This window comes from Carica papaya, chromosome 2, assembly GCF_054855325.1.
Source record: "Carica papaya isolate Zhongbai chromosome 2, ASM5485532v1, whole genome shotgun sequence".
NCBI lineage: Eukaryota > Viridiplantae > Streptophyta > Magnoliopsida > Brassicales > Caricaceae > Carica > Carica papaya.
Window position 1 is genome coordinate 31,961,928 of NC_142310.1, and position 60,948 is coordinate 32,022,875.

The 60,948-nt window shown below is 34.6% G+C and overlaps 8 protein-coding genes across 10 annotated transcripts; 3 read left to right on the forward strand and 5 right to left on the reverse strand.

Annotated features, from left to right (window-relative positions):
- The first annotated feature begins 16,625 nt into the window (after positions 1-16,625).
- HSI2 (B3 domain-containing transcription repressor VAL1) lies at positions 16,626-24,742 on the forward strand. Of its 2 annotated transcripts, none has more exons than XM_088214096.1 (13): positions 16,626-17,105; positions 17,191-17,342; positions 18,693-18,774; positions 18,861-18,962; positions 19,591-20,243; positions 20,392-20,488; positions 20,634-20,808; positions 21,097-21,173; positions 21,268-21,690; positions 21,819-21,868; positions 22,649-22,762; positions 22,869-22,936; positions 23,808-24,742. In XM_088214096.1, exons 1-13 carry the CDS (start codon positions 17,097-17,099, stop codon positions 24,542-24,544), a joined length of 2,739 nt encoding a protein of 912 aa, XP_088070222.1. In that variant the 5' UTR covers positions 16,626-17,096; the 3' UTR covers positions 24,545-24,742. The 2 variants fall into 2 exon arrangements, with proteins under 2 accessions (XP_088070222.1, XP_088070223.1); XM_088214097.1 differs by having other exon boundaries at positions 16,626-17,024.
- A 2,251-nt stretch (positions 24,743-26,993) lies between these two features.
- On the forward strand, positions 26,994-28,804 carry LOC148268973 (uncharacterized). The gene is made up of 3 exons (XM_088212329.1): positions 26,994-27,903; positions 27,982-28,085; positions 28,197-28,804. The coding sequence occupies exons 1-3, from the start codon at positions 27,409-27,411 to the stop codon at positions 28,462-28,464; spliced, it is 867 nt and encodes a 288-aa protein (XP_088068455.1). The 5' UTR covers positions 26,994-27,408; the 3' UTR covers positions 28,465-28,804.
- Positions 28,805-30,208: 1,404 nt separating this feature from the next.
- Positions 30,209-33,297, forward strand: BZIP52 (basic leucine-zipper 52). The gene is made up of 4 exons (XM_022054000.2): positions 30,209-30,958; positions 31,665-31,797; positions 32,194-32,278; positions 32,374-33,297. Exons 1-4 carry the CDS (start codon positions 30,333-30,335, stop codon positions 32,739-32,741), a joined length of 1,212 nt encoding a protein of 403 aa, XP_021909692.1. The 5' UTR covers positions 30,209-30,332; the 3' UTR covers positions 32,742-33,297.
- Positions 33,298-34,541: 1,244 nt separating this feature from the next.
- Positions 34,542-39,710, reverse strand: LOC110823596 (uncharacterized). Its single transcript, XM_022054001.2, has 10 exons — positions 38,885-39,710; positions 37,949-38,134; positions 37,726-37,818; positions 37,312-37,494; positions 37,107-37,209; positions 36,840-37,028; positions 36,129-36,701; positions 35,770-35,882; positions 35,157-35,593; positions 34,542-35,062 (listed from the first exon to the last, which is right to left on the reverse strand). Exons 1-10 carry the CDS (start codon positions 39,140-39,142, stop codon positions 35,002-35,004), a joined length of 2,196 nt encoding a protein of 731 aa, XP_021909693.2. The 5' UTR covers positions 39,143-39,710; the 3' UTR covers positions 34,542-35,001.
- Positions 39,711-41,738: 2,028 nt separating this feature from the next.
- LOC110823597 (small ribosomal subunit protein eS26x-like) lies at positions 41,739-44,215 on the reverse strand. Its single transcript, XM_022054002.1, has 5 exons — positions 44,086-44,215; positions 43,891-43,983; positions 43,626-43,710; positions 43,354-43,484; positions 41,739-42,103 (listed from the first exon to the last, which is right to left on the reverse strand). The coding sequence occupies exons 1-5, from the start codon at positions 44,086-44,088 to the stop codon at positions 42,026-42,028; spliced, it is 390 nt and encodes a 129-aa protein (XP_021909694.1). The 5' UTR covers positions 44,089-44,215; the 3' UTR covers positions 41,739-42,025.
- A 1,160-nt stretch (positions 44,216-45,375) lies between these two features.
- On the reverse strand, positions 45,376-48,167 carry LOC110823598 (superoxide dismutase [Mn], mitochondrial-like). Its single transcript, XM_022054003.2, has 6 exons — positions 47,731-48,167; positions 47,576-47,622; positions 47,354-47,479; positions 46,984-47,040; positions 46,296-46,373; positions 45,376-45,635 (listed from the first exon to the last, which is right to left on the reverse strand). The coding sequence occupies exons 1-6, from the start codon at positions 48,020-48,022 to the stop codon at positions 45,543-45,545; spliced, it is 693 nt and encodes a 230-aa protein (XP_021909695.1). The 5' UTR covers positions 48,023-48,167; the 3' UTR covers positions 45,376-45,542.
- A 770-nt stretch (positions 48,168-48,937) lies between these two features.
- LOC110823600 (UDP-xylose transporter 3) lies at positions 48,938-52,907 on the reverse strand. Of its 2 annotated transcripts, none has more exons than XM_022054005.2 (9): positions 52,771-52,907; positions 52,530-52,583; positions 52,222-52,403; positions 51,292-51,476; positions 50,804-50,871; positions 50,213-50,345; positions 49,900-50,061; positions 49,485-49,757; positions 48,938-49,349 (listed from the first exon to the last, which is right to left on the reverse strand). In XM_022054005.2, the coding sequence occupies exons 3-9, from the start codon at positions 52,340-52,342 to the stop codon at positions 49,233-49,235; spliced, it is 1,059 nt and encodes a 352-aa protein (XP_021909697.1). In that variant the 5' UTR covers positions 52,343-52,403; positions 52,530-52,583; positions 52,771-52,907; the 3' UTR covers positions 48,938-49,232. The 2 variants fall into 2 exon arrangements, with proteins under 2 accessions (XP_021909697.1, XP_021909696.1); XM_022054004.2 differs by having other exon boundaries at positions 52,671-52,812.
- A 4,686-nt stretch (positions 52,908-57,593) lies between these two features.
- Positions 57,594-58,868, reverse strand: LOC110823677 (expansin-A8). The gene is made up of 3 exons (XM_022054114.2): positions 58,692-58,868; positions 58,296-58,608; positions 57,594-58,208 (listed from the first exon to the last, which is right to left on the reverse strand). Exons 1-3 carry the CDS (start codon positions 58,828-58,830, stop codon positions 57,905-57,907), a joined length of 756 nt encoding a protein of 251 aa, XP_021909806.2. The 5' UTR covers positions 58,831-58,868; the 3' UTR covers positions 57,594-57,904.
- Positions 58,869-60,948: the final 2,080 nt, after the last annotated feature.

A 60,948-nucleotide genomic window follows, 5' to 3' on the forward strand; every position in this document is an offset into this window, starting at 1 on the left:
TATTTTATTATATTTTATTTTATTTTATTTTAATGAAAAAAAATTGAGTAAATTGATAAAGGATTAAATTGAAAATAATTTTGGAAAAAATATGTGAAAATTTGGGTTCTAAGGGTTTTTTTGAAAAAAAAAATCAGAAACTGAATGTCAAAACGCAATTTAGAAAAATTGTGCCACATCAGACGCCCGGTTAGTAGCCCCGACCAACTAGGATGAGCCAAGTGGCAGAGGCGCTGACGTGGGAGGCGACACGGGGGGAGCCACATGGGCGATTCGCCTGCGCATGATCGAACGGCTGCGGTCCGTTTCTGCGCGCACGGACAGCCCAGAGTGAATGTGCACGGACGACCCAGATTAGATCGCGATGAACGGTCCAAATTCACTTCCTATTTAATTGCGATCGGACGATCCAGATCAAAAACGATAGACGGCCCAGATCAAAAGCAGATGGGTATAAATAACACCATCCACACCAAAACCCTAACCCTAGCCACCAGAACCCCTCGCCGGAGAAGACAACCCAGTCGCCGTCGCCCGCCACCACACTGGAACCCTTTCCGACCGCCAAAAATGTTTCTCTTTTGCACGAAACTCAATTTTAAACCCACCCATGGCCAAATCAGAGTGAAAGAACAGGCCAATTGGCTGGAAAACACTGACGAAGCCTGGCGCCGCCACTGCGGGAAATTTTAAAAACTGCCTCCAATGAGGCCCTTTCCGATTCTCGTTTCGTGTAATTTTTTCACTGTTGTGATCAACATTTTTTTCTCTACAGGTTGACCGAAGCGAAACACCCAACTACAACATGATCCGGAGGAGCCACCGCATCAGAGGGCCCCGCCACCGGTGAGTTTCGATTTTTCGTATTTTTTCGGCCCACTAAGAATCTTTAGCGTGTGTACTCGTAGGAATCGATGTAAAATCGATCGAATTTGGCCAAAAATGGCTAACCCAAGGCAGATCACCATCACCGGAGCACGTCGGAGCCGCCATGCCACATTTTTTAAATTGGCTGAGTTGGCCCTGGGACTAATTTTGGGTTTATTTGGGACATTTGTAGGTACTATAACTGCGTTTCAGTTCCCGAAGGAAAATTAAGGGAACCCAGGGACCACCCATAGGCGCAGTAAACCATTTAGCTTTTTGGCGTCAAATCAAGTAAGGACCCCTCACCCTATTCCCTATTATAGAATTGAAGTTTGAATAAATAATAATTCAGTATTTTGTACAAATTAAATAGATGTGGATAATTAATTACGAATCGCTAATGGAGCCCGAACCGGACATTGTTCTTTGTTGATTTATTTTACAGTCTAAAAGTATGATAGTATCTAGTTTATCTATTTTATGGTTTAAATGCATGTATTACTGCCTTACCTGACCACTATTTGATGTTTGGATTTGAGACATGATTGTATTACCAGATGCTTGTTTGTTTGTTTATGTGATTATGTTCGATTTGGTAGTGGAGACTAAGGAAAACAGGAAAGGAGTGTGATCAAATAAACAGATAGAATGACAGCCTTACTATATATCCTGGGAGATGGTGGACGGACCGGATACATAGGGAACCCTACCGTGAACGTTGTCTCATACCGGACGGGGTATGGAGACTTGATAATTTGGCACTCATACCGGACGGGTTATGGAGACGACCCGCTTCACCCTCATACCGGACGGGATATTGAGATTTAATATTTTGGTACTCATACCGAACAAGGTATGAGGACGACCCTGTAATTGAGATTGTTAAGGAAAAAGGTTCACGTGTAGTAGGGACACCCCTATGAACCCCTAGGGATACCGGTAAGCAAATAAAAGAGAAAAGTATTGTTTTGGCTAATTGAATATAAGATTATAGTGTTGTTTGTGTTATTACCTCTATAAGTCGATTTTGGAAATCTCGCTACGGTAAGTATGCAATAAATGATTTTATTTATGATAAATGAATTTATTTAAATTCAGTGTTCCATTAGTTGTTTTGATTTTATACAAATCTTTACTTATGTGTCGGTGATATAATGTGATATCTTTACTAGGTTAATGTAGCTCATCCTTTATTTAACCATTTCAGATCAAGAGGGCCTGGTTCCAGAGCATGATCCGCAAGAAAATTGCGAGTAGATGCTTGATACTTTCTATTTTCTATTATTTTTTTTATTTCTCGTGTTTTTTTTTCAGAAAATTCATTCCGTAATGTTGTTCAGTATTTTTAAGTTATTGTGTAAGGGATGTAAACCTTAATGTTTTGTTTCGCTTTTGCACCGATTTCCGGGGTCGTTATAGTTGGTATCAGAGTCTCGTTCCTCGGACCCGTTCTTTACACAATGATACTTAGAGAAAGACCAAACCAATGAATTATCATTCAACCCCTCCTTGTGAAATACAGGTACAGAGAGATGAGGAGAGGAAGACCCCCACTAAACTGAGCAGCCCAAGAGGGTTTGCTTAGGGAAGATGTTGACTGGATATTTGATATGCTGGAAAGACTCATTACTGCCCAGCAGGGCTGAGATGAGAGGAGGGAGCTACCTGACCCTCCCCCGCTGCCACAACTTGAGCCACCACTGCAGTGAAAAGATTCTTAGCCACCCCGGTACGACCCTACTCCTCCATATTACCAATCAGCACCACCGTAGTATGATCCGGTGTCCCAGCCACAGTACCACCCAGCACCACTACAGTACAATCTAGTGTCTCCATCGTATCAGCAAGTACCACCACAGGGCCCCCCAGTATATCCTCAACCTGGCCAAGTCCCTCTTCCACGGGACCCAATTCTTCCCACGATTGATTCAAGCTACATAGAGAGGTACAAGAGACTAAACTCATCTACTTTTGTAGGGAGATCCTCTTTTGAAGATACCGAGTACTGGTTGGCAGAGACAGAGAAGACCTTCAAGACCGTAGGGGTGACTCCCGAGCAGAAGGTCACCCTTGCTACCTACATGCTACTGGTGGGAATTCAAACAGACCACCCTGCCTGTTCCAGTTACTTGGGAACAATTCCTGTCAGCCTTTCATGCAGAATACCTCCTAGAGCATCTCCGACATCTAAAGGAGATAGAGTTTGTCCAGTTGGTCCAGGGAAACATGACTGTGTCAGAATATGCTCGTAAGTTCATAGAGTTGGGCCGATACTCCCCTGAGACATTGTTGGATGAAGGCAGGAAGGTTAGGAGTTTCGAGTGGGGCCTCCACCTAGAGATCAGACAACATTTGTTTGTGCTGGAGCTCAGGACTTATTCGGTCGTTCTGGCCAAGGCACAGCTAGTGGAGAGGAGCTTCCGCACCCTCTCTCAGGCAGTAGGGAACCTTAGACCCTCAGCTCCACACCACAGACCAGCACCTACTACGCCTGTTCAACAGAACAAGAAGCCCAGGCTGGTGATCTAGGCTCCCCCTCAAGCTCCGGTGGCAAGACGTGGTAAGATCTTTCAGTATTGTGGCAGGGATCATGGGGACCGACCCTGCTACTGCCTCAACAACACATGTCGCATAAGTGGTAGTGCCCAACATTATGTAAGAGAGTGCCCAAGGAACCAGAATCAGGGCAGACCTCTTATCAAAGACAGAGCTTACAATCTCACCCAACATGATGCTAAAGCCAACCCGGACGTGGTACAGGGTATGTACACTATCTGTAACTATCTTGTTCATGTTTTGATTGACACTGGTACATCGCATTCATTTGTTTCACCTGTTTTTGCATCAAAATTTAATGTATTACCTGATAAACTTGATTCTATGTTGTTTGTGTCTACTGCTAGGAGTATGACACTATTGGAAGAAGTTCTCAACAGGGCTTGTGTCATAGAGATAGCAGATAAAAAATTGAGTGTGGACCTAATAGAATTAGACACTGGGGATTTTGATGTAATTTTAGGAATGAATTGGCTAGCGACGTATCACGCCACTGTAGATTGTTTTAGTAAGAAAGTTATATTCAACCTCCTAATGAGGAACCATTTATAAATTAATAAAATCATTTGATATTATTCCTTGATGGAAAATTTTCTTATTCGTGAGTACCTTAACCCTACTATTTTCTCTAACTAGGCAAACTCAAGAAAGAGAATTGTATTCAAGAGATTCCGGTAATCTGAGACTTTTCAGATGTATTTCCGGATGAACTACCCGAACTACTAGTGGACAGGGAAGTCGAATTCACCATTGACCTACAGCCAGACATCCAGCCTATTTCGGTCGCTCCTTACCGCATGAACTGTGTTGAGATGGAGGAACTGAGGAAACAGATTACTGAATTGCAGGATAGTGGTTTTATCAAACATAGTGTGTCCCCTTGGGATGCCGAAGTCACTTTTGTCAGAAAGGGAGATGGAATGTTGAGGTTATGTATTGATTACAGAGGGTTGAACATAGTCACAATCAAGAATAAATATCCCCTTCCCAGGATTGATGATCTCTTCGATCAGTTGCAGGGTACGCAGGTCTTCTCTAAAATAGACCTGAGTTCAGGTTACCATCAGGTGAAAATTAGGACAGAAGACATCTCCAATACAGCTTTTCGAACTAGGTACGGACACTATGAGTTCCTAGTCATGCCATTTGGGCTAACCAACGCCCCAACCATCTTTATGGATCTGATGAACAGGGTCTTTAGACAATTCTTGGATCAATTTATTATCGTGTTCATCGATGATATCTCGGTTTATTCAAAAAGCAGAGAGGAATATATTCACCATCTAACTCAGGTTTTGCAGGTTCTCAAAGTAAAAGTTTATTCTTATTACTTATTATATAATATATAATATAAAATCTTTATTATGTTGTTATTTATTTATTATGTATTATGTTTTTAATATATTTTATATTCTAATTCTATTATTATTATTATATAATAATAATATATTTTAATAAAGAAAAATAAAAATAAAGAAACTATGGATTCTTGCCAATCTATTTTTAATATTTTTATATTATGAATTAAGCCCTTTTGCCAAACCTTATCTATCAAAATAAATAGACCTAAAGTGAGTCCTCTTTTACTAATTTCATTAGGTTTGTTGACAAAACACGTCAATGCTCAAATTTTCAGGATTTTTTCTAATTCTATTTTGATTACGCCCGATTACCTTGTTCGACAAAAAGTCCATTTTGATACAATAATTGCATTGTAGCGGGTATAGTTTAGTGTTGAGTAAGTGTGAATTTTAGCTTGAGCAGACCATCATCCTATGATACATCATATCAAAGGATGGAGTATCAGTGAACCCTGAAAAGGTTGAAGTAGTGGTCGGTTGAGAGAAATTGACATCAATTAAGGAGATCCGTAGCTTTCTAGGAATGGGGGGCTATTACCGCAGGTTTGCTCCCCTTACCCGACTCACAAAGAAGAATGTCAAGTTTGAGTGAAATGAGGACTGTGAAAGAAGTTTTTTAGAACTAAAGAAGCAGCTAACTACTGCACCTGTGCTGGCCTTACTGAGTGGATCGGGGGGATATACAATTTACAGTGATGTCTCCTATCTAGGCCTGGGTTGTGTTTTAATACAGCATGAGAGGTCATATCCTATGGGTCCAAACAGTTGAAGAATCATGAGAAAAACTATCCAACCCATGACTTAGAGCTTACCGCAATCATACACGCCTTGAAGACTTGGCACCATTATTTATATGGAGAGACTTTTCATATCTATACCGATCACAAGAGTTTGAAATACATATTCACTTAAAAGGATCTCAACATACATCAGAGAATGTGGATAGAACTTCTTAAGGACTATGATTGTGACATCCTGTATCATCTAGGTAAGGGTAACGTGGTAGCCGATGCACTCAGCAAAAAAAGTTCAGGTACATTAGCCCATTTGATGGTTTCAGAATGCAAGCAGATTAGGGCCACACAACAGGTTCGGCTTCAGGACTTGAGAAGAGTCACATGGTTGATTCATCTGACTGTTCAACCTGAGTTAATACAGAGAATAATGGAAGCTCAGACCGCCGATTCAGCCCTAGTAGCCCTAAAAAAAGATGCAGAACAGAAAGTTAGTTCAGAATTTCGAGTCTCCGCCAATGGGTTGCTCAGATTCTAGGACAGGGTGTGTGTTCCAGGTGACAGTGAGTTAAAGAGAGACATCATGACAGAGTCCTATATCTCAAAGTTTGTCATGCATCCTGTAAGCACTAAAATGTACCAAAGTATACGATCCCAATTTTAGTGGAACGGGATGAAAAGAGATATAGTTGACTTTGTTTCTAAGTGTTTGGTATATTAGCAGGTCAAGACAGAGCATCAATGCCCAGGCGGGCTACTTCAGCTATTACCGATCCCAAAATGAAAGTGAGAACATATCACTATGGATTTCGTGACATGATTACCTAAGGCACGCTCAGGACATGATGTCATCTAGGTAATTGTTGACCGGCTTACCAAGTCTTCCCACTTCTTGGCCATCAAGATGACCGATCCCTTAGACAAGTTAGCAATAATGTATATCCGAGAAATAATCAGATTGCATGGAGTGCTAGTGATAGTGGTATCCAATAGGGACCCCAAGTTCACTTCTCGATTTTAGAGTAGCTTTCAGCAAGCTATGGGAACGAAGCTGTCTCTCAATACTGTATTCCACCCTCAGACTGATGGACAGTCAGAAAAGACAATCCGTACACTTGAGGATATACTCTGAGCTTGTATCCTTAACTCTGAGGACCATTGGGATGACCATCTACCCCTGATAGAGTTCGCCTACAACAACAGCTACCAAGTGAGTATTGGCATGGCTCCGTATGAGGCATTATATGGGCACCCATGCAGATCGCCGATTTGTTGGGAAGAAGTGGGCGATAGAAAACTGTCCAGCCCAGATCTGGTTGAGGAGATTACATCCAAAATAGTTAAGATAAGGAAGAACATTCAGACGACTCAGAGCATGCAGAAGAGTTATGCGGACACCCGGAGGAGAGATTTAGAATTTGAGGAAGGCGACCGGGTATTTTATAAGGTCACTCCTTTCAAAGAAATTAGTAGGTTCGGCAGGAGGGGGAAATTGAAACTCCGATTTATTGGACCATTTAAAGTCTTAGACAGGATTGGTACCACCGCCTACAGACTAGCACTGCCTCCAGAACTTTCTAAGGTTCACAATGTGTTTCATACGTCCATGCTACGGAAGTACAACTCGGACCCCTCTTATGTTTTGGCCATGAGCCTCTTCCACTCTAGGAAGATCTATCCTACGAGGAAGTACCGGTCGGCATTGTGGATCGAAAGAGCAGATTATTCCACAACCGGAAAATTTCCTTTGTAAATGTCATATGGCAGAACCACACTCCAAGGGAGGCTACATGGGAGCTAGAATTAAACTTTAGAGCCAAGTATCCTCAGCTATTTGATTGAGAGTGAGGGATAAATTTGAGGGATCAAATTTCTTTTAAGGGGGGGAGAGTTGTAACACCCACCTAAAGCTTTTATTTATTTTTAATTAATAAATATAAGTTTTTGATTATTTAATTTATTATATTATATTATATTTTATTTTATTTTAATTTAATGGAATAAATTAAGTAAATTGATAAAGGATTAAATTAAAATTTTGGGAAAAAGTGGTGAAAATTTGGGTTATGAGGGTATTTTTTAAAAAAATCGAAAACTGAAGGGTCAAAATATAATTTTAAAAAATTGTGCCACGTCAGACATCCGGTCAGCAGCTCCAACCAACCAGGACACGCCAAGTGGCAGAGGCGCTGACGTGGGAGGCCACGCGGGGGGAGCCACGTGGGTGATCCGCATGCGCACGATCGAACAGTTGAGGTCCATTCCTACGGCCCAGAGTGAATCGCGTACGGACGACCCAGACTGGATCGCGATGAACGGCCTAGATTCATTTCCTATTTAATTGCAATCGGATGGTCCAGATCAAAAGCGGATGGGTATAAATAACCCTATCCACACCCAAACCCTAACCTTAGTCGCTAAAATCCATCACCATAGAAGACAACCCAGCCGCCGGGGAGCCGACCACCGCCACCCGCCACCGCACTGGAACCCTTTCTGACTGCTAAAAAAGGTAAAAAAAAAATTTGCACGAAATTCAATTTTAAACTCACTTATGGCCAAATAAGAGTAAAAGAACTAACCAATTAGCCAGAAAATACCGACGAAGCCCTGCGACACTACCGTAAAAAATTTCACAAACTGCCTCCAATGAGGCCTTTTCCAATTTCCGTTTCGTGTAATTTTTTACTGTTGTGATCACTGTTTTCTTCTCTACAGGTTGACCGAAGCGAAACACCCAACCACAATGTGAGCTGGAGGAGCCGCCACACCAGAGAGTCCCGCCGCCAGTGAGTTTCGATTTTTCGTATTTTTTGGGCCCACCGAGGCCCTTTAGCATGTGTGCTCGCAGGAATCGATGTAAAATCGACCGAATTCAACTAAAAATGACCGAAAACGGCCGACCCGATGCGGACTGCCGTCGCTGGAGCACGGCGGAGCTACCGTACCAGATTTTCAAAATTGGCTGAGTAGGCCCTGGGACTGATTTTGGGTTTATTTGGGACATTTGTAGGTACTATATCCGCGTTTCAGTTTCCAAAGAAAAATTCAGGAAAACCATGAACTACCCGTAGGTGCAGTAAACTATTTAGTTTTTCGACGTCAAATCAAGTAAGAACTTCTCACCCTATTCCCTATCATAGAATTAAAATTTGAATAAATAATAATACGGTATTTTATACAAATTAAATAGATGTGCATAATTAATTACGGATCGCTAATGGAGCCAAATCGGACATATTTCTCTGTTGATTTCTGTTGATTTATTTTACAGTCTAAAAGTATGATAGTATTTAGTTTATCTATTTTATGGTTTAAATGCATGTATTACTATCTTACTTGACCACTGTTTGATTTTTGGATTTGAGACATAATTGCATTACCGAATGCATGTTTGTTTATTTATGTGATTATGTTCGATTTAGTAATGGAGACTAAGGAAAACAGGAAAGGGGTGTGATCAAATAAACAGATAGAATGACAGCCTTATTAGATATCCTGGGAGATGGTGGATGGATCGGGTACATAGGGAACCCTACCGTGAATGCTGTCTTATACCATACGGGGTATGGAGACTTGGTAATTTGACACTCATATCGAACGGGGTATGGGGACGGCCCGCTTCACCCTCATACCAGACAGGATATTGAGGTTTAATCTCTTGGCGCTCATACCGAACAGGGTATGGAGATAGCCCTATAATTGAGATTGTTAAGGGAAAGGGTTCACGTGTAGCGGGGACACCCCTATGAAACCCCATGGATACTAGTAGGATGGTAAAAAGAGTGATAGTTATTGTAGATTTATTGATAATAGATAAATTTATAATGTGTGCTATGATTGCTGATTGTTCATAAAGTTATTATCTGTATGATATTATCGTCTCTATAAGTTGTTTTCATAAATTCTACTATGGTAAGTGAACGGTAAATAGTTTTATTTTTAATAAATGTATTAGTTTAAATTTAGTACTCCATTAGTTATTTTGATTTTATACCAACATTTGCTTCTGTGCTGGTGATATAGTGTGATATCCTACTGGCCTAGTATAGCTCATCCTTTATTTAACCATTTCAGATCAAGATGACCTAGTTCCAGAGCTCGATCTGCAAGAAGATTGCGAGTAGATGCTAGATACTTTCTATTTTCTATTTTTTTCTTATTTCTCGTGTTTCTTTCAAAGAATTCATTCCGTAATGTTGTTCAGTACTTTTAAGTTATTGTGTGAGAGATGTAAATCTTAACGTTTTGTTTTGCTTTCACACTTAAATTATTATATATTTCTTTTTGGATTTTTCGGGATCGTTACAAGGGTAGCCGAAGGAAAGTCGTGACCACAAGGGAAAAACAGCAAAGCCGCCGCACTGGGAAGCCAAAACTGCCGATAAGATTCGGTTTTCTTCATTTTTCCGCCAACAGACATTGTCTAACTCTAAAATGAACAGGTTTTCGCCCAGAACCGGCCGAAACCAGCCTAACCGAGAGGAGAAGCCGCCGTAGAAGGCAGAACTGATGGCGGAGCACGACGGCGATGCCCTGTTGGAACCCTAAACCGGCCACCAGTAAGACTTTTGGCCTTTTGGCCAATTTTTTGTGTATCTCCATGTTATTTGACGAATGTTTTGGTTTTAGCAAAAAAATCTGAGAAATCTAGGAACCAAAAACCGCCGGAAAATGTGGTAGAAAAGGGGTCTTCCGAACACCAACTCAGGGTAATAATTCCTCACTCTTTCTCATATTACAGTTAAATTAAAGTTAAATTAAAAATAAACAAAAAATTATGAATGGTTGGCAATCCTTGATTAATTAAATACAAGTTACCGATGAAGTCAGCAACCGTTCAGTGTATAATTGCTCCTAACTTATATGTGATATCTATTTGTTGTTATATTACCTTAATTGTCTATCGTTACTTCGAGTACTTTAATTTATTATTTTTATTTGCTTTTCTTATTTATTCAGTTTACTCAAACCATTTTTATCTTTATTCTGTTATATCAGTTTGTAACGAATGTCCTAATTATGTTTCTTGAACCATTAGATCTTAATTTATATCACTTATTAAATAATCATTTTGTTTTCTTGGAATTACGAAATGTGAGTTTACACGTATTTGGTGGCTAGATAGGTAAAAAAAACTTGTATGTGTAAGCAACATTATTAAACTAAAGGGCTTATTAGGTGTCATAGGAAATGGTGTATACATATAGTAAACCCTATCGTGGACGTTACCCTCAGTCGAACAGAGCTGATAAGTTCCATACCAAAAGGGATTTAGAATTGTCTTGATTAAGCTCATTATCGGATGGGGTATTGAGATAGTTGTGTGTTTGACACCCATTACCGAACACGGTATGGGGACGACCATTTGATTTATTGAATGAATGTTTAATCAACGTGTAGTGGGGACCCTTATGGACCCCCTAGCGACATCAGTAAGTAAGTAAAAGTGGTAAAAGTTAATTATTGTTGTTCTTTTAGAAATACATAACGCAAATTATTATTCTGATTCTTTTCTTCATAGATAACATATGGAAGCTTACAGGTGAGTGATGAATTAATATTTTCAGTTAAATAAATTTATTTAAGAAAGAAAAATGAATTATTGGTTGTTTTACGATTTTTACAAATCTTTAATTTTTCATATCAGTGGTAAGACGTTAATATTCTTACTAAGTGAAATTCATCTCTTTATTATTAACCATTTTATATCAAGACAACTAATACCCGGATCCTGAATAGTAAGAAAATTAGCTAGAAGGCTGCCTCTTCATTTTTTCAGTGTCGAGTAGAGGTTGATTACATTAGTTTTTCTTAATATGCTTTTTTATTTATGTTATTTTAAGAGCATTCTCGTAACCATATTGGATGTTTTAATCAAGTTGTGCAAGGAATGTAACCCTAAACTTTAAACTGTTTTCGCAAATTAATAAATTTTAATATTATTTTATTCCTCGTATTTTGGGTCTTTACAAGAAAGTCTTCAAAAATTCATCACCTCAAAAAATCATACCAACCCTTAAATTTTTTAAAGTAAATACAAGGAAGAAGACGTGAGTATTGAGCCAAAAACAGTCCAAAAATCGAAACTTGATCATGGAACTGAAGTAAGTCATATAAATCTTATACAATCATCTGATAATGATATACTCATTATACTTTGCGAAAGTACAAGAGAATGCACTAAACACCCTCTATATCCTATTTCACAGGTTGTATCATTTAATAAATGTTTACTGATCCATAAAACTTTTCTCACAAATTTAAATAATGAATATATTACTAAAATAATATTTATAGAACAATTATTTAATTTTTTAAATATAAAAAATTTTAATTTTTAATTGACTACAAATATAATAGTTATTTATTTAAATTTTTAGTCATTAACTGTAACGGCCCCGGAAATTTAAATGAAATGTATGATTTAAAAATCTCAAATGCGGAAACGTAATAAAATTTTTGATTAACATCTCTTACACAATAACCAAGACATGTTTAAAACATGAAGGAACAAACTAACTAAAGGAGATACTCGAAATAAGAACTATAAATATAATTATGAAGTCTTTAGGCGTCCCCTTCGCCATCTTCCTGCGGAACGGGCTTGGGAACAACGTCTTCCTGATCTGAAATGGTTAAATAAGGAATGAGCTACACCAGCCCAGTAAAGACATCACACTATCTCACCGCCACGGAAGTAAAGGTGGGTAGAAAACAAAAATGACCAATGGAGCATAATTTATAACAAACTCGTTTATTAACATAAAAATCTTTACTGTCCACTTACCTCGGTGAGATCCGTGAAAACAATATATGAAAGCAATAACATTATCATCATCATGAAATCATATAGGCATTATAACATAACACTTACCACGCCTTTGCATTTCAATCATTAAAAAACATATTTTCCTATTTTACCAACCTACTAGTATCCATGGGGATCTATAGGGATTCACGCTACACGTGAACCATTAACATTAATAATCTGATTCCAGGGCCGTCCCCATACCCCGTCCGGTATGGGCGCCAAAACCATAAACCTCCATACCCCGTCCGGTATGAGGGTGAAACGAGCCGTCCCCATACCCTGTCCAGTATGGGCGCCAAAACACATAAGGTCTCCATACCCCATCCGATATGAGATACCACGTTCCCGGTAGGGTTCCCTACGGACCCGGTCCGTCCACCATCTCCCAGGATATCTAGTCAGGCGGTCCACATTATCCCTTTATCAATTCACATAACTTTTTTGCCTTTTTTCTTGATCTCAATCATCCAATCATGCACAACATGTAAACCAGTAATTGATACCAAACAAGACAACACAGTATCAGGTTCACCATAATACAAACTTTAATAAAAGAAACCATGATTCATACATACGAGACCATAACATAATTACATCAAACATCATACTACATTTAATACTGAAAATTAGATCAAACAATAACTGACCAACAATGTATCAGACTCGGGCTCCATTGGCAACCTTAATCAATTATACATCTATAAAGTCACAAAGTACAGTTTAATTATTTATTTAGCTTTAATACCGTGATAGGAAATAGGGTGAGGGGTCCTTACTTGTTTCGGGGTCTGAAATCGACTCTACAGTGCACCTACGGGCTGTCCCTAATTTTTCTGAATTTTTTTCGAAAAACTGAAACGCACTACCGGTACCTGCACGTATCTCAGAAAAATCCCAAATCAGACCTAGGGCCCCTTTCAGCCAATATCGGAATTCCGGCACGGCGGCTCTGCCGTGCTCCGGCGACGGCGCCGCCGCAGGCGGCGGCGATCCGCCTTGGGTTGGCCGTTTTCGGCCAAACTTGCATCAGTCCCTGCGATAAAACAACCCTAGGGCCCTCGGTGGGCCAAAAAATCACGAAAAATCGAGACTTACCATCGGCGGTGCTCTCGGGTGCGGCGACTCCTCCGGCGTTAGTCGCGTTTTGATGTTTGGCTCCGATCAACCTGTAGAGAAAAGAACGATGATCACAGTGGTATAAAATTTGCATCGAACGGAGGCCGGGAAGGGCCTCATCGGAGGCAAAAACAGAGGGGAGTCGCGGCGGCCGTGTCGGACTTCAGCTGGGTTTTTCGACCGTTTGGCCAGTGGTTTGGCTCCGGTTTAGCCATAGGCGGACTCAGCATCGAAAAACAAGACAGGGAGAGAAAATTTACCTCGATTGGCAGTCGAAAACCTCTCCAGTGCGGCGGCGGCTGGCTCCTCCGGCATCTGGTTCTTCTTCTCTGGCGAGGCACTGGCGGCTAGGGTTTTGTGGTCAGGTGTGGGTTGGGTTATTTATACCATTTGCCTTTTAATCTCAACCGTCCATCAAGATTAAATCTGGACCGTCCGATCGCGATTTAATTAGGATTAAATCTGGGACGTCCATCGCGATGCAATCTGGGTCATCCGTGCCTGATTGAATCTGGATCGTCCGTACACGTGAATCTGGGCCGTCCATGCGCACGTTTGATCTGGGCCGTCCGATCGCGCGCACACGGATCACCCACGTGGCCCGTCCCGTGTCAGCGTTCCCTTGCCACGCGGCGTGTCCTGGTTGGCCAAGGCTGCTGATGTGGCACAACTTTTCTAAATTGCATTTTGAGCTCTGATTTTCGATTTTCTTTTCAAAAATACTCCCATAATCCAAATTTTCACCTCTTTTTTCCAAAATCAATTTCAATTAAATCCAAATAATATTTTTACCCAATTTTATCATTATTATTATTTTTATTTTCATTAAATTAAATTAAATAAAAATAAAGAAAATAAAAATAATAAGAATAAAATTAAAAATACTTGGGTGTTACAATAACATATTATAAAATTATATACTATATAAACTATGGATCACCTATTTGTTTTTTACACCCCATTTATTGTATAAAGTTTTTACTAAAAATAAGGTATGATATAATTTTCATTAAGATTTTTTTTATTTTATAAAAAATTATTGTAAAATAATATTCTTTATAAAATATTACAAAAAAAAATTAAAACTATATATTATGCATAGCTAAGGCTGAAAAACTTTTTATTTTTTATTTTTTTAACTTGCCTATAAAATTTTCCAAACTTATATTTTCTTTATATTAATATATACTTAAAATACGTGCACGTAGAGGTAGGGTGACGTGACACACCGTTATATATATATAGATATAATTGTAAAAAATTAATATTTACTTAAAAATGCGTGTATTCTCCATTAAAAAATTAATTTTTTTTTTATGTTCTTTTAAATTTATATGGAAAACATAATTCTAAAAAGTTATGAGACAAAAATAAGTTGCCTACATGCAAAGAATTTACATAACAATATGAATTCCATGAGCCCTAACCAGATGTGGCCAAATCTACCATTTTCACATTTCATATTTAATGATTTACTCATATCACTATATACATTTAATTGCTTCTTTAATATTCTCTACTTAATTTTAGTACAAATAATTATTTTAATATAATAAAAAGGGATTAGAATATATATATATATATATATAAATGTTCTATAGCCAGAGACCAGCTTAATATACTATTTTTGTATTTTTAAGTTTTTCCAATATCATCACTGAAATAAAATATTTTCATGTTTAATATATGATTTTTAGGGTTTTGGGTTTTAATTAACATAAACTAGTTTCATCTTTCATATTAGTTATTTAGTTAAGTGACTAAATACGTTTAATTGCTTATTTAATGTTATAGGTTGAAAAGATAATTAATTATTATTATTATTCTAAATCCTTGAATTATTATAACCATTCATACAATTTAGGTGCAATAAATTACCTTAAACACTATTTTTTCTCAAATAACATCCATAACTTAACCCCCAAAAAAAAAAAAAAAAGGCAAAATCAATTTATGCTTTGTTTGAACTTCTTCTTTCTATGACATTTTTTCTAAAACTTTTTGTCATAGAGACATCTTAGAGCTATTGTATTTCATAAATCATTATTATTAATCATAAATTAATCTTATTAGGATTTCAAATAAAAGTAAATTTTTTTAAAAAATTATACATTTAAAATTATTTGTTTATTTATAAAAGAAATACTCAATGACAATTATACTCTTTTAATTGAGATAAGTACAGATGATAATGGGATAAGTTTGAAAATTATAGTAAAAATTTGCTTCTCTTCTTATTTGTTTCCGTTCTCTACGTTTTCACGAGTAATGACATATTTTATTTTCTTTTCTAATTTCACGGTTTAATTTTTAGCAATAAAAGAAGAATGTGTCACATGTATTGCATTAATTTTATATTAACTTATGGACAATTTTTGGAGTGAAGTTGTATTTTGAAATAATTTGAAAATTAATAAAAAATACACATGTAACTTAATTGTAATGTTAATAATAATTTAGAGATTAATATTTGTCATCAATTATTAATGCGAGGAACTTAAAAAAGATTGAAAATATAAAACCAATGTAACAAAAATGTGGACAAATATCCAATTTAATTTTCCAAATATAATAAATATTATAATTTAATTTTAAATATTTTTTATTATAATTTAATCTGTAATTATCTAGTTTCATTTAAAAATTTAACAACTGTTAAAATTAAATAAAAAAAATATAACTTGCATCAATCATCATAAATATCTCTCTTGTCTACATTCATCTTCACCTACTGTATAAAGAAAACGTTTCATTACATTCAATTTGAATTTGCGAAATTTACGGTTTATGAGACACGTATTTATATATGTAATGTATTTATGTATAAAAAATAAAGATGATTTGAATATTTTACATAGAAATAAAATAAAATTTATTCAATTAAAAAAGAGGGAAAAATTTTGAGAGCTAATTTTGAAATTGAAACAAATGGAGAGATGTATTTAGGTTAGTTAATATGGTAATAGAGAGGGAAAAAGAAGAAAAAATATAAATGGGTGGTATGGGACAACTGTATCTTACCAGCATCAAGTTTCATGTTTTTTCACATGCAGACGCGGACCTTACGTGGCATGATATGGGAGGCGTTTCTTCTAAAAAGGGTGCGACTATGGGTGATGAAATCAGTCCCACCCACCATCCTCATATCAACTCCACTTGACAGGTCACGGAATCCCACGAAACCGCCCGGTCACCGTATCACTGTCCGAAAAAGAAAACAGAGAAGACGACTTTGTTAAGCGGTGTGTCTTCAAGTGTCGTGCATGCATTTTATGCATCTGTTTGCTTTGCATGCACTCTCTCTCTCTCTCTTCTCTCTCTCTCTCTCTATCTCTCTCTCTCTCTCCCTCTCATATACCCATAACGCAAAACTAACGCAGGCACGCTGTTTTGGTCTTTATATATCTCACCTTCCTCCTCAAAAATCCAAACCCCCGTTACGTTTTACTCACCTCTGCTTTAACTGCCGCCACCACCACCTTTTAACCCAGTTCACTCTCTACTGGGTGCGCGGCTCTCTTCATCTCTTGATTGAATCAGTGTTCTCAAGATTTGGGTTTCACTGATTTCAACGAGGTTGGTCACATTCCTTTACTATCATCACCATGATGATGCTGTATTGTGCATGTTTTGAACCGTTTGTTTTTCATGATTGAGGTGATTTCTTGACGAATTCTGTGTTGTCGTGAAAAGGGATGTTAGGGTTTCGATTCTGATTGCGATTAATTTTCTCGTGTTGCAGATGGGGAAGTTTGATTTTGAGGGAGGTGGGGGAAGTCAAATGGGGTCAAAGATTTGCATGAACACGTCATGTGCGACGGCAACGACTCATGAATGGAAGAAAGGCTGGCGTCTGGGATCTGGCGGATACGCTGATCTCTGCTTCCGTTGCGGGTAATTCTTGTTCTATTTTTAGCTTCTTCTCGCTTTGGATTTGGATTGATCAAGGTTGATTCGGTGATTTAAAAGAGAAAAAAAGGGGCATTTTGGGGATGCAGGTTTTGCCGCGTAGTATGGTTTAACATGGGTATTGATTTCTGCATGTTTTTAGTTTTCTCGCTAATTGGGTTTCGATTCAATGAATTTTTACTCCCATGGATATTAATTTTGAGCATAGACGTTTGATTAAAAAAAAAAAATCCTTCGTTCGAGGGATTTTGTTTTCATCCAACGTTGGCTGGCTCCTTGTTCGGAATGTATGTTCTAATCATGGAAAAATTTACCAACTTATTATTGCATTAGAATGATGATCCAATAATGTGGAGGTTGCTGATAACTTTTCATTAATACCATAATGCAATTTTTTAGCCAAAAAAATTAAATCACAGCGTAATTACTTCATATTGGGATTTGAGGCTTTATGAATTTTAGAAAATTAAGTGAACTCCAAATGACTTCTTGTGGCCTATAAATATAGAGAACAACTATAAACTCTACCACATTATGGCTACCTCTGTAATTTGCTCAATTCTGACGTTTTTCACTTGGTACTATCCTTGGTCTGAGTTAACTGATTTTTTAGTTAAGATGTTTACTGAATTGGGTAATGATATTATGCTAGAAAAATTGGTTATCTTACTACATTGTTTTGGAAAAGTTGTCAATCTTATCCCAGAAAGAGAAAACCAAACTTGGACAAGATTTGCTACTAATCTGATGACATAGATTTATTCATTATATAAATACAAATGTCTGATGTGAGGGAAGTGCATGGCCTGTAACCTGGTATGGGTTATTAGTGAACAACTGATAATGCTCTCATTTATTGCACAATTGATGCTCCATATCACATTTGAAAAGAGAATTCATTTTTGATAACATTTGATTTTATTGAGATCTCCTTCCAGATAATGATTTCTTACTAATATCTTAATGGTTAACTGATGTTACACTTCTGTGGTGAGGTACATGTGAATTTATTATGCTAATTTTTGTTAGATTTGTATGGCATAATTGTTCTCCATTTATTGTATTTCATTTTTCAATTAAATTGTGTTTGTACTTCCATTATTTTTTTTCACAATCTATAAACTTCTCCACCTCATGCTTCAAAATCTATAAATGTTAATTGATAAGATAAAAACCTTTAGCTTTTTGGTTTAACAAACACTATCTAATACTTTTTGTTTTAAAAAAGAACAAGTAAATATTTTCTTCACAATTTTCCTTGAGTTTGTCTGTTTAGTTTAGAAATGGTAGGTTTTCAAATATTTCCTAATTTTCTTTTGCTGCTATATGTTTTAGATCTGCCTATGAGAGTTTCATTTTCTGTGATACATTTCACTCAGAAGAATCTGGTTGGAGGAAATGTTACTTTTGCAGTAAGGTAATTGGTTTATTTTGTTCTATTCAAGTGCCCTTTTCTGGGGCATGGGTTGAATATCTCAAGTCTTTTTGAAACTGGTATGGCAGCGTCTTCACTGTGGATGCATAGCCTCAGAGTCTTTAGTTCAGCTCCTAGATTATGGTGGTGTTGGGTGTACTGGTTGTGCAAAGAGCTCTCAGTTGAATTTGGTAAGAAACTTATTGATTGTTTACTTATTAATCAACTAGAAATGTAATTTCACCTTGTTCATTATTATCAACTTAATAGTTGCATGGTTAAACAATCTTTGTTGGTCTAAGTGCTGGTACATATGCTTCTGGAAAATAAAGCTATGCATGATTGCACATGATTGAAAATGCATGTGCACGCTGCAAGCAATGTCAGCACAGGTAACTGTTGATACTTCAGTTTCACTTTCATCTGTATCAAACCTGTTCAAACAGACTGGGAACTTAAACAATGGACATGCTGCATATGTGATAGTTATTTGGTCCCGAGTTCCAGTCATGTTTCATAACATGTAAACCATTCCTTAAATTCCGATAACGGGCATGGTTTAAACTGCCATGAAAAATTCCAGTGCTGTCTGAGGGAGCCTTGTTTTTCAAAACTGTATTGGTAGCCACATTTTGTAGGTGCTCCAAATGATTTCTTTGAGGATGCTTCCAGCCGAGTTGTTTTATTATCTACCATGGCAGGGATGAAAATTTTTAAGTTCCAGTAGTCAGAGTAATTAAATGGTCACTAGACATGTAGGCGTTCTTGAGTTTTTCATGATTTTTCTGTTTTTTTTTTTTTTTTATTCTTTCTGTTCAGGTAAGGAGAAATGAAATATCTCATGGATTTGGTGGATTAACGATAAATACTACCAATAATGTACAAGTCATCGGTGCTGAAAATGGTAATAATGTTGATGGAGAAAGACTGTCTCAGTTGTGCAAAATTATGGAGGCTAATGAACCTGACCTCTTTCCTCAATCTCAAAGAGGTGATACAAATGTATCTTTCAATCAAGACAGGCAAGGAGAGTTCATGCATCCAATTGGGGAAATTGGCACAAGTTTATCAAATGCAATTAAATCATCAAGTGGATCATCTAAGTTTGCCAAACCAGACAATAGTAGATCAATCCTAGACACTAGAAATATGTGTGATTCACTAGCTCAACCATCTTTAAGTATGACTTTGGGAGCACCATCAGGAACCTTAAGCCGGGGATTGCCCTTTTCAAGTGGGATTGCTGATGGCCAGGAAGAGAGCAAAGGTCCTTCTTTTCAGCAGGGGCAACAATCTCGCCCTATATTGCCAAAACCCTCTAGATCTAACACTGCACTTTCAGATACGAACAAGAGTGCAGTTCCTCATATGCGAATTGCAAGACCTCCTGTTGAGGGGCGAGGGAAAAATCATTTACTTCCTCGATACTGGCCGAGGATTACCGATCAAGAACTGCAGCAGCTATCTGGAGAGTATCCATGATAGTTTTATTTCATTGTCTCTTAATTTTTAAAGCATTTGTTTTTTCTTTTAGGACTAGAATGTTTCCAATATAATATGTATTGCCCTGTCATCCATTGGTTTGCCCATAGTGTGTACCTTAATTATATTATCTTCAAGTTTGAATTCAAATATTGTGCCACTCTTTGAGAAGGTTCTGAGTGCCAGTGATGCTGGCCGTATTGGTCGTTTGGTTCTTCCAAAAGCATGTGCAGAAGTAAGTTTTAAAACTGCAATTCCCTTTGTACTATTCTGGTAATGTTCTAGTTTGATATATTACTTTTTTATGAGTTTCATCTACCCTCTTCTCTCTCTTCTCACTCTTTGAGCCTTATTTTTCATTATCTGGAATTTTTATGCAGGCATATTTTCCTCCTATTAATCAATCAGAGGGCCTTCCTTTAAAGATTCAAGATGTTAAGGGTAAAGAGTGGTCATTTCAGTTCAGGTTTTGGCCCAATAACAATAGTAGGATGTATGTTTTGGAGGGTGTAACTCCTTGCATACAGTCTATGCAATTGAAGGCAGGTGATACTGGTATGATTCATTTTCATTCTCGTCCAGTAGATAATACTTTCATACACATTGATAACAGTTTTTATGCTTGGTTTAATTATATGTTAGCACTAGCCATGGAGATATTTATGTCCAAAGCACTTACAGGCTAATGCTGTTGTTAATTTTCATATTGGTGTTGTTATGTTGTTGGTATACATTTGTGTCTCTCTCCTCATCAGTGTTTTATAGAAGTTCCTCTTTCTTGTTTTTTAGGACTTCTTAATTACTTCGACCTTTTCCTTAACAAAACTTCATTTCTATTTGCAGTAACATTTAGTCGCATAGATCCCAGCGGAAGACTTGTTATAGGTTTTCGAAAGGCAACCAACAACGAAGACCAGCTGGTCAGGCTTTTTAGTATAATATATTTTGATACTCTTTTATTTTAACCATTCACTTTTTTCTTCACTTGTTACAAAAAAGCATGTATGTAAACAGGACTCCCGAACATCTGCCATTCCTAATTGCACTTCTTTGAAGGAGACTTCATATAATGGTGGTATTGAGAGTTTGCATACAGTAAGTGGTTACTCTGGTATTGTTGGGACAATGAAAGGAGGAATGGACCCTCACATAAATGCCCTATCTGAACATTTGAGTTCAGCTGATATTGATATTGGTTGGCACAAAAATGAGAGCCATGGAGACAGGAATGGGGATTCATCACATCAATCAATTCTGAATGCTGAGAAGAAGAGGACTCGTAATATTGGGTCCAAAAGTAAGAGGTTGCTGATGCACAGTGAAGATGTGCTGGAGCTAAGACTTACATGGGAGGAAGCACAGGACTTGCTTCGTCCTCCCCCTACTAGCAAGCCAAGTGTTGTCACCATTGAGGACCTTGAATTTGAAGAATATGATGTAAGTCGGTCAGGGTCAATCTCTTTCTTTGTTTTTCTCGCTTATGCTACGTTGGATTTTTAGTTTTACATTTGAATTACATCATGTTTCTGGCTAGCTGTATGACAAATGCTGTCCATGTCATATAGGAACCCCCGGTTTTTGGAAAGAGGACAATATTCACTTCTCAGCCTTCTGGGTAAGGATATAGATAATATATATTTGACTATATTCTATTATAGTATGGTAGAAGTGACAAAATCTTGAAAGAAAAATATCTTCCGCTAGAGGATCAGTCCACTGGTGATGCTAAACTTAGAGTCGGTTGTCATATAAAATGTTAGGCTCTGATTAGTACATGAAATTATTTTCTACTTCTTATTTTCTGAGTTTGTCTGTATACAAAAATATTTGTTGAAAATGAAATCAAGGTTTAAAAAAATCATAATGAAAATATTAACATGATATTTCAAATAATTTTATATACTGAAAACATGACACAAGTTTAAAAAGAATCTCTTGTTTCAAAAGAATGCCATAGTTTTAAATAATTGTTTTCAAAACTTTATATTCATTTTCAACAACTAAACATATTTTTGTGCATTAAGCATATATGCATACAAAATAAAAACAAAAAAAACTATTTTCATGTGGCAAATGGCCTAGACTTAGAGTATCCATTTTCTGAACTGTAATTTTGGGTAACAAGCATAGTGTTCAATTACCTTACTATGTTGGTTGTTGATACACAACCGGAACCTGCTAGCTAAAACTACATAAGAAGACAAGGTGAGCTACTATGAGTAAAGTTTTTGTATGTTAGGTTGAAAGAATGAAACCGACATACCTTAATGTTATGTAGAAAGACTGACCTGTAAAATAAATTTCACATTACTACATTCATGACATGGGTCATCTATGTTTGATAGTGGTAATTGATGATAAATTTAGTACTCAACAGATTACATTATATGTCCAGTGGACAGGAACAATGGGCTCAGTGTGATGATTGCTCTAAATGGAGGAAGTTACCCATAGATGTTCTTCTTCCACCAAAGTGGACATGCACAGAGAATATATGGGATTCAAGCAGGTGCAGCATTTTCTGCAATTTTTTTTTGTAAAATGTTATATATTCAATTTAGCTGTCAGATGTGGTTGCTTTGGCTGTTTACAAGTGGATTACAATCTGCTACTAGGTGTTCGTGTTCTGTGCCGGAGGAGATGAGTTCAAAGGAATTGGAGAATCTTCTTAGAGTGGGTAGAGGTATGAGTCATTTCCTTCTGTCTTCCTTATTCCAGCAGAAGTTTTTGAGCCTGTTATGCTTGGAAACCAGTGTAAGAGTGAAAAAGCTATTGGTGAATAAAATAGTTCACTCTTTTATGGTGCATGCAAGGCAAGCTTGATGCCATGATTTGGCTTTAAATTTGGTGCCATATAATGAGGCTGTTTATGTTTGGATCATTGCATTTACACTCTTCATTTGGAGAAAAGTGCCTAGATATCAACAGGCACTACGGAGAGTCTTCAAGTTCACATCTTCCTGTTTGCCATTCGCTGGTGCTAGAAACCTTACGGACGTAGGAAAAAGAGGGCTTGAAGACAATAATTAGAGAAAATATATTAAGAACCAAGATAGGAGATCTAAATCTCAGTTAGTAAATAATACTCAATGTTTGTATAATGATGATAATAATAATCTACCAAATAAATAAACTAGAGAATCCAACCTAGGAATTCTTATTCTATCTAGGAATTCTAAAGATAAGAAAATAAGCTACTTAATTAGAATATCCTATAATAGATAATAACTAAATAAGATCCTGACTGTTCATTGAAAATAAAAAATATAAAAGAAAACATTATAATTACATTAATATATCTTACTATCAAAATAGATCTACTCAAGTATTTTCCTGTTCTACATCACATACTGCTTAGACATAGTACCATACTGCCATTACAAATTACCAATATAATTGTAATCTTGTTGCAGATGTCCCTGAAGACATCAATCTGATTGGAAAAATATAAATAGAATGCTTACTGCTATGTTATTGCGAAACTCAAGAATATCTGCGTTCTTCTTTTACATCGTTTTTGTTACTCCCTTTCCTCTTTTCATATTGTTTCCCAGATTTCAAGAGGAGAAGAAATGCAGAAAGCCAGAAGGCAGACCAAGAACATGAACCTTCTGGCTTGGATGCTCTGGCCAGTGCTGCTGTTCTAGGAGACAACTTGGGTGAATCGGGGGAACAATCTGTTGGAGCTACCACCAAACATCCCCGTCATCGCCCTGGCTGTACATGCATTGTGTGCATTCAGCCCCCAAGCGGAAAAGGAAAGCATAAGCCCACATGCACATGCAATGTGTGCATGACTGTGAAGAGGCGATTCAAGACTCTCATGTTGCGCAAGAAGAAACGACAATCAGAGCTTGAAGCAGAAGCTGCTCAAAAAGAGCAAAATGATAACCTGAATGAATCAGAACTTAATGCAATGACAGGGTACCCATTGCACAAGCATCTTTCAGATAATGAAGGAAGCCATAACAGAATTCAGGGTGATGTGGCTGAGAGCAGCAATTCAATTGACCTGAATTGTCATCCGCAACGAGAAGAGATGCAACTTGAGGAACCTCCAATAAGCCTAATGAGCCTTCTGCAAGCAGCTAACATAGAGAATCTTATGAAGCAGATGACTGAGCAACAGGCTAGTCTTGGCCCTTGTTTACTCTCACCGGCTAATGGCCAGAGCGAGAGACACACACCAGCAGAGAATGGTTTTGTTGCATCTCTAGGACGCGTAGGTGATGGTAGAAGTGATGAAGCATTGCGAGCTGCCCAGAGCTTAGACAGGAGCAGTATTTCTTGAGGGAATGTAATGGTACTCTTAATTTTTTTTCAAAAACAAACAAACATAGGAATTTTGTTTTACAATTTTCATTGGGTTTTATGTTTTGGATGGTAATCTCCAGAGAGTTTTTGGAGAATATAGTTCTGAAACTCTTTTATATGTTTGGGGATGTGCATATTTTGAGAATAATATTTATTCAGCTGGAAATATTGTTGATATGGCCGACGGGAAACCCCAATTTGTGTGGGTTACCACTTGACTGACACCTAAACTCTCACTTCATCAAATACTGTGTTCTTTTTCCCCAAAAATTTTCATTTTCTTTTCTTTTGTCTCTGAAAAAATATTTTCAAATCGGTTTTTATACACACAAACCAAATCCTTACTTGTTTAGATACAAATATTTGTCAAAATCAGCAGGATGAACAATGATGATGGTGTCTGGAGAAAAAGCAACGTATTTAATCAATTCAAAAATCACAAAAGATTGTCGTATTGATGAAATAAAATACTATATTAGTTTCCGAATTTCCAACCATATTAATAATAGGGTGCTTATAAAATATATTTTTACTGAAAATTAAAATAGTAATCATGTTTTATATCAACCAAATTCCATCTCTTTGTTTTATTTGTTTGTCTACTTACATATATTTTAGCTGACTACCAACTTCCTTCCCTCTTGCTTCATCACTTACCTTCTCACACACCCATTTTTCATCTCTTTGTGAAAAAAAGAAATCAGAAATCATGCACTAATCGATCTTAATTAAATGCATAAATCATGGTTTCTTTCCTTTTAAAGGATATATGTGTGTGTGTGTGTGTGTATATATATCTTATGTGTGGGAATCATTAGTAAAATTTGGATTGAGACTTGAAATATGATTGAAACATTTTTTGTGAGGACGCTCTTCGTTATTGAAGAGTTGATGAAGATCTCTTGGGATGTGATGGAATTTTTACATTCTATTTGTATCGTAATAAATGACATAATTTTAATGTATGGTATTTTACAAGTATGAAAAAATCATATTTGTTTCAACTTTCAATAATAACAAATGATATTTGACTGATAAATTTGTGATGAATTTTAAAACCACCGAATCGATGGTATGTGAATGACATGTTTTTTTTCTCTCTTCTTTATACCGTCATATAATATATTTAATTCTATTTTTATCTTTACAATTTATTATTTCTTTTATTAAATATAAAAATTTAATTTGTAATAATTATTTATTTAAATACAAATGTAATTATATTAGTAAAGAATTTAATTTTTTTTATTATATACTTTTTATATACCATTTATTATTACATAAATCGATAGGGATAAATTAATAATTTAATTGAAAATACAACCATACCATCATATCATCCAAACAAAAATATGTCATTAACATAAATTAATATACAATCATCCAAATATAAAAAAAATTTGTCATCCCCATCTTATATAATTGTTATTTAATTACTGTCATTACCATACATCAATTAACCATCACTAAAATTTATCCAAATAGGGTATTAGTGTTGGAAGCTTTGACTATTTAAAATTTAACATCTCGAAGCTTCAATTCTTTAACTTATGACCCCCACATACTTCAATTTACCTTTTTTTTCTTTAAATTTTCAAAGATATACTTTAGAAAAAAAGGTTAGTAGTGCTCATTATTATTTATTTTCTTTTAAACAACTCTTCGATCTTAGATTTAAATATTACATACTCTTTGAATATTATTAATTAAAAATTCGTTAAAAACATAGAGTTTGTTACCTTATTGGTATATTATGGATTAACAGTATTCGATTTATAATATTTAATTCGATAAAATCGAAAATTTATTTTATTAATATTTAATAAGATTGCAATGACTAAATTTGAATAAATTTATTATGTATATAAATAAAAAAATTATAATACTTAATTTTTTAAAATTAAAACAATCACAACATGTTAAAAATTTAAATTAATATTTATATTTTTATAAAAAAAAAGTGGCATGCATTCCTTTGGAATCTGATTGAGGTGCATGTTTGCAACAAACTAACTAAATCATAATTTTATGTACAACATTATTTTGTATTGAAAAAAGGTTATAATAAATATTAAAATTAATTCACTGCCTACATTTTTGATAATTCATTTTCAATCAAAATTTATATATTTTATTAATAAAATAATACATATATATGAATCATAACATAATTTTTTAATAAAAATATATAAAATTTACAACTCAATTTAAACTTACAATACAAAAGAACCAATAATATGATTTTTTTTTTTTTGGTCTTAATATAAAAAGTAAGTAGTATCAATATTAATATTTCTCCATATAATTGCATAGTAATCCGCGTAAAAATAGACAAATGCCAAATATGTCATAACATTGTGTGGGAAAAAAAAAAAAGTCACAATAAAAAAAATAAATCATTAATTGACTTCTGTAGACTTGATATTGTAGACTGAACCATATACATATACATAATAGTGATTAAATGCCAAAACAAGCGTCGATTAAACCAAGAAATAACGTGATTAAATAACATTATATTAATTGCCAATTGAACGAACCGGCCAAGGCAGCGATTTTGTCCTATTACTAATAATCGCCGGGTTTAGATCCGACCCACCATTAACTTGTGATGTGCTGACATGAGCCATGGCTTATTCCGGATTACGCCGCCCGGACCCGATATATTCATGATCGGCAATTAATTAATTGATTAACAACCGGCCATTGTTGTTGGTGCTGAAGAATAATCTAGATTAATTAGTCCGGCCTTGCGTATTAATTAATTGACTGGTTAATAAACCCTTCTAATTAAATTTCCAAACATAAAGCTCCATCTTCTTCTTCCTTTTCTCTGCAACAATGGGAGATTCAAAAACATTGGCAAAGGCAAGAATCGAGCTTGAAGAACTTTATCTGGGAATCCCAGATGAATCAGTCAACCTCACTTTTCAAGACCTTGCACAGATCCAAAACAAGGCCATCAACAAATCGCCTGAAAAACTCACCAAACTTCCCAGTCTCGACTTCAACAGAGCTCTTCATCAGTCCAACAACCACCACATGATGACCCAAGATGATCATTTGAACGCTCCTGATTCATTCCACGTAGCTCATCATCATCATCATCATCATCATGGTCATCGTCATCATACCCACGTTGTTAGCCCAAGAAGCAGCAGTCATAGGGCGCATGCACTTGGAGATAGCAGCATGGTGTATGATGATGATGTGAGTGCGACGAGCATGGCTTCTGGATATCAAGACAGACCTCAACGACGTCGTCCCGGGATTCCTCACTCCAATATATGCACCATTTGCAGTACTTACATCTATATTTTTCGCCATCGATGTCTGGTAATTAACTACGTATAAGATTAATCATGCTATAAACGTAAAATTAAAATATTTGATGACTAGATATTGCACGTGTAGGTTTGTGGAAGGGTGTACTGCAGACGGTGTGTGAGTATCGGCATGGGAGAGATGACAGAAGGAAGAAAGTGCATTCCTTGTTTAGGAAGAAGATTTAGTGCCAGGTACGTAATGATTATTGAACTAATTAGAATGTTAATCACGAATCCATAATTAAATATTAATTAACACGTGTGCGTATACATATATATATATATGTATATATGTATGTATAGGTATATAGGAAGAGCGGGAAGGGTAAGTTGTTGGTGGAGGTACTCGAGCAGCGTGAAGCAGGCGGAGTTGAAGTGGGCAGAGAAAGGGCCAGAGAGGGTGGGGAAGAAGAGAGGATATAAAGAACGGAGTGGGGTAGAGATGTCGAGATCAAGAAGCCCAAGAGCAGTGATGTCGCCGGGTAGTACCAATACGACACCGTCTTTCGTTGCTGCCTCCCCCTACTCTCCGTATTCTCTGAACCACCATCCCCATCATCTTCCTTTATAATTAATTTGCTATTTACTATTTTACCAATATATTTATTTATTTATTTATTTGTGCGAAGCTTCGAGTCATGCGTTGCTGCTCACAACTCGTGTACCGGCTATTTTTATATTTAACTTTAAATTTAATAATAAGTGGGTTTATTGATATTAAATAAGATAATATAAATATTATTTGTAAAAATAATTGGAAATAAAGAGGCCCATTCATCTGAACCTCACTCTGCTCTTTCTATTCAGCCAGCCACGTTGTTCCACGTTCCACTCATCAGTGCACCCCGCAGATACGGACCGTCTTCTATATGCCCCTCTTTTGCTGCTTTTTAACTCTTAAAAGTTGTACTTAAAATCATATTATTAAATTAACCTCCATTATATTTTCGTTAAAGACTAACAAATAACTTTTAGTAAAATATTATATCTCTAGATTTTGGCTTCTCTAAATTTATATGTCTGTGTGTGATGCGGTTAATAGTTATTTTTTTTATATGATAAACTATTAAATTAATTCATAAGATTTAACATTTATTATAATTTAATCATTAAGTTATTTTTTTATTATAATTTAATATTTAACGTTTTCAAACATATATAATTATTTCAATATTTTTATTTATTTTCTATCTCTCAGATTTTTTGATATTGTAATAATATAATGCACGGTTTTTTTTAGAGAAATTTCTTAATAAAAAATTTAATTACTAACAAAACCGCCTAAGTTTTTAGTTCTCTTATTCGAGCATAAAAATTTATATTTATAATAATTTATACGTTTTTAAAATTAGTCTCTAACAGATTAAGATTTATTTTAATAATTAAATTTTATATGTATACTAATAATAATATAATCAATAATATTTTAATATTAACATAAAAAAAAAATACAATTCATTTCGAATAGGTATTCGAGGCAATCAAATCTTCTACGTAACAAGCAATAATTTAATTTGAATCCATGATTCGAGAATAAATCAAATCAAGAACCGAAAAATGTAAAAACTTTGAATTCATGGTCAAATGTAATAAAAAGCACATGGGTTTACGTCAAAGTTTATTTTTTAAAATATATTTTTAATATAACTAACACTTTTTTTAAAAATAAAATAAAATGAATTTAAATATTTAGATTATCTCGTATTCATATTTTGATAACAAGCGTGAGAAGTGTAGAAGGGAAACATAATGATTGATGTGTTAAATATAATCTCCTTTTCACGTTCCAAAACACACACATCTTCTCTTCGTTACTTTTCAAACATAATATTTTATTTATTTATTTATTTATTTATTAACCTTCACGTTAACTTTTTAATTATTAAATTTAAATTTTTAGTTTTTTTTTTAAATAATTTTTTTTTTGTGAAATGGTATAAAGTATTTATAAAAATATTATTTATCTTTTATTTAAATTTATTTTTTAGTATTTAAAATAATTTAACTAATCAATAATTATTATAATTTAATTGTTTTTTTTATTTTAAATGTTTAATTTATGTTTATTTTTTAATAGAAAAATTAAGCGAATCAAGTTGTATTTAAATGATTTTTAAAATATTTTAAAAGAATAATTTTGATTATTTAATTAATTAAAATTATCTTTTAAATCTTTAAGAAAATGATTAAAATAAATTTAAATTTAAAAATATTATAAATTAAATCATTTGAAAATTAATTTAATAATTTATTAAAATAATAATAACAAACAAAAGGGGGGGATTAGGATGAACATTTATTAGAGTTAGGCAACCTTGCATTTATGGTTTGTTTCGTGTTGCATAATCCAATGAGACCAGAAGAAGAAGACGACGACCAAGAAGAAACAAGTAATTGACCAACGCCAAAACAAAACAAACAAGATAAGACGGACCAACAATGTCGATGGAGATCCAAGATCCGGAGTTCAAACCTAAACCCAATCCCAATTCATCCCCAAACATTTCACCATTGCCCAACGCCGCCACCTCCTCCTTCTCATCCGGACCAACGTCGCTCCTTCACGCACCCGCACTCCTAAGGGGTGGGCCTCACCATAGGAGGGCCCACTCCGAGGTTAGCTTCAGAATGCCGGACGACATGTCCATGATGATGACGGATCTGTCGCCGCCGCCTGGTCCCATAAGCGGAGGTGGAGCTGCAGCTGCCGGAGGGGGCGGAGGATCTTCCACCGCTAGCTTTGAGGAGATCGGATCCGAAGATGACGTCTTCTCCACCTACATTGACGTTGACAAGCTGGCTGGAGGAAGCATTGGTTCCGGAGATTGTGCTGCTGGACGGAACTGTACGGATCATACTGCTGCTGCTGGTGGAGGAGGAGACAAGATGCCAACGTCATCCACATCGAATACGACCTCGTTGTCGAGGCCGAGGCACAGGCACAGCAATTCGATGGACGGAGGGAGTAGTATGTACGGTGGTGCGGAAATTATGGAGGCTAAGAAAGCAATGCCTCCTGATAAGCTTGCGGAGCTCTGGAACCTTGACCCCAAGCGCGCGAAAAGGTCCTCTTTCTTCTTTTCTTTTCAGTTGATACGCTCTTTTTTGTTTCAATTCTTTTTCCTGGAAATTTGCATATTCAAATTTGAAGTGGAAGTTTTCACTTTTTACGCAGTATTCAGCGAAAATGGATAAGGTTTTACTCTAATCAGCCTAATTCTGCTATTCTTTTGTTTGGTTCCCCTGAGAATATAGTTTGCCAGATTTTATATTCGTGCAAAACAACGGGAAAATCTTGGACTTACAAGTTTTCTTCTTCTTTCTTGCTGTGCATGCATTTTTACACCTTAAAAACCCATTCTTTTCCCTGATAACTTGAAAAGATAAGTTACATTCATAATAAATTGGAATCCTACTGCAAGTAATTATTCAATCACTGATTTTCATGAACGTTTTGCTTGTCTTCTCTTGCCTTTTACACCTCAATCAACTCTCTCAAGCTCAATAACCAAGTTGCCATTATTTGAATTGAAGCTGCCATTTTTTGCTAGTATATTGGCATGTATAGCTTAACATGTTTAAAACAAGTCTAATCATTTGTCTGAACTCGGGATGCTATATGTTATCATGAGACTTGTTGAACATGGAAGATTTAACCGGGAGATAATTTTTGGTTCCAAGGATATTGAGTTCCGTCAAAGAATTTCTGAATGCCATACAACATACATAGAGATGAATCGAGCCTCACAAGGGAGTTTATTACATGTGCAGGATACTGGCAAATAGGCAGTCTGCAGCTCGCTCAAAGGAAAGGAAGGCTCGGTATATTCTTGAACTTGAACGAAAAGTTCAGACTCTGCAAACAGAAGCGACCACCCTGTCTGCCCAGCTCACACTATTTCAGGTTTGTGTTGTAGATTAGACGTATCCAGCACGTCCTTAGCAGCCTAGCTGCTAGATATTAGAGTTATGTTTATTGTTAGGCCATGGTGTATGGCAGTCAAAAAGGGAAAGGAATTGTTTAGGAAAACTGTTAAGGATGGTTAAATATATATTTCGCATTTAATGTCTTCATCATGATTATGTATGGTGCTCGGTTTGCAGTCTAGATAGGTCCGCTGCAAGATGTATTGAACTAAAATATGCTGCATGCTTTTGCTTCATATTGTTTTATAGTTCTATGTTACGTGGCAAGCTATTTTGCAGGAAAGCTAAAAATTGTTATTTTAATGAATTATCAAAAAAGTTTATGATGTTTACAAGTAACTAAATGGTCTCAGCTTTCTTGTTGCTTATACAGAGGGATACAACTGGTTTGAGTAGTGAAAATACAGAGCTCAAGCTTCGGTTACAAGCTATGGAGCAACAAGCTCAGTTGCGTGATGGTAAGCATCCTCCTTTGGTATCTCTTTCTTATTATCTTGACCAGCAAGAATGTTAGACAATAGTGAAATTGTTTTTAATGATTGATATCCCGCAGCTCTAAACGAAGCACTAAAGAAGGAAGTTGAGAGGCTCAAGATTGCCACTGGGGAGATGATGAGTCCTTCAGAGTCATTTAATTTAGGAATGCACCACATGCAATATGTCCCCTCAGCTTTTCTACCTATTCCCCAACAACTAGGCCCAGCTAGCCACCCGAATATGCAGCTGCCACCATTCAGTCATTCTCAAGCTAGCATGCCAAGTCACCATCTTCATCATGCAAATTCTCATCATATCTCAGAACTTTTACAGAACGACCCTCTTGGCCGATTACAGGGGCTTGACATTGGTAGTAAAGGATCAAGTCTGATGAAGTCGGAAGGCCCCTCACTTTCTGCCAGTGAAAGTAGCTCCACATATTGACACAAACTGGCTGCTGACGTGCTGACTCTTCCATGGCATGCTTGTGTTGTAGGTTGTTAATAGACTGACGTTCTATCATTTAGAGAAGGTACTGTTTCTTTATTCTATTTATTCCATTCCTGTTGTGGGGTTCAAATTCTTGATTGTTTATTCTTCGGGTTTTCCCAGAATACCGGGAATCACCCTTTAGGGTTTTGATGTGTCGGTCATGAGCCTATTGTTGACCATTCTTTTTTTATATCTTGGGAATCCTAGGACATACGGGCTGAAGGGTCATCCCGGTTAGATGTTAAGATATCACCATCCATTCTGTTTCTTTGTCTCAATCTCAGATGATACAGTTGTTGTCCATGTAGTTGTTGTGTTTAGTTATGTTGGTTACATAGCATGTTTATGGGATCTTGGATTATAAAGGAGAAACTTTGTTTGTGTGCTTGTACTTGTATGATTGGTTGGGAGGTGGGAAAATGATATGTTTAGCAAAGAAGAATCCAAAGTGATTAGTCTGTAAAATATATTATTATATTTGATTGTGGGTGTTGAAAGTTGATGGATATTTTCGATTTGTCTTCTCCTTCACTTTTGTGCTTGAAATGCGGCTTGCTCTATCCAGTCATTGTTTTTAAGGAATGGGATATAGCGAGGATAACGCAGGTTGAGTAGGAGAGGATATGAACATGACAAGGACCTTTGATTGAACAAATTAGAAAGATTATCCTTCAATAACGGCTCTAATCATGTGATTAGTCTGCTTTACAAATCTAATTTTAGGCCTAATTACCAGCAGAAAGTCTTCATGTCAATTCAATTATATAGTGTTCTGTTACATGCCAAATCCATAGCTATCGTTTTCAACAGCATATGATGTTTGTCTATTGTTTTAATGTTAAAGTTATACTATACGGTATACATGTCAAGCAGCCAAGCTGTCTTGCATGTTCCTCTATGTAGACCAATGGTCTAGGATTTCAAAATTCACAAGCTTAAATTTAATTTTAAATTTTAAATTATCATCGCATGCTTGAAATTCACTCTTTTAATATTTCGATATAAGTTTATCTTAGATCATTTATAAGCTTTTTAAGAAAATTTTACCTAATTTATAGACTCTTAGATGACAAATTTATCACCAAACATATTTTATAATATATCAAGCATTGATTTAGATACGTTGAATCTATTAATTACTTTCTTTTTGCAATAAAGAAGAAAATCCATATATGAAAATTGACATAATTGTAAATTTATAGGAAGTTAATTATGTCAATAATAAAGTTACTCACCAATTTGTTATAAATTAACAAGGTTTTATGATAACCCCTTAACTTTATTCTAAGTGAAAAATAACATAAAATAATATCAATAATAATTAATAATTTACATTAAAAAAAAATTATTTAGTGGGATGAAATGGGTATAAAATGAAAATAATTATTTATTTCGTAATTATTTATATCGTAATTTAACATAGATATTTATATAATATATTGTATTTAAAAGACCTTTTTATTTGTTATATAAGAAAAAATATCAAAAGATAGTGGACCGGACTTTCTTTGAATCATATGCATTTTAAAGATATTAACAATAAAAAATATTATTGCAACTGAATACATCAGGTAGCTCCTAGATTAATTTGTCAAATAACATAAATTTATTAAGTAATTATTACCCTAATAAATAAGTATTAATAAATAATTAAATCAGATTTAAATACTAAAATTATTTTATTATTTCTGAAACTCTCTCTTACAGCATCATTTAGTAAATCCTTATGAACAGTAAGATGAACAATACATATATTCCCAAAAAAGAAATCTACTTCGTTGTTTTTTTTTTTCTTTCTTTTGTTTTTTGTTTTTTTTACATTTCTCAGCTGCAACGAGCTAAAACTTTTCATCAACAATACAAGCAAATTTGCATGCTTCCACAGAGGAATATCTACACAAACCTTTCCTGTTCTCTACATGAAAATTCACTACATATAAAGAGAGAGGGGGGGGGGGGGGGGGGAAGGAAAAAGAAGCTAAAATCCACTCCATGACAGCCAACATATACGCAGGTATACAAACACCCAGATCAAAATGTACAAAAGTCAAAAAAAGTATTCTGTAACCCCCACAGCCACACTCAGAACAAACCACCTCGGAGGTAAAGATTGAAATGCAGACAAAAAGAAGAGGATGAAGAAGTAAAAAGCATTTCTTCCAGCTGGGAAATTTAGTTTCCAAAGGCTTTCAGTCAGTTCCAAAACCACCTTTCATAGTGACAGAGGAGGGAAATCAGTTTCATTCATCAGATGGTACGATTGATCCACCGTACTACAACCAAAAAGCGCACCCATGAACATTAATCAGTCGGGACTGTAGTATATATAACCGGAGCAGGAACAATGGACATAGGAGAGTCTATTACCTTGCACTACTGCTTTTGGCAGGTGTCTCTGCTGCTGTTGCTGCTGCTACCGTGTGACTTGATGAAGACACCCAAGAGTTGCTGCCTGAAGAATCCATCTGTACACTACCTCCTCCTCCTGCTAATTTTGCTTCCCTTGGCTGAGTGTCAGGAGTCCTCGTCTCATGTCTGCCTGACAAGTGAGAGTGGCCATTAGTACCATTCAAAGGACCCCAAGTGGAAGTCCTATGATTATGCATATCTGATGATCTTGACTTCCCATTTTCCAGAGCTGGATACTCTTCCTTTGACAGCTCGTGGACACCTTCTACTAACAGATTCTTCTCTTCTGGCGCTACAGACGGTCCATTATTTAGAGTCTTTTGCTGACCCTGAGCCCCTTCTCCCTGAAACCTTCCTCTCCCTGATGATTGTCTATTTTTACATGCATGATGATTCTGCAAGATTGTTAATCATTAGTGACAAGATAGTGGATTGCAGGTCATAGCAAATTTTTTTCACAAACGCCCACGGAAATGAATATATCATGTTGGGTATCTATCCGGGATATTCTCATATAATTTTCTTTCCTTCTAAATTGGAAAATAGAACCAGATGATGTGGGAGGACTCACATGGTCAGATTCAGCTCCTGAAATATCATTTCTGTCCTTTTGAGAAGAGACATTCTCTTTCAGTGGCAAATTTTGCTGGGTAGTTTTCCAAGGATTATTATTTTGTAATTGAGCTGAGATGGGAGAATACGTCAGCACGTGTGCAGAAGCAGCAAATAAATGGCAATACTGACCATATAACACACTCCATAAGTAGCTCTCATAATTCACAGTAAGGTCCAACAAGGGTTTTGAAGATGCATATCTTACAAAATTGCCAGGTAACTCTCCCCTAAAACTAGTAGGTAAGTTCCCTGGCAAACTAGCTACAGGAATGAAAGATGCCTTCCCAATGGGTCTAACAGACTCGTGATTATTACCTGAAAACATAAAACCAGAAGCAACAGGTATTTGTGGCATGCTTTGGCATGAGTTCCCATTTTCAGTATTTCCATTTACTCTGAGAAATCCGGAGAAATATAACTGAGGTAGATCCTGAGACAAATAATCAGCTGATTCGTTTTTGCTTCTCAAATCTACAGATCTAGAGGTCATAATCTCCCTGGCAGGCCCAGTGAAACAACACCCAAAATTTCCATCTGCAAAATGGCATAATTCTTGCAACACCTGCGAGGAAACTACTTTCGATGAATATATTTCTGGCCCATTACCAAATCCCGACACAACTTGGGCTACTGATGTTTTCTCAACAGAGCCATCAGTCAATCGCTTTAGAAGCATAGTGTCTCCGGAAGATATATCCGAAAAGGATGGAGATGAACAACCAGAATCTTCATGACCAGACACTGCCCAGTGATTGCTTCCATGCCTTTCCAAAGTGTTTGCAAAGAATTTCTTGAGCTCATCTGCAATTCTTCCTCTTGGTAACAGAAGGATCTGACCAAGCTTGCGGGCACCATATTTAAATGCACTACATATCCGAAAAAAGTTTCCTGCGTGGAAGTAGTATCATTAACATGAGGAAACACAAGAATACTTGTATAAAAGAGAAAAGAAAACAAGAAACTATTTGGCTGTCTTACCCTAAAAGCACTATAAAGGGAAAGAAGACAGGAGAGGAGAAACCATACCTCGGTTAACACTTCGTCCAAGATTGTTGTTTTCTCTCAATGGATCAATTATATTGAGATGCTTCTGGGAGAATGCTCGTGGATTTGTCTCATCCCCCTTTGGTGGAACAGAGAACATTTGAGCACATCCTTTGATAAATTCTGCACTCAGCAATAGATCATTACCCCCATTTTCTGGAACCTCAGCAGCTTCAGAGAAGAGGTTGTGAATTAATTAACAAATGTCAAATGTCAAGCCACCAATATCACATAGGAAACATTTCTTACCCACTATACGAGGAAGAGAAGATTTACAAACTGGTCCATTTATACTGACACAGTAGTTCTCCCAATCAAACTTGCTGAAGTAATCTAAAAACTTATACAGAACCTGTACAAATGCAAAGATTTTAGAGAACTCAAAACCATTGCATAAATTATTGTATAAGATGGGCAGCACTGAAAGAGATTCAAGAACCCTGCAAACACTTACCGCTAGAGGACCATTCAAAGAAGAATGAAAGAGATTGAAGATATACAGGATTAGTGTCTCCAAAGCATATGTTGATATTAAACCATGGTGAGAACCAAGGATTCGACTCTCATAGTAACACCAAGCCTTTATTAGAATAATGCTGCACTTAAAGAGATGGTCTTTCCCAACAAGAAGATCGACCTGCACAACAAGAACGTGATAAATGCCTTCCTACGAGCAAATTCTTGGTCAACTTTGATTTAACACATTTTGAGGCATAGAGTCAATGATTGATTTTTTTAAAAGGAAAACAATAAAGTCAATCACTGAAATAACACAGAAGACATCAAAATACTTCAACATATAAACTTTGTCTGATAGAACACGAGTAGACATCTAAATTATGAATTTCTATGAGTCACAAAGAAGTACCTGTTCAAGAAAACATAACGTACAAAGTCCTCCCAACTGATTTGATGATATATCTATCACGATATTTTGCACAAGGCATTTCACAAGCTTCACCTGTTAGCAGAATTCAAATATCTAAATAGGCGCCGTTTGCCAGACAGAAAATCTATTCTCACATAGAACTAGAAAAGATGTCAACTCAAGTGAAGTGGACCCTAAAATGAAACATTAAGGAAAGAAGTACCTCAGCATCAATGCAATGAACATCCTTCACCTCAAATCTCGCATCTTGCCTTTGTTCTTCTCCCCTCAGAACAGCATGAATTTCAGAGATCAAGGTCTCCTCAATCGTTGGATTGCAAAGAGCAGTCAAGTCAATATCTCCATCAGGAAGGTACGTTTTGAGTGGAACTGATCCATATGGAAAGACCTGTATATGAGATTTGGGAAGCAACTCAGCTTCTTATGAATAAACACAAAGATTTAATACTAAAGTATAAATATCACCGGATCCCTCACTCTGAAAGCAAAGAGGAAAAAGAACTCTACCAACCACTTATCAGATCTTTCTTTCACTTCTCTTGTTACTTTAAAATCAAGCATGCCATTACACTAAATGTTCAATAATGCACCAAACTGTTTGAAATATCCTTACAGCTAAAATACTGAGTCACAAAAAAAGAAGAGTCAGTTAAGCCACATAATATGCAAAGGCAATAGCATTTACATTGTTCCCTTATTCAGACGGCAATACAGCCTCTGAAAAGAGTCATTCCCCCACATGAAAGAACAGCAAATAGCAATGCAGAACAAATAAACAGAAAAATATAATTACCAGAACCTGGAATAAGTCATCTCAAATTATAAGAAATAAAATAACATCTTGGAGATTACAAGAATATATTTTCTTTCAGAAACCCATATTGGAGCCTGGGAAGTCATTAAGAAGAAAGCATTGTAAAGCCCCAAGCAACCCATGATTAAGTTAGTTAAAAAACCAGAGGTTTAAGTAACCTACTGACAAAACAAAACAAAACCATCAATAGAACCAATAGAGCATATTCCACATGCCCATAACAAGTGACAGAGTAAAGATACAAAAAGCAACGTAATTAAACAATAATATATGACAGCAGGAAGAGAATGAAAAACAAGCTCACAGTAACGCAGAAAAAATCACCTCGCATCCAAGAGAATTTCTGATTAGTCCTTGAACATAATCTAGAACCTGTCTTCTCTTCTCATCTGCAACCAAAGTGGGTTGAATCTTACAAACAATCTCACAGGTCGCTTGCTCTGCTCTTTTCCAACTCTCCTCCGGAATCGACGAAGAATTATATCCTTCTTTTGAAGCCGTAAACGGTAGGTGGCACGGGCGACCTTCTCTTGGCACGTCATTGTTTCGCTGCGCCGACGAGCAAACCTGAAGATCGCCCATAGCAACTAAAGAAAGAAGAATCTAAGGCAAAAAAAAAAAAAACGTACGATTTTCAATCAAGAAAAAGAAACGAGGAAGTCAATGAACGGCAGGCTACGGACGGGAATTCAAGAAAACGGCGCGTGGGTTCATCGTTGTTATTAGGTTTTATGGGTGGAAAATACTGCTCGAGCGTTCATGTCAACAAAAATTTGTTTGTATCTTAAACGATGATTGCATCAAAAACAGAGGAAAAGAGGTGTTGGGCATGTGAAAGATCCAAAAGAAATGGTGTCTGTTGTTTTGTTTCTTTCTCTCGGGGGAGCAGAGAGAAACAACATCATCTAAAAGAAACAAACAAGAATGACTTAAAGCTTAAAAAACTTTAAGCTTCTTCTTCCTCTCCCCTCCACCTTCTTCTCCTCCTCCTGCTTCTCCTTTCCCCTTCTTCCTTTACAGATGATAATATCACCTTTTTGTTTGTGTTTTCCTTGGGACGTAAAGAGGGCGAAGTGGTAAATAGAAGCGGAAATGAAGAATAACCAAAGTGGTTTCTGTTTCGTTTGGTGCGATTGCAGGGTTAACGAGGGACGAAGACGATGACGTTTAAGATTATTAGATTTGATCGAAACGCCATCGTTTTTGCATATTGTCAAATAAAGGAAATAAAACGTTTATGCGTGTTAAATTGTTAACGCCATCCAAAAATTTTAAATTCAATGTTACAAAAAACACTAATCATTAATCACATTTACACCCCTAATCCTAATTTAAACAGGCCGAATTAATTATTTTAATTAATGTTTTAAATCATATAATTAAATTTGATGTCCTTATCGCGGGCACTAATTAAACCTTGCGAATTTTAAAAAGAAAGGAAATTATACGGATTGGGTAGGAACCAAATATCAAGTATGCTAAAGAATCTTTTGATTTTAATTTTGGAGGGTTTCCATTTTTTCAGCATATCTATCATAATACACATGTACGTGTGTGTATATATATATATATATATATAAGTGTGTGTGTGTGTGTATATATTACAGATTGCTGATAGGGAAAAGTGCCAGAATAAGGTTCAAATCTCCTTTTCTTTTTCTTTTTTTCTTTTTCCTTTTGGGTAGTGAACGTAAAAAAAAGAATTTGATTCTCGTCGGACCAGGCTACTCTTTTCATGTTGGTAGCAGATTAGGTCAAATTTTTGCCGAATGTGTAGGTATATTTGTTCCTAATTTGGGTAAAGATTTGACCGTCGATTGGGCTAATCATGATTAAAACGCAGTAAATCCATTGACTAATCTAATTAGCATAACATACTTCAATTTGAAAGTATATATAATCTATTGACATGGTTGTCAAGTGTATGCAAAATAGGTAACATTTGGTCCGCGCCAACTTAGAACTCACTAACATAATTCTAAAGTTTGATTTCATGTTTGAGTAATTAATAAGCAACTTCAACAGTTGAAAATTTAGATGACAGATCAAGTGATTACATAAAATTTTATCACCTAAATACTTTATCTAACTCTTTTTTTAATTTGTAAGCCTTTAATATCAATAAATAAAAACAATATGACGATCTAATAATTAAAATTTGTGTTATATTTAAAAATTATAAAATTTAAATATTATTAAAAACATAAAATTTATTATAAATTAGTAATGATCAACTAATAATATTTAATTCTAAAAATTTAATTTAATAGTATATTAATAAGATTGTAATAACTCGCATTATTACATATTTAGTTGAAAAAAAAAATATGTTTAAATACCCTTTGTTAAAATAATTCTAATTTATTAAAATAAAAAAACTTTAACATTGACCACTCATTAAAAAAAGTAAAAGCTTTAATTTTTACCAAGCCTATAATACCTTCAAATAATTTAAAAAAATTCTGATATTAAGTTTCAAATCCTTAAAATAATATTAATAATACAATAATATAATAATTAAACATTATATTCTACTTAAAAGATTAAAAACTTAAACATCACTTAACACAAAATTTATTATTTTATAAATGTATTAATCGTTTACAATAATTAGATTATGACGTCTAATTTAATAAGATTAAAAATTTAATTTATTAATAAAATTATAATAATAAATTAAACCAAATTTCTGAGTTTATTGCCTTGTTAGAAAAAAAAAATATTTTCTAATAAATTTATTTAGTTAGAACAATCACATCTAATGTTTTTATTAGCAAACAAAAAACTTCAAGAATTATAAGGTTAATATTTTTACCATTTCTACATAATTTATATAGCCTATATTTTGGCAAAACATGAAATAATTAAATGTGTATTCCCAAAAAATTAACTAAATGATATTGTAGCTTATGGCATATGAATTCCTATATCTTAAGAACAGGCCATCACTCCCCGTGATAATTAATAGATGTTCATCCCCACATAAATGCTATTTATCAACCGTCTAATTTTTAAGATAAAATAAACACCATGCTGGAATAACTGAACATATAATGGTAGTGATGATCAGATGAAACTAATTCTCATAACCCTAGAATCTAGGTTTGCTACATGTGAATCAGATGGAACTCCCTCAATATCTGTATGGTACTAAGTCATCTAAAGAAAACATTAGGAATTGACAAACGGCGCATGTTCTTTCTCATAAAAATATCAACCAACACAATTACACAAGTATCAAAATCTTTGCTAATCGCGTAGGCCAAAGAACCAATTGTTTAAACATCAAAGTATAAGATTGCTTACTCTGTAGACCAAAAGTTCATAGAGTTGGCTTTATAGAAAAGAGGGCACTTTAACATGGAATCAGGCGACAGAATACTATATTGCATAATTATTAAAGCATCAAAACCAATGGCCTTGCACAAAACCTACAAATCGAATGGGCGAAGAACCAGAGAACATTTAAGCCCGGGCAGCAACTGGTGCTCCAGCAGGGCGTCCAGCTTGACCAAGAGCACCACCAGGCTTTGGCATGTCTTCCTGAACAGACAAAGGAACAAGAGAAAATCACATAATTAGGCAAAAACAAGGAAGCAAAAAATCATCAAATTCTCTAAATTTTTTCCCAAATTATGAGCACAGGACTTGTTAAACACTTCTTTTTTATTTTAAAATAAGGACATGTTAGACACTAGTTAAATTAAGAATGCAACTCGAAAACCGGAATTTCTTTCCAGCTTGCCCTAGATTTTTGAATCAGGTATTTGGTGTAGTTATCCAACCAAACAAACTACATCAGATCCCACACCCAATTAGATCCAGACTGATATTTGATTAACCAAATCCACCCCGATTGATAGAGAAGTCAGGCAAATATGAATTAATATATATCTAAAACATAAGATAATATCCACTAATATCACAAGTTAAGCAAATACACAAGGAAAACCTAAAGGCTTTATTTAGGAAAGGAGGGGATTGGTAAGTAATGAAAAGCAAGTTAATGGAATGGGGGAATAGTAGATGTTTTAATTATTTGGGAGGGCCATGATGGTAAGTAAAAACAGTAACATCTATAAAGGTAATAAAACAATGAGTATTTGTATTTCAACTAAAATATATTTCACGCTCATTTTTATTCCATTCTTCCTCCCTCAACCTGAAAAGGAGAAGGGGAATAAATAATTCACGCATCATTTCCCTTCTATTCCATTACTGAATAATATTTCATCCTCTTAATTGTTCTCTCCTAAATTTCCCATTCCATTACATCACCTCACCCTCTCCCAACATGTGTCAAGAACCATCCAAGTGGCGAGAAAAAATAAATCAAATGTTACTTTCCTGTTCAAGAGTTCCTGTAGGAATCATTCAAGTTTTATACCATCGTACTAGAAAGGACAGGGTGACAGCTGTACTCTACTGTACCCTGGGAATCTGACTGTTACTGTCAACCTATGATTGGTTGCGGTAAGCATATAACTGGATGACCTACTACCTAATGAAAAGGAGTAAAGAATTATCAGAAAAGTTTCCTACTTTCTCCTATCATTCTCTCTACCATTCTATTCCCTTCTGCTCTCTACTATTGAAACCCTCACATCAGCCAATTCCTACTGATTAAAGGATATCTCACAAGCAAGTTTCCTGACAATATCCTACTAAAATAGGACAAACTATTATTTGCAGGAATATTTGGCATAAGCCCAACAAAGAAAAATAAAATAAATCATCCTTTATTTTAAAATTCATCACTAACGCAGCAATACACAGATAACTCAAAAACATACCCTGCGTCTGAAGCGCTGTGGAGGTTCTCTGATTCTCCTATTGGTGCGAGATCGAACCCTCACTACGTGAGAATGAATAGCACAGGAAACACAGTACTGCATTTTGATGTACAGCTTAGGAAGCATGTAACCTAACAATAATGATAACATAACCAAAAAAATGCCTTAATTAATCTCCATCCAAACATCAAAGTACATGACAGGAATCCAAAATAAATTTAAAGCATAAATAAATGAAAATAAGATGCCCGATTAAAAGAATTGATAGTTACCATCATAGACGCAAGCTTCCTGTACGTCTCTAACAGCAGCCTGCTCAACAATGTTTCTCACTACAAACCTTTTTATAGCTTTGTCCTTTCACGGAATATAACAACAGTCAAAAGTAAGAAACGAAACTCCAATTGCAATATGTTCAATTACTTTTGCTTCTATTTTCTCCTTCGAAAGAATCAATAATTCTAAAACGGCAATACAAGTAAAAACTAGATACTGTTCCAGGCAACCAAACAGAAAAAAGCCGAGGCAGTATAGCACCTTAGGACAACACTTTCCACAATTAGAGCAGCGGATGAACTTGACGTGCCCACGACCGTGCTTGTTCCTCCCTCCGTTTCTTCGCTTGAAAGTCTATGAACAAAATGTAAGCATCAGATATATTAGATAAGGCGAAATCATGAGAAACAAAGAGAAAGAGATCGGATAGTTCAAGCTGGGACACTGGCGATTCACCATGTCGACGACGATCTTTGTCTATCCGCTTTTGGGGATAAGAAACCCTAGACCTGAATACAAAGCCCGCGGACTGGGAGAAAGCAAGCGAAGGATTTTATGATTTTATACCTATGCAGTTGGATTTAGGGTTACTACCTTATCTGCAGGGATACGGGTCGGGGCGTTTAAATTACGGGCAATCATGGGATCCATTAAACGAGAGGTTGAAATTCTTGTGGCCCTCTTATTGTTCAATGGGCTGGGCTTTGCAAAGACCTTTATTCGCCCAATTCTTAGTCTTACCTCATTTTTTGGACAGCATTTAAGTAATATTAATAATATACACACATATATACACACATAATTTATAAAACTGTTTGATAATTTTTTAAATACTATAAAAATACACATATATATATATGGTATTTGATAAAAAATATTATTCATAAAAAATATCACCAATTCAATATATATGTTCCTGCTTTGAATTCCAATATTTTGGTGATGGATTTCTGTTTCATATATTTTAAAATTTTTGTTAAATAAAAGTAATAGAAAATATTGTCATTTTTTTTGTCATTTAATTAATATTTCAATGTAAAACTATTATTAATATACCAAATATTTTTATAAACTTTAAATGTGCATAGTCCATTAATATCTCACTTGAGTTATAATTCTTATACTTTCTTTTTTATGAAATTTATTTAAAGTTTTAGAATGTATTTGAAATTTATTAATGTATGGTGTTATATAGTAATCACTAATAGTAAAATTATATTATTTTAAAAAAACTATATATTAATACATAATAACGATAGCTATTTTTATTTGTTTAGATTAATAAGATGATATACTTATATATTTGATTAAATTACATATTTTAATCATATTTTATTGTATATTAATAAATATATATAATTAATAAAATAAACAAAAATTTAAAATAAGGATCCAAATATAATAACCAAAAAGGTTAAATGTATAGATGAAAAAATTAAAATTATCCAAACCACATAAAATCAACACAGATTCCATGGTTTGAAAAAATAAAAAAATAAATAAAAATTTTGAGAATTATGCAATAATTACATAATATACATTAATAAAACATCATCCAAACACACATTTAGTTTAAAAATTAAGAGCTTTATTACTTCAATTTTAAATAATTTTCTACATTGTCCATTTTCTTGTCTTTCTCATGCCACCTTTATAGTAGTAACCTGAAGAAAATATGAACATCCGGATTCATAGACTCAGGAGCCGACAGAAATCAGACACTTCACCATCTCAAAAAACATAAGATATTTGGAAGTTTGAGAATCATTTATTCAAACAAAAGCATCCTTCTTCTCAACAACAACATCAGCAAAAACAAGTTCAACACCTCAGGATCTCAGTATTATTTGTATAAAAACCTAGATGGACTTTAGATTCAATGACCTTCAGACTTAACCATGGAACTTTCTGCCTCAAGGACACTCTCCCTCATACACTTCACTAGCATACTTCCAGTTAATAACCTTCCATATGTTCTTCAGATAATCCGGTCTCACGTTCTTGTACTGCATCACCATAATTTAAATTGTTTCGAGACACTTAATAAAAAAATAACATGAATGGGAAAGCTCAACTAAACTACAGAATCATGTTTCCATGTCCAAATGACCATAAGTATCCTTGCTTCTTCCAACATTGACTCTGCTTGGGCTTGCTAATTAGTCATGTAACAGAGTCTTGAAATCAAACCATCAGAAAACCTTTGAGACATAAAAGGAGAAATAATCCAAGAAATTTTTCACCAAATTGAAATTTTTCATTCAACTAGTTGCATCTAAACAAATAATAAGAGAGTACTTGGGATTGCAGAAAAAATATGCTCAAAACAGTAGAGTAATTTAAATTAAAGCAGATAATTTTTATTCCACTGATAAACAATTATGGATTTGGACAAAATGCTGATTAGAAAAAGTAAGCAGTTATATCTTTTAAAAAATTAACAAAAACATAATTCCATTACCAAATAATTTATGATTTATATTATTATTTATTTTCTAATTTCTAAATTCGCTTTTAAGAACCTATAAGTACACTGCTTTTTATATTACTGAATCCGGAGATTAAAGCAAAATATCTAAACCTACTTATAACTAGAAAATAAGCAATTAAAATCACCCCTTTAAATTTAGGGCTTCATGAATATTAATCAAGGAGAAGAGATTCACCTGCAAGTAGTATGCATGCTCCCAAACATCAATCCCAAGCAGAGGAACTAAAGCTGATCCTTTAGTTATAAGTGGATCCTGCAAGGAATTGAAAGCAAAAATAAGTTTCAAATTTTTTAGGTCTTAAGTGTCAATAATCACTTAGGCTTCTCCCAATCAATGCAATTGTCATCAAGTGCTTGAAGTGAATTTACATCCCATCCCTATGCTCCCCCCAAAAAGGTTACTCGTGTTCCAGGGTGCTAGGAAAATGGTTAATAAATAGGTGAAATTTTAAGCAACGTCCGAAAACAGTCAGAAATTAGGCTTTGTAATGATTAATTACCAAATATAAGAAATTAGATTTTCAATATAAAACAGTTCAAAAAGAATTGGGTACTTGAGGTTCCACCTACAATGTAATCTTACACTAGCACAAAAATGTATCCTAATAACTTTTAAACCACAGGTAAGAAAATGATATACACCATTTTCCTCCACTGAAGGCAGAAGCAAAGGCATTTTTGTAATAATCTGAGAACTAGTTAACTACTCAACTTCATTCCTAACTGCGCACACCCAATTACATAATTCTACCTGATATGCGTGTGTCAAACTAATAGACACTAGCAAGAAGATGATAATAAGCAGAAGGATAAATTGTTTTTTCAGCAATGACAAGCAGCAAAAATCAAGTTATTGGCAATACCTGATTTGCAGTGGTATCTACTGAAAGCTTCTTCTGCTCTTTGTCAACAGCAAGCCACTACAAACAGTTTCAGCAGAAACAAAGAGTTTACTTCTTAATTCATATCACCACTAATCAGAAATACAAAATCCTAAAGTACTACAGTGCAACAATTAATTTGGTAATAATATTCTTACAAACACTAAATAAAACATTTCAAAATTTTCTAATTCCATTATATTATGGTCATCGTCATTTACGGAAGGTACCCCCTTAATACCTTCTCTATAATAACATACTTCTTTTATTTCGAAAAAAAAAAAAATTATGGCTATCTCCATTGTTTTAGAAAAAGAGACTAATTTTTTTAAGAAAAGGGACAAATACTGACCACCCATCCAGAGCCTTGCAAAGCAGCACCTTCAGCATTGACCTTCTGAATCAAAGCTTCAAGAGATCCAAACTGAGTGTCAATGGCCCATCCTAGAGATCCCTTTGGAGGCTCACCACCTCCCTCCTGTCAAACAATTTTATTTACCCAACATATCCAAAGCCTGCACTTAAATATTTAGAAAATTTAAAAGAAGAAACATGAGATTATATATAGACTTACACGAACAGGGGCCAGATTTTTCCAGAAAATCGAGTGGTTTATGTGGCCTAGAAATGGGATTCAGTTAATTAAAGATCAAACTAACACATTATTTAAAAAACTCCAAGGACATCTAACATATTTCTAGAACGATCAAAAATGAAGAAAAGTGGTACCTCCGCCGTTGAATTTGATGGCGCTTTGGAGTTTGACAATGGTAGAGGAGTCACCCTTTTGGGTGGCTTGATCGAGCTGCTCGAGGGCTTTGTTGTAATTAGTGATGTAAGCTTGGTGGTGTTTCTGGTGATGCAGCTGCATGATCTCCCCGCTTATGACTGGCTCTAGGGCTCCATAATCGTAGGAGAGGTCTGGGAGTGCAAACGTCTGCAAACCACGGACATGGCTCAGCTCTGGCCTTAGGGATTTGGTCAGACCAAGAGCTTTTCTGCTCACTGTCCAGAATGCCATCGCCGATATCCCTTCTCTCTCTCTCTCTCTCGAAAAACACACAAACACAGTTCACTGTAACAAGACCTAAGGGAGGAAGAGGAAATTTTGTGGGAGTCGAGAAATATTGAAGCTTCAATGGTCCATTTGTAATCGAATGACAACCCTTGTTATTTTTTAAGATTGTTACTTTGTTTGGTAGCTGTACGTGTAAGCATCTTCGCTTATTGGCTTGTTTTGTTCCCTACCTCTTCCTGGATTTCAATTTTCAATTTTCGATGTCATTTATTAAATATGTATATATATATATATATGTTTTATTATTAGGTGTAGAATTACATCCGAATTGGACAGAGCAAGTATATAAATGTTTCTTTTCAATTTTTAGAATTCATTACTATAAAGTTGCTGATAATTTTGTACTAAAATATCATTTTTCATAATTTAACTTTAAGATAAAAAATAATTTTCTCCCTCAAAAAGTAAAAGAATGTAGTAATTTTGAAAATGGAGATCATGAAAGAAACGCAATTAAAAGAATCAAGAAGATTACAGGATAACCCTCATGTTAAATTAAGTGCTTCTAACCTAAAAGAAGAGGTCAATTTTTATTACTTTATTCTAATATTCTCTCCCATTTCCAATGTAATAGGTCAGAAATTACAACCAGATGGAACTGCAAATTACCAATTGTATATAATCACAGGCAGTAAGCAAAAGGCAAGGAGTTACAAGGAATAAAAATCATATAGAGAAATTTTTTTTTAAAAAAAAAAAACCAAGAATATGTGAATCACCACTTTCAAACTGTTGTTAACTAGGCAAGTTAACTTGAGGAGGCAGTTGTTCAAAGACAGGTCTCAACAACAGGCTCATGCCTTGCAACATTTTCCAGTATCAGAAATGGCTCTAATCAGAAATGATTACTACCAAAAATTTCTAGTATCAAGAACAGTATACATTCAACAAATCAATTTCCGCTATTCATCCCTGTCGCCGTACCTGATTCATACAAAATATAACCAAAACTGCTATATATGATAAGCTGTTCTTTTTCCCTTCAAACTCTGGGAAACTGCTATAATAGAAGCTGTAATCTCAGAATACCCATACAATACACGGGGACCCTTGTCAGCAACATCTTCATTGCTGGAAACAGTTTTAATAACTAATTTGATCAGGGGTGAAATATGGGGTAACGAACAAATTGATAAGAGATTTAACAAAATCTTCACGCATGCAGATCCTTGTTTGAATTCCATACAGGAGCTTTCGGAACTACACCATCTGCTAACATCCCACTTCCAGGTTCCACACTAATTAGGGGATCGGCTTCACTTTCCTTGACCTAAATCCATTAGAGTGGAGCATCAGCAGAATAAATTTATTTTCCACGTGTAAATAAAATGCAGTAATATCAGAGTTAAAAGAGTAAGGATATATCGAATATGACTAACCTAATTAAAAACCATGCTCTACCTACCTGGGGTAATTGAGCTGATGCTTCATTAGCCTTCTGCTGAGTCTCCTTTGTGCAATAATATGAATAAAGTACCATACCAATCACAGCAATGAGGATACCAAGAATGTTGCGCCAGCTGAATGGATCACGAAGGAGAACATAACCGAAGGCCAAAACCAGGCATGTTTTTAAATGTCCTAGGACTTGATAAGTGACTGGAGAAGTTTTCCCGATCACCAGAAACGTACTGAAGTTTACAGACACAGATATCAAGCAGGAAAGAACGATGAAGAACTGCATACAAGAGAACACAAATAAAAATATTGCTAGAAAATGCAACAAATCTAAATAAGACGGAAAAGAGAAAAGGGGCAGGGAAGGCAGAGGGTTTAGCAAGGGAATCAATATCTACTTCAGGAGGCAATTGAATTCTCACCAGTACTTGAGGGGTGTATTTGAAGGCAAAGACATTTTGGTTTGTCAAAAGCCCATCTAGAAATGGACCCGTGATGAATAATGTGATTGCCTGATAGGGACAAGACTGGTACAAAAGTTGGGTCGAGGAAACCTTGAATTTCTTCTGAATTGTATTGGTCATCTGAGAGACTTTTGGTTAAGACAGTAAACAAGCTGAAATTTAACTCACCAGGGAAGGAAAAAATTGCCCCACAACGACTTGCTGAACAAGAAACACATAAAAAGGCATACAAGGTACAAAAAAGTAGAAAGGTGACTTAGATTGAGGATACAATCTGTGCAACACATGTCGTAATAACTGCAAGGAGAGACAGTACAGAACCAAGGACGTTGAGTTGAAGATCAGTCACTGTTGCAATTCCAACACCCACGAGAAGGATTGCTAGTGAAAATTGGATTTTACGACTGCAATTGCATTAGGAAGAGTTAGTACGTGGATGTAAAGATGAAAGTTTACAAGAAAAGTTGAAAACTGAATATTTGTATAAGTGAATGACTACAAGAAAAAAAATATATATTATATATGATGCATATTCCTTGCAGTAACTGTAATAAAGGACCAAGGCCCAACAGCATGGAAGCCATGCTTGATATGAGAATCAAAAGTCTAAGCGATTGCAAGTAAGATAAGCAAAATTTTCCTCTGGCTTATGCGTGTCTGGAGTGTAGCAGAAGCTCAGAAGCTAAGAAAGCATAATTAAAATTACATACAACCATTAGCAAGCATGCTCTCCTATATATGCTGATAACCCAGACAACATAGGTCATTTGTAAATTACTAATGTAGAAGATGATTCACGGATGAATGGAGAGACTTTGACAAATCTTTAGCATGCCAAGCATTGGGCACAATTAGGACTGACCTGAATTTCTTCCTGAAGAACAGAGTCTCCAAAAGAACAGTGCAGGGAATTATTGCCAGTTTTGTCATCTAAAAAGAAGAAAACACAAAATTTTCATAAACTAATCACAACAACACATTCAGGGTACCAAAAATCTATCTAGAAGAATCACAATGTGAACAGGATATATTCAAAAGACTGAATAAAAGCATGTAAATTTGGATATCGGGAGTGACTATGATTTTTTGACACAAAAGATGGTTGACCTTCCCAATAGCCATATAAGATCACATGACCTTGGAAAAGATTTTACACGCACAATCTTTTTCAGTTTCATTTGGAATATGTGACAGTCCTCCACAACGGGAAGCACTAAAAATACGTTCATATCTTCACCTTAATAATTTAATGAAAATCATAAGCATTTTTGCTATACACTATGTCAATAATGCAGTCATGGTAAACAAATAAACATGTAAACGAATCAAAGCCTAAATAATAGAAATTACCTGGTAGAAACCAACAGAATTGAAGCCCAAGCTAAGGTTCAAAAGTCCAATAGATATTCCATTTAGTATGCCAAATCCCATTACAGCTCGTGCATCAAAAGGCTTGTGTTCAAACAATTTCATCCATAAAGCAAGATGAAGGGAACAAAATGTTACTAAGAGATGCCAGCTCGTCAAAGTTGTAGCTGCATACTCCAGGGTAATAGATTAGCATAAATGGTCATGAAATGACGAAAATGAAAATGTCATGGTGATGATTTGACAATAATTCCAAAAATACATGTTAATAAAATTAATATTGCCGTCAAAAGCATACAAGTAATTGTACTATACAGGACTAACAGTTGAGATTATGTTTACCGACGGAGACATGCCGAATTATGATAACATATTACCAAAACCAAATGAGAGCAAAATAGTAGGCAGCCTATTCAAGAAGGAGCTTCTTAAATGTCTAAAAAATTTACAAGTGTAGCAGTAACTCTGCTTTGCAAGGTTTTCATTCCTATATTGTTTTTTTATAGAAATATAGTCATTCGAAATTGATGAGTGAAATCCATTAAAAGAAAAGGATAGTGATGTAAATAAAGTGCACAGTTAGACAACTCCATGAATGACTTAAATACGAAACCTTTGTGAAATCATAAATCCTAAAATCTCCACAAAAATTATCTGGTCAAAAACAAGAAACAAATCATCCTAAATTGTGAAATCTTTACACATTCATTAACACTCTCAAACACATAAATAACTCGGAACTAGTGGATGTATAAAATAAAAGCCCCAATAGAGATGTCCAGACAATCAGCGCCACAACAAGTTAGCAAAGCACCGAATCAATTCCATGACAAGAATCTATACCGCATCAAATGATATATAAATAACAAAGCGCCAAATTTCTTATTATCGAACGAATACTGTTTCACTCACCGAAAGTAAAACCAAGTGTACTGATAAGCGCCTTGTTGCAAATCACGATGGACACCGATGACACCACCGATAAACTCAAAGCACCTACAGTCCCAAGCTGAAACTTCTGGACCTCGCTCATCTTTTCTCACCTCTCTCTCTCTATCTCTCTCTTTTTTATTCTTTGATCAGGAATTCAGGATCTGCAAAGTAATTCAATAATCACCAAAACCGCACCTCCATCTACAAACATGTGCAAACACGGAACCAGATACGCTAATTTGTATATACCTACAGTGAATTCATATTTTGAATACGAAAATACAAACCTCATTCGTTCACAATTCACCAAATATGAGCATGTCAAAGGTGGAGAACCGCAACTACAACAAGGACGAGACAGAATAGAAAACACGGAAATGAGATTCATAAACGCAAATTCCGGTTAACGAAAAAAGAAGAAAGAGAACCTGTAAACCCTAGATCTGTCACACTGCAAATCAAGATCAACGGATAGAATTGATATTCCAGGTAATGAAAATGTAAATAGAGAGACGACGGAGAGAGGACCTTTTGGAGAATAAACAGACATAAAATGAAGGAAGAGGCCTTCGTTCTTTATAATAAGAAGTTTGTATTTTTAGTATTTAATGGTCAGCGCAGCATAGAGAGATGCAGGGGAAAATGAAAATGAAAATGAAAATGAAAATGAAAATGAAAATGAAAACAATGAAAACTGAAATTTAATTACTATTAATATTTAGAAAAATAAATAAATTTGATTATTATCTTTAAAATGTTGTGAGAGGAAAACAAAATTGAAAGTGACAGGAGACAGCCGATGGATTTTGAAATTTTGACTCGACTGTCTACCAATAGGACAAAAGTGTAAATACGTAATAAATCAGGGGCAATTTGTGAATAATAAGTTTTTATTTTTAAAAAAAAAAATGTTTATTTAATTTAACTTGGTCGGTTTTATAAACAATGACCAAATTAAACGTAGCGCTTAAGTGATGTCTTACCAAAATTAGGCTAGATCTACCACTGCCAAATCTGGCAGGCACATTGTAAATTTTTTTAATTTTTAACCCAAATCGTTGACTTTTTTAAATGTTTTGATAAAAAAATTAAGATTTCTTTTTAAAATCTAATTTTCTATATAAAATGTTATAACACACACATATATATATATATATGAATTTTAAGTCGTTAGACTTTGTAATATATACAAAATAAAGTTTGTAACGTAGTTTGTTATTTTATTATGGTCCAATGATTGACATGGTAGAGGAGCATATTTTATAATTATATTAATATGATAATAATACAAAACGTTGGTTTATGTTTGAACATAATAAGTGGAATATTTTGTAGTATTGTGTGTGTGTGTGTGTGTGTGTATATATATAAAAAACAATATATAGTTAGATAAATGTAATATTTAAATTATTAGAGAAAATGTTGACTTATATTTATGGTAGCATAGATTCCACCATTGCTATTGGGTGTCACGATGTTATTAATTTTTCATTAATTTTTTTGCAAAATGAGTAAATAAATAAATATTTCCTCAACAATAATATATAACACAGACGTGTGTGTATTTATGAAGTAAGTATATAAAAGTAAGTATTTATGAATAAGGAAATATGTTTATCAAATCTACAAGAGATAATAATTACTAGAAAATCATGTATGACTATTTACACACAAATAAATCATGTATGGACCTACCCTACATATTAATACTAATAATTAATTTTAGTACATTGGACTAAAAAATTTGGTTTTAATATTTCTATATTAAAAATGACACAAATAGTGGTTGTTAAAAAATTTAAATATTTTTGCAAAATTTATTTTAATTAAAAAATACAATATCTTATTAAAAATTACAAATATTTACTTTAGTTATTTAACTTATAAGATGATTGTCAATTATGAGCCCTTAAATGTAACTAGTAGCAAATGAATGAATATATATACATATATAACTAAATATTTTCATAAATTTTATTTATATTATATAAAATTTATTAATTAACTTTAAATTGGAATTAATTTAAATATATTCAAAATTATTTTAGTTAACTATAAATAATATTTTTATATCAAAATTTTTATTCGATTTTATTTTTTAGATACATTTAATATAAAAATAAAAAATTATTAAATATATTTTGTAAAAATATATTGACGTTGACAGTATATAATTAGCAGAAATAATGAGAGTACGTGTTGATGCTGTTGTTTTAATAAAAATATGATTAGTTAAAATTATATTATTGTTTCGTATGCCTCAAGTTAAAATCATTAAATTTTATTAAAAGATATTAAAATTAATGACCAAATTATAATAGAGAATTATATTAAAAAATTGTAAACACTACAAATAATTTAAGAGTTAAAATAATAATTTGCTTAATATTTATACATATTAATATAAAATTAAACATCATAATTGGATAACACAAGAATTGATGAGGAAATTATATTATGCATTTCATCATATATATATATATATGTTTTTTTTTTCTGTTGAATTTTAAATTTTTATTTAATTTAATTAAATTAAAGTTAGTTTATGATGTCATATTTTTTTTAATAGAGTTTTGTTTCTATCCCATTGTTTAACATAGCAAATGTAATCAAAATTATTTACATTTTTAATAAAATCTGTACTAAAGTCGTTCATAATATGTACTTTGAGATATTTTAATTAATAATATAGTTATGGAATTATTAATTATAGAATTATTAATAAAATAACATTAAATATGAAGCTTGAGCTTGACATTTGCTTTATGTGAGTTGGAAGTTGTATGCATATTTTTCTCCAAGATTTCTTGAGATGTAATTACTTTCGGGATTCTCACCTCCCACATGCGCATTTTTATACCTCCTTTCACATTTCATGCTGTATTATCGACTAAATTATTGAATAATCAATCCGATTATATTATTATTTAAATATAACACAATATATAACAAAATATATTTAACATAAAATTTAAATTTAACTACATAACATAAAATAAATTATAATTAACTATTAGATCGGTGCTTATTATTATTATAAATTTTAGTATATAGTTTTACAAAATATCTGAATTTAAAAGTAAGTTTGATGGAATAGATTGACGGGTCAAAATGAACCTTAAACATAGATTAAGATAAAATATAATAGAGTGAATTATTTAATAAATTTAAGCTATACATTTGATAAATAAACTCTTGTTCAACAAAACCCCACAAATGCATTGAGTTTATTGTGTAATTTAATTTTATTTTAGTTCATTAAATTCAATTGGGTCGATAAACCAAACTATAGTATAAGATATATTTCTCTATTAAAATGTGAATGAGAAATTTTGCCTACGGAATAAGGTATATCTAAATGGGCCAAATACATACACATTGTGATAATAGACATATTAAATCCATATACGGGCCTAAATGGACCAGATTTGTTGGGTCTCCGTCAAAAATCATAAATGGAATAGGCTCATGGCTCTACATATTTTCGTATGGGTCACTTTGGTCAAATATATATATATATATATATCCAATGTGTTTCACCACACAAATCCAAATTGAAATTTTACTACTTTTGGACAAACAAAATGGTGAAAATACCTTAAACATATGTATTTACTGATTCTTAAAAAATATTGTCAAATTATACACTATAACTATATGATTATTGATACAATAATTTTGTAATAAAAAGTTTAGAAAATATAATTCAATTCCAACTTACATTATAGACAAAAGTAATGAATATAAATAATTAAGTTAAAGGAATACTTGTTAATGCACATTAAGTTGATGGGTATGATCAAAATGAAATTCATTATAAATAAATTAAAAATAAAGATTAAATACGGATATTAAAATAAATTCATTATCGCGATTAAAGTTAAAAATAATTTATCCACGCTGAACTTAAATATTAAAAAAAAAATCATTTAAAAAAAACAAAATATTGGTTTGATGTATAATGTATCTATTTCAACATTAAACATGTAATTAGTTACACCTAATATTTCAATATTGAACATGTATTAGTATGGTAGGTTGAATCGAAAGTTACACATAGTATGAATGATTTAAAAACACCCTAAATGGTAAACAAAATTTGTGAGGCAATGGAGCACATGTATCCCATGAAAGCATCGAATGTTACCTAATGATTATGTGTTTTAGAAGATGTATAGTTTTAGAAGGAAACGCGTCAAATATGTTCACTACAAGGCTCTTTGAATGTATGTGAGGGGATGAATTTGGTATCGTTACCTTGAATGTCAAAAGCATTTGCGTTTGTTTTGAATTTTTTACTCTCAATTAGTTGTTTGGATTAGTAATTGCATCAAATCTCCAAAAAAATTTCAACTGTTTCGATTTTTTTATTTTTGAAATGGAATATTTACGGAATTTTTATAAATAAAATCAAATCTTATTCCATGGTATTTACATAAAAATTTTCTTTTTTATTTTGAAGCAATTCTACGAGTAGGTTTAGTTGATTGGTATTTTATGTTTTATTTTTTATTTTTTTTTTCATTTGTTTCGAGAAATAGATTGATCAATTTAAATTTTTTCTTTTTCTATTGATTCTTTTCCGATCGAGATGTATGGATCCATGGATCTATGTGTCTATATAGATTATGTTCATAGATTAACGAAAATGTGCAAACACTCTATTTGCTTCTGCCATTCTATGAGTTTTTTTCTTTTTGTGTATGATATCGTTATTTCTTTTAACAACATCTACTAACTCAGAATTTAATTTGAAAGTCATATTTTGACCCCGAATGTTTTCGGAATGCCCCTAATAACTAACGAAGGACAAGTATTTTTCCTTATGGTAGTTACAATAAGGTGACAAATGCACTTATTAAAGAGACGAAAATTTAACCTAATAATTATATATTGAGGCAAGACGATTATAATTTTTGAGTTTTTATTATGTAATTGTAATTTTAGTTGAAAAAAAACATGTAATTGTAAATCTAGCTTCATCCTTTATATTTAAAGATTATGTTCTTAATTTTTTTAGATTTACACTATTTAAAATTTAATTTTTTCTCTAATTATTTTTGAGTAAATTTATATATTTATTAATAATGTGATACACATACACCAATGACAACACAATAAAAATGATTTTCGACATAAAAGAAAAACACAGATCAACTCGAACTCACAATCTCTTATAAAAAAAAAAGTACAAACCATTGAATTAAATACTAGTTGGAACTATTAAATTTCTTTTATTATAGTTCTTCTGTTCTTTCTTTGTTCTTCACCTTTACCGCATGCACGACTAAATGAAGAACCATATGTGAAAATTGAAGAAGAAGACAAGCAAGAAGATTAAACAAGGATGATGAACAGCTAAAGACAATAATCTTTGAAGGGTACAAATGGGAACCAGAAGTTACCCTGTAATTGCAGTAAATCTATAGAATACTAAAACTAATAATTTCTTGTGGTAATTACTATTACCTCGAAGAGAAAATTAAAAAGAAAAAGAAAAACTCTTACACTGTGAAAGGGTCTGGAGCGGGTGCTGTAATTTTAGCTACCTCTGCTTTCTCCACAAACCCCTCACCACACAATCATCAATTATCAGATACAAAATATATAATCTCTGTCTCTCATTTTTTTTGCTAGTTAAATTTAATGGTTGAATGGGTTATTAAAATTGACCGCCTCCAAAAGTCTGCCCAAACTGCCAATTACCAGGCACCACGTCGTAGCTTGTGAGAGTTCTACCGTCACTGGCTGTGACTTGAAACGACAAGCTCTGGCCATTAAGGTAAGAGTTGCTCTGCCAATTCTGGCCCCAGTTCCTCGACATGGGTTGCCACCCTGTTTTCGACCCTTTGATCGACACTGCATGAACATCTCCTGCTCCGCCGACGTTGGTGATCAGCACCAGGTTGAAGTAAGAGTGTCCATTAATGGTGAATCTTATCCCTCCTTTCTTCATACAAGGCACCCTGCAAAAAAAAAAAAAAAATCACACACCCAATTCACCCACCAAACCAAAAACAGAGTCTCTGTAAAAGAGAGAATTGTTACTTTACCTTCTAAAAGCGACAGGGACGATCCCAGCTCTGTACTGTGCAATCTGCAAGAAAGCAGGCTCGGCCAAGTCAAAGTGCTGGAGAGGAGGATTGCACCACCCGCCATTGTCGTTAGACAGAGCAAAGTTTGGCGGACAGAAGTTGGTAGCAGTGACAGTGATGGTCCCGGGAAGACACCATCTTGGGTCATCGTTGCATCGCATTTCGTAGCAAGAACCACAGCTCAAGCCATTGTTGAAAAGGGCAGTGCTCAGTGCTGCGGTGTTGGTTCCGTACCCTTGGCTGTATAAATTCCCATACCCACATGCTCCTCCTGCAAGTTTAATTAGTTACATATATATTGAGATGAAGGAATGAAGAAGAAGTGATGAAGTTTGAGAGTGTAAAGATATTTACCCATTGTCCCAGACGCATCACCGCCGCCATAGAAAGTAGCATGAGCATTTTCCCAGCCTCCATAATCTGCTGCTATTTCGTGCACGAAGAAAAAAACGAAGAAGAGAAAAGAGGAGAAGAATTTCTGAGGAGCTGCCATGTTGGTATTTGTTTCGTGGTCAGAGTGAATAAGAGTGAGTGGGTATTTATAAGCAGGAAAAGATTGATTAGGGTTGCAGGAAGCAGAGTCAGAGACAGCCGGCCTGAGCCAAGAAGGGGATTTAGAAAATCAAGAGCGCACATGCAAGTGTTTGCCTTACCAACCGCTGAGCTGAGCTGAGCTGAGCCCCACCCCTGTGGCCGTGGGTCATAGCTCCTCACATGCCTTTCTCAATCTTTCTCTATAATTGTTTTATCTTATTTTTATTATATATGAACATGGTTTAAATTTTGTCTGTTATTTCTATTCTTTCAATTTATACATGTTTTTATTTTATGCGAACGTAGTTCAAAATTTTGTCTGTTATTTCTCTTCTTTCAATTCATACATTTTTATGCAATAATTTATTTTATGAAAGAGAAACGAGAGAGGTACAAATTGTATTTATATCTATCATCACAATCACATGAGGTATGTCATGTTTACATAATTTATTTACTCCTTAAAATATGTCAAGTAATTTGTTTTTTCATTAATAAAAATTCTATTTTACCGGCCACCAATAATGCTAATATATTAAAATATACTTTTTCCTTCATTCTTAATTCTAAAATATTTCTTCTTATTTCTATTGTTGTGTAATACTCGACAATCAATTTGGGATAATCTTTTTTATTTATAAAATTATATATTTATATAATTTTATTTTATTTCAATTTAATTTTAGTGAATTTTTGAGAAAAAATAGATTATGGATAAAATTGAAAATAAATTTTAGAAAAAATGAGTGAAGAATCCAGTGGGTGTTTTTGAGAGAAAAATTGAAAATATGGGGTTAAATCGTAAAAAAAAAAGTTTGGCCAAGCGGGACGACCCAGTCAGCAACTCGAACGAACCAGAGCACACCATGTGGCAGACATACTAGCATTGGCACCACGCGGGAAGCCACGTGAGCGATCCGTGTGCCAGGCAATCCGACAGTCCAGTCCTCATCCTGCGCGCATGAACGGCTCAGATGCATTCTCTTTTTAGACACAATCGGACGGACATGATGGATCGCGATGGACGGTCCGATTCGTCTACGCCATCAACTTAAATGGAAAAATCATCGAACGGTCCTCCTCACTCCACGTTGGCATAAACGGACGGCCCGGATCGAAGAGAATATGAGTATTTAAACTCCTCTTCGCAGAAGAACCTAACCCTAGCTGCCCAGCCCTCGTCGGAGAAGAAGAATCAAACGCTGGAGAAAGAAGCCGACCCTCGGCTGTCGCCACATTGAAGCCACCGTCGACTGCCAAAAAATATAAAATTTTTTCCTCCCTGCTCGGAATTTAATTTCGAGTCTTCCTGTGGCTATATCAGAGCAAAATGGATGGTGGGTAAGCTAAAAACTGCAGGTAAAATCCGATGGAGCTGCCGCAGCCAAAATCCTAAACCTTCTTTGATGACCCCCTTCTCGTTTTTTGTTTCGCATTATTCTTTGACCATCGTATTTATCGTCTCTTTCTGGTATATGTTAGCCGAAAAATAATCCTAACCATGAAGGAGAACCAACAGAGCCGCTGCATTCGGAGACCTCATCGCTGGTAGGTTTCAGTTTTTTGATTTTTTTAGCAAACCGAGGTTTTCTAACGTGTTTTTTCGTAGGGATATATATAAAGCCAACCAAAACTGACCAAAATTGGCCAAACCGAGGCAAATTGCTGCCGTGGGCGGTGGAGTCGACGCCGTGCCGAATCTCTAAAATTGGTCGAAAAAAGTTTTCAACATCGATTTTAAATTTTTTGGGGTATTTTTGGATACATGACGAGTATTTTAATTTTCGCAGAAAAAATTCAGAAAACTTGGGTTCCGTTAGGAAGTGTAGTAGATAGTACGACATTTCAAAATACCGAATCGAGTAACAATCTCTCACCTTATTACTTGTTATGATAATTTGAGGCTTAATAATCAAATATCCTATGTTTTGTGGAAAAAAATAGAAAATTCCTAAAAATAATTACAGATCACTAGTGTAGCTGAAAACTGGTTAATTTACGATGATCTTATATCGTATGTGTTGCCTATTTATTTTCCTATACCGCCTACATTGCTTATTAATCCATCATGTGATTA

Bases quoted from the DNA above. Each gene is read 5' to 3' on its own strand.
- HSI2 (XM_088214096.1), top strand. The intron at 17,343-18,692 runs GTAATTCTTGTT...TATATGTTTTAG, and splicing joins GATCTCTGCTTCCGTTGCGG to ATCTGCCTATGAGAGTTTCA. The intron at 18,775-18,860 runs GTAATTGGTTTA...CTGGTATGGCAG, and splicing joins AATGTTACTTTTGCAGTAAG to CGTCTTCACTGTGGATGCAT.
- LOC148268973 (XM_088212329.1), top strand. From the start codon at position 27,409: ATGGGAGATTCAAAAACATTGGCAAAGGCAAGAATCGAGCTTGAAGAA. The intron at 27,904-27,981 runs GTAATTAACTAC...TTGCACGTGTAG, and splicing joins TTTTTCGCCATCGATGTCTG to GTTTGTGGAAGGGTGTACTG. The intron at 28,086-28,196 runs GTACGTAATGAT...ATGTATGTATAG, and splicing joins GGAAGAAGATTTAGTGCCAG to GTATATAGGAAGAGCGGGAA.
- BZIP52 (XM_022054000.2), top strand. From the start codon at position 30,333: ATGTCGATGGAGATCCAAGATCCGGAGTTCAAACCTAAACCCAATCCC. The intron at 30,959-31,664 runs GTCCTCTTTCTT...TTACATGTGCAG, and splicing joins GACCCCAAGCGCGCGAAAAG to GATACTGGCAAATAGGCAGT. The intron at 31,798-32,193 runs GTTTGTGTTGTA...TTGCTTATACAG, and splicing joins CCCAGCTCACACTATTTCAG to AGGGATACAACTGGTTTGAG.
- LOC110823596 (XM_022054001.2), bottom strand. From the start codon at position 39,142: ATGGGCGATCTTCAGGTTTGCTCGTCGGCGCAGCGAAACAATGACGTG. The intron at 36,702-36,839 runs GTATGGTTTCTC...ACTTCCACGCAG, and splicing joins TGGACGAAGTGTTAACCGAG to GAAACTTTTTTCGGATATGT. The intron at 35,063-35,156 runs GTAATAGACTCT...TTTTGGTTGTAG, and splicing joins GCCAAAAGCAGTAGTGCAAG to TACGGTGGATCAATCGTACC.
- LOC110823597 (XM_022054002.1), bottom strand. The intron at 43,485-43,625 runs GTAACTATCAAT...CATTATTGTTAG, and splicing joins GGAAGCTTGCGTCTATGATG to GTTACATGCTTCCTAAGCTG. The intron at 42,104-43,353 runs GTATGTTTTTGA...TTGTCTGTTCAG, and splicing joins CACAGCGCTTCAGACGCAGG to GAAGACATGCCAAAGCCTGG.
- LOC110823598 (XM_022054003.2), bottom strand. From the start codon at position 48,022: ATGGCATTCTGGACAGTGAGCAGAAAAGCTCTTGGTCTGACCAAATCC. The intron at 46,374-46,983 runs GTATTGCCAATA...AATTCCTTGCAG, and splicing joins TAGATACCACTGCAAATCAG to GATCCACTTATAACTAAAGG. The intron at 45,636-46,295 runs GTGAATCTCTTC...ATGGTGATGCAG, and splicing joins AGCATGCATACTACTTGCAG to TACAAGAACGTGAGACCGGA.
- LOC110823600 (XM_022054005.2), bottom strand. From the start codon at position 52,342: ATGAGCGAGGTCCAGAAGTTTCAGCTTGGGACTGTAGGTGCTTTGAGT. The intron at 51,477-52,221 runs GTGAGTGAAACA...TGGAGTATGCAG, and splicing joins TACACTTGGTTTTACTTTCG to CTACAACTTTGACGAGCTGG. The intron at 50,346-50,803 runs GTCAGTCCTAAT...ATGCAATTGCAG, and splicing joins TTCTTCAGGAAGAAATTCAG to TCGTAAAATCCAATTTTCAC.
- LOC110823677 (XM_022054114.2), bottom strand. From the start codon at position 58,830: ATGGCAGCTCCTCAGAAATTCTTCTCCTCTTTTCTCTTCTTCGTTTTT. The intron at 58,609-58,691 runs GTAAATATCTTT...TTAAACTTGCAG, and splicing joins TGATGCGTCTGGGACAATGG to GAGGAGCATGTGGGTATGGG. The intron at 58,209-58,295 runs GTAAAGTAACAA...TTTTTTTTGCAG, and splicing joins GTCCCTGTCGCTTTTAGAAG to GGTGCCTTGTATGAAGAAAG.